A 72,089-nucleotide genomic window follows, 5' to 3' on the forward strand; every position below is an offset into this window, starting at 1 on the left:
CCGCTATGATTCTCCTAGCAAATGACCCCATCTTCCTACTTGTCACCACAAAAAAGCGTAATTGGTTTTCTCTTCGATACATGGTTTTACACATACATAGTTATGTTCAAAATATATATTTGTATATAGAAAATTATTTGATATATTACCAGCGGAGTTTTTTAAACTCCTCAAGTAAGTGTAAGGCTTGACAAGTGCATTATAGGGTATAGTAAAAATAAATAAAATTTAATTATATAAATAAATGTGACACTTGTCACACTCAATCCACTTGCAGAATCTAAAAAAAATTCATTAACGGTATATCAAATAGGGGTGGGTATTCGATCGAGTCAAGTCGAATTGAGTAAAAAAATTTCGAGTTAGCCGAGTTGACGAATCCTATTTTAGCAACCAAACTTAATTTGAATTTTTTTCGAATCGAATCGAATTGAGTAAAAAAATTTCGAGTCAAGTCGAGTCGAGTTAACGAATCCTATTATTTATACTCAATGTTGCATTTACATGGACCGATTATTTAACTAGTAGACGAAGTACAAGATTATTTAACTACATAAACAATATAATGATTTTGTCTTTTAACTTAATGAGTAAACATTTATCAAAACGTTGTAGTTTTGCCTTTTAACTTAATGATTTTGACTTTTAACTTTTTAAAAAGGTAAACATTTATCAAAACAATGTAGTTTTGCCTTTTCTTATTTGAATTTTCGGATAACTCGAATTATGTAATTCATATTTGAGTTAAACAAAAAAACTTAGTTTTTTATTCGAGTTGATCCGAATAACTTGATTAACTCAAATAACTCAATCTATTTAATTCAAAATTTAAAATTTTTATCGAATTTTTCGAATTTTATCGGATTTTGCTCACCCCTAATTACCCATTTATATATTACACGTAAAATAAATTTAAAACATTTTTATTGTCAATTAAAATTACAAATTTGAAAATATCAATTTAATAATATTCTTAACTATTGAATACAAATATTTTTTAATAATAAATATTATTGTAAAATATTAAAATACATAAACATTTTATTTTATTTCATAAGGATAATTTCATAAGTTAATACTATATTTTAAAAAAATTGTTTAGTAAACTAAATTTGATAATATAACCTTTTTTTTTTAATTTTAACGTAATCAAATTTCTATCAACCATATTCTACTAAAATCATAAACTGAAAAGGTAACATATATTCTCTTAAAGCCTTGCTCATAGCTTTTAGTTTTGGTCTCAAACTTGAGACATCATCAAATATATTTTTTTGAAATAATAAAAATTCAAGAGGAAAGCTATCATTCACCTTAAATTAAAAAAAGTGCAAAATACTTTATTATTTTAAACTCATGAGATAATTATATAATAAATAAATTATTACATAAGTTTCAAGTAAACCAAATACTTCATAATGTATAGTTCAATGAAATACAAGAAAATGGAACTTAATTTGCCATAAGGTGAAGAACTTTTTTGGAAACTCCAATTTTTTTTGAGTGAAAATATCTTATATTATCATTAAAAAGTTATTATCTCCATTTTCTCTCACCTATTTTTTCTTTCTAATCTCAATTTTAATTGTTTTGATGATGATTTTTGTAGAGGCTTAATTCCATTAAGCACTGCCGTATGAAAGCTTGTAAACAAATAATAGTCTACTATACTTTTTCTGAAAGTAGTTGTGGTTTTAATTTTTAGTTCACTCTGTTTTCTTTAGAAATAGTGGTGGTTCTTGTCCACTCTATTTCTCTTAAAGCATATGTGATTTTAGTTTTGATTTTAGTTTTTAGTTTCTATGTTTCTAGTCTTATTTTGGCTTATTCATAAGATTTTTCAAGGCAAAGACACTTTCAAATCTATTGGGAATTGTTCCTAGAGGATCTTGTAAAGTTAAAGCACCGTAATGATGTTAACAAAATTGGACTCTAAGATGATGATGAGGAGAGTAGACCATTTGTGTCTTGGCTTTTTGTGCACCACTCATGTTTATAAAAAAAACATTGTGACATTTCATTTTTTATAGCATTTTCAGCCCGGTCATTTTTTATATATCGCAAAGGTCTATTCCATCGTTTAGAATAAAAAAAAAGTGTCACAAGAGATTTTTCAATCTATAATAAATATTTATCTTTTTTTTTAAATATTTCTAACTTCGAACTTTCTTGATTCCCATCCAGATAAGAAGTTTCATAAACCGGTCTATTTTTAGAGTATGTCTCTTTAAAACAAAAGTGGAGTTCGCCCTTTATTTTTATTCTTTCCAGTTACTCGTAGCTTTTCTGTTTCGTCGATTTTGCTCGGATCCACCTCTTCCTCCGAAAAAAAGAGAAGAAGTATTTTCTTGGTCCCTTGTTTCTGGTTAGCCCCTCCCCCTTCGGAAAGAGTTTCTATTTCTATGTTTCTTTCTTCCTCACTTTCCCCCACTTCTTCCATTTTGGAAATTCCTTTTAGTTTCTTAGTTAGAATGGGTGACGGTATTTTGCCTAAATAGTAAACACATGTAATAAATAACAGAATACTAAAGATTTGAGCCATAGAATTTCTAAATTATGATACAAGATACTTATTAAATCGAATAAGTACATTAGACCTAATTAAATTATTTTGCTGTATCCAGACTAATACCAACCCAACCCATTTCATCAATAAAATATGACCACTTAATCAAACAACAAAACTACTTGTTACAAATAACATATTGTTGTTGCATCGAAACATATAGATGTTGACTAATCTGGCTAACATTGAACTTGGTAAAATTAAATGGTCGAATAATTGAATAATTTGATTATTCAGGAATACACATTGAATGCTAAGATTACGCATTGAATTTCTAGTAGGACGTCTATGATCAAAAAAGTCTTTGTGATTGTTCCAGAAGAAATGAAACAAAAGATACGGTAGAGCTAGGACAGTTATTGTATGAGATTTACCCAATGCTAAATGCAAAGGTACATAGTAGATTGATATGAACATCATGAGCTGGCCTGCAATAAACCCAGTTGTTGCTGATACTCTCTTCTCGGTTCCTTCTTCTCTTTCTTCCATTACTCGAGCTCGTAGAAGGAAGATATAAGAGGGACCTAAGGATAGTGTGGTCAGAAATCCATAATAGAGTCCGACCATAACGACCGAATTGATCATCGTCATGTATAAGGATATTAGATTCCCTGGTATAAAATATTTTAAAATCATCATTAACCTCCCTTTTTTTCTTTTCTATTTCTGGATTATTATATGATGATTTTGAACTTTCCATATACATATATAGAAATAGAAAAAGATAGACTAGAACGTAAGTTTCTTGGGGCTTTTGGCTGTAAATTTTTTGTTGATTAAAATTTATTGTTAGGTCAATTTAATGATGGCAGTTAGAGTGAAATTATCGACTGTTGATCAAGGCATTGCATCTCTGGTTTGTTACTTAATCCTTATTGTGTTGTGATTACTGTTAGTTTGTCTTTTTATTCTATTTGATTTTTTGTTGTTGTAGACAATGATATTTGTGAATCAATTTATATTGTTTTATTTATTGTTTGTATTATATGTCATGTTTATTTATCTCTTATTCATGGTTCCTATTAATGACAAGTATTTTATTATTCAAAGAAAATGTTATTATTTAAGTGTCTAACTGAGTTTTAATTAGAACTCAACATCAATTTAGTAAATAAAAGTATTTAAACAATTAACTAGATTACATAGGTGAATCAACACATTTATTTTTTTATAAATTAAAATAAATAATATATTGTATGTAACATGTTTAATGTAAGTAATATTTAAAATAAATGATTTTTTATAAATAAAAGAAGTTGAAAATACTATAAAAATTTAGAATTATATTAGAAAGTAAATTATAATATTAAATTAAAGAAAAAGGCAAAACAATGTGCATCAATTATAATAATTTAGGATAAGTATGAAAGATATTTACATTAAATTAATTAAATATGAAATATATTTAAATTAAATTAATAAACACATTTAATAACAATGATTAAAAAATAATTATTAAAGTCTTATATGCTAAACCATTTTTACATTTTTAAAAATCTTTCTCTCATTTGTTTAAAACTTCATGTATAATAATAATAATAATAATAATAATAATAATAATAGAAGAAGAAGAAGAAGAATAAACAACGTACTAAAAAAATATAACATAATATTTGTGGGAGAATGCCTCTTATTTTGACTAAAATTTATTTTGGCTTTTCTTCTCCTAGTTAAACTCTATTTTTAGTTTCCTGCTTAAACTCTAATTAATCTAGAGCTGTTGTAGTCATATATGCTACGAATTTCAGCCTATAAATATGCCTTAGTTACTCTAAGTTTTACACAACAAAAATATTTATATTGAGAGAATTTTGTTCTCTGTTTCGAAGGGCTTTTTCTTATGAGGCTTCAGGTTTTCTTTTAATTCTCTCCATATTTTGTACTCTCATTTGGTATACTGAAATCTCCTTTTGCTTGTGATTTTTAGCCTCTTTTGAGGAGTTTTTCCACGTAAAATTTGCATGCTGATCTTTTCGATTCTTTTTTTTTTTTCACTTTGTTCGTTGTTTAATTGGGTTTATCTCCTAGAAATTGGTATAAGAGCTAGTTTGATTTTCACAATCAACCCGTTCAGAGATGGCAATGTCAAGGTTAGATATTGAGAAGTTTGACGGAATTGTAAATTTCAGCTTGTGGCAAGTTCAGATGGCGACAATACTAATTTAAGATAGTCTGAAAAATGTCGTTACAGGGAAGAAGCCTGCAGATATGGATTAATCAGAACGGGAAGAGCTTGATGAAAAGACTCTATCCACTATTCAATTATGCCTCACGAATAATGTGTTACATGAGGTTTTGATGGAGAAAACAACGTCTGCGTTATGGGAGAAACTAGAAGTCTTATATATGACGAAATCTCTGGCTAACACGTTAGTATTAAAACATCTCTACATGTTCAGAATGGTCGAAAGTGAGTCCATCACAACTCATATTAGTGAGTTTGTTACCCTTCTTAATGACTTAAAGAATCTCAAAGCAGAGATTAGTGACGAGGATCAAGCTATGCTGTTGTTATGCTTTTTTCCATCTTCTTATAAAACTTTCAGGGAAACTCTAATTTGTGGGAGAGATCATCTCTTGTTCGAGGAGGTGAAGGGGAATCTTCTGAGTAAGGATAAACTCGACAATGAGTTAGCCTTCCCCTCCCCCCAAAAAAAGATGGGCAAGCCTCAGATCTAGTTTCAAGAGGCAAACAACAAATCGGAATAACAAATCGAAACATGTCTAAAGCACGGTCCAAATTCAGAAATCGTGACAAATATTATGGCTATTGTAAAAAGGTGCGTGTAACATCCCAAAAATTAGGGGTTAGTAGAATCGAGTTTGTGAATCGAGAGAGAGTGGTCATGCCTTAATTTTTTAAATTTATCTATGCATTTTAAGAAATAATTGAGGTATTAGTTTGTTGGTTAAGTGTTATTGAAATGTTCCTTGAAACCCAGGTTCAAATCTTTTCTCTCTCACCATTTTTATTATTTTGCAAATTCTTCCTTAAACCCTAGTTTGTGACATGTCTTTTTTTTTTCTTTTTGCCACAAGATTTGTTAACATATTCCCCACCATATTTCTATCATTTTTCCTCATTAAATTTAGGCCCAAATCTGAAATCTTAAACTCCAAAATCAATCCCAAACATTGCCAAGAAAGTGTCATTGCGTTTCTCTCGACTAGCTTGGGTAATGTCTCTTTTCTCTTCAATTTCTTGATTAATTTTGTCAATTAAAAACAAAAATTTCTAGATCTGGAATTTAAGGGATTTTAAATTATTTAAAAGTTATTTTTTTATATTTTAATGAGATTTCAAACCATTTTAAAATTCAGCCACAATTTTGGCCACCGCGGGTGGTGGTGCGTGCGCCTATGTGCAAGTAAGGGGGCTGTTTTGTTTCTTGGTTCTTGATTATTTTTTCCAGCCTTAATTTGAGTTCTTGAACCCTCCTAATCAACTTTTAAACCCATTTCAATTACGGAAAAAAATTCTTGATCGATTGGCCATTCAAAACCCACAAATCGTGACGCATAAGTGCAATTAAGGGTAACCAGTTTGTTATTTTGACATAGTTGTGGGGTAAATGTTATGAATTGATTAAATGAAGAAATTTAATCATTAATTAGCTACTTATTTTCCAGTATATTATTGAATTAGGTGTTGACCCAAATGCCCCAAATCATTCGTAAAGGAGAAGAACGATTGTACGTAAGGTTCGCACCGATACAGTGTAAGGAATCTAACTAGTTTGGATTCATAAAATAGTTATAATTTCAACGATTAGTTTGAACTCATAAGTGGGTGTTTGGGGTCTAGTTTAGTGGTAAATTTATTGAATTTATACTAAATTTTGGTTTAGGTTCGTTTAAGGAATTATTAACGAAAATTAGAAGATTCGCTAGTGTGTTGCGAGAAAGGAAAAAATAAGGTGTGGGTCCTAAACTCATAAAATTGTTTAAAAATGTTAAATATCATGTTATATTTGACAAATTAGCTTACTGATTGGATTGGCTTAATAGCCAAATTCTTGATTTTGTGAGTGGTTGAACAAGTAATTTTCGAGCTTTAAAAGATTGACATGGCAAAATTGCTAGTTTGATAGTAGGAATGTTTGATTGAGTTTGTAATTGCATATCTGAGTTATGAGATATGAGAATGTTTGAATGAATGATATAATGTGTTGAGATATTAAGCTTATGTATGATTTAAACGCATGAGATATTTGTTATATTTTGTACTGAAAAGGGCGCTATTTATGCACAATAAAAATCTGTAAAGTATGTGAAATTGAACGATATTGATTGATACCAACACAATGGTAATTTGAAAGATTAGGACACTGTTTCCATTTACTGAAAGTTTGTAATTATTGAGGACATGCTGAGCATGTCAAATGAATGTGAAAAGTATTGAGTTATGATTATGTATGAGATTGTGTGACATATTACTTATGCATTAGATTGGGATTTTGTGGTTGACGGAGGAGTTCCATGGAGTACTGACGGCATATTAAGTCTGCATTATTCATAGTCAGTGCACTGCACCTAGAGTACCGAGGGGAATGGCGATTTATCACATTTTTATTGGTAGCTTGTCTGCATTATTACTGGAAGAATTTTCTGCATATTGTTATCGGTGGTTTTAACCACAACGGGCTTAAGCCCATAATATTTTGGAGTTCAGATGACAGGTTCTAGGGAACTCGTGGTATGTAGCGGATGGTATGGGTAGGAAACTTTTTGCATTGCATCATGCTCACGACATGTTTGAATGTTATTGATTTATGCTATGTATTGTATTGTGTTGTATTGAATGATATCGGAATTAATGATTGTTACTCAAATGAATGATGTCCCATGCTCATACACCGTTTAAAATTAATTTGATAATCACTATGTAATGATATGAAATTCCTCTGATGGTTCTGTTTTCTTCTATTAAAGCTAATCTATTCCACAATATTTGATATTTATGTATGTTTAAATAATTGTTCGACTTACATTGAGCTTTTCATAAGCTCACCCCAATAGTGTTTAACTTACACTGATATTTAGGATCGGACTCGACATTCGGAAAATCACCTTGGACCTCGAATTATTTTTTAAATAAGTATTAATCAGTCTTTATTTGTTTTGGCTTGTAATTTTTAATTATTTCTGGTCTGTGGCTTAATAACTTTTCTTTTGGGGATTTTTGCATGCATCGATTACTCAAGCATAATAACCGAATAATGCATGAGATCGGACTTAAGTAAAATTTGATATTGCTCCCTAGTTTTCGATGCATTGCAAAAGAACCATTTTTGAAAAATAAATCAATAAGGAAACTAAGTTTTCAAATGACTTGAAAAATGGTTTTTTTTGCTACATTAGTTTAACATCGAGTTTTTTTTAAGAAGAGTGACAAGCAAACTTTTTTCTAAAATAAGACTATCAACAATAAAATGAATCCTAAGTATACATGACCTAATGAATGGATGCTTTTAAGCTAACTCAAAGTAGAACTACAATTTTCTCTAAAATGAGTTTATTTAAGATCTTTAAAAGTAACTTAAGTTAGCTTAACCATTTCGGTGGCTAATGTAGCCTTCTCAATCTAGCCATAATGTCTAGGCTGGGTTTGGGAGGTTATAGTGCGTCACGTTGAGGCAGAATGATGGAAACTTCAAAATAAAATTAAAAGGGATGCCGAAAATGACGAGAAAGATAAACAAAAAGCTAAAGTTGTTGATGCTAGTGTAGGAGAGGACAGATGTGATGATTTCTTGTTGGTGCCAACGAGTAAAAGCTTTCATCTTACTTCCGAATGGATCTTAGATTCAGGGTGCTCCTATTACATGTGTCCCAACAGGGACTGATTCTCCATATACAGTTTAATTGAAGGTGTAGTTGTACTGATAGGGAATAACTCTCCATATAAAATATTTAAAATTGGAACAATAGAAATTAGGATGCACGACAGAATTATTCAGACACTTTCAAATGTCAAGTATGTTCATGATTTAAAGAAAATCTTATCTCATTGAGAATTTTGGATTCTAACGGTTGTAGGATAGTCATTGAGTCAAATGGCTTAAAATTTTCTCGTGGGGATCTTGTTATGATGAGAGGATAGAAAAAGGGAAGGCTATACATTCTGCATGGGTCAACGCTTACTAGTGCGACTGCGATTGTAACACCCTATACCCAGTCTGGTCATCAACACGAGCTATAAGGTATCACAACTATACAATTTTAACATTTTTCATAATTTAATCAAACATAAAAAAAATCATATGTAATAATTTCCATACTAATCAATTAAATCGGGACCTAAATCGAGCTTATGGGACATTTAAAACAAACCGGGAACAATTCTGGATTAAAATGAAACTTTTACAAAATTTTGAGTAAAAAGTGAAAAAATGGGTCACACGGTCGTGTGGCCAAGCCGTGTGATAGAACTCTGCCCGTGTGGCTAAAAAACATAGCCGTATCACGAAATCGTGTAACAACTTGTGGACGTGTAGCTTAGGGTCATGCGGCCATGTCACCAGGCTGTGTAACTTTCTAAGACCGTGTGGACAAACTTGTACCAAAAATCAAAGAGGCCATATGCCCGTGTCATGCAACCGTATGGGGTACACAACCGTGTGGTAGACCGTGTGTGCCCAAAAACACCTTTTAACACAAACCATTTCACATACAAAAACTTAGACTCCAAGCTATGCATTAACCAGCTTTCAAACCTATTCAAAATGTGCCAAAACATGCCAAAATATACCAATTCACAATAAACCTATGTGCTTAACCAATATGCTCTCATTGGCACCACAATTCAAATATAAACAACAATCATTCAACCTTCAAATGAAAATATAATCCATTCTAGGTTCAAAATTGACCATAAAAAAATTGTCTGTAACGCATGGTTTGTGCAAGTGTACACATTCGTTATCAAGTAATAAGTAAGTAAAAGAGTTATAGTCTCCACAGGGACTATATATGTTAATCAATTAATTGTAAAATTAAAGTTAAAAATTTGGTGAGAAAAACACAATAATTTTTTAGTGATTGATGTAAAAATAAATGACTAAATGTAAGATGATCATTAATGCAAATTAATCTAAATGCAAAGTATGAAATGAAATGTATGAGATGAGTTTAGCAGCAAAAACATAAACTTCACCAATCAATAACATGAATAGGTTAGAATAATTACATCATTCAATTCTGATTTATTTTTCTCATGTTTAACAGTGTTCGAAAAATATTCCATGGCAACTCGATCTTTCATTGACTTGAAACCAAATTAAGTCCTTTCAGAATCTTTTACTTAGTGAAACATGCATTATACTAATCATATTAAACTAAGGGTTTCTTAGAATTCATATGAAGTAACATAGACTGGGTCAGTTTGAAACAATTTAATCACATAAACATAAAAGCCATGTAGTTAATAGAGCTCAGTCGAGATATTATAAACCTTTAATTTATTCTGGGTCGGATATAAATTAAGCATGCACTTTTCAATTTTTGTGTCTATTAGCTGTCGTCTGGTTTGAATCGCTCAACTAATTCTAATGCGTGTCCAATCACGTATGAATGAAATACATACTTGAGTTTAATTGAGAACATGAACGACTGAGGCACAAACACCATAAACATGATTTAAACAAACTTTATTAAATTGATGCAATCATCCAAGCTAAATATATTTAAGCTACCATTTTTATGGCAATATAACAAAACACATTGCAAACATGATTTAATTAAAGTAACAAAGTAAAGGAAGAATAAACTCTATTCGAATCAGCAGTCTTGTGAACTGTGATTGAAGAAGTTTCCTCCAATCCTCTGTTGCTCCTTTGCTAATGGCTTCTTAAGGTCGCTGGCCAAGAGATAATCTTTTCAATGTTTTGCTGGCTAAAAAAGAAAAGGTATATGGGATACTATGCATGGAGATGAAGAGAGGGAATGAGAGAAATGAATAAGGGATATATGTAGAGATGAGAAAAGAATGTAGGGATGCTTTCAAATGAGGAATTGAGGTAGGTATTTATAGTGAAGGTTGGTGGATGGGTTTACTAAAATAGTGTGAAAAATCCCCCCATTTACTTCTTTGCTTGGTCGGCCACATGTTGTGGAAAGAAATGGATGTTGGTTGCTTGATTCAAGCATGCTTGAATTAAACAAGGGTTGGACGATTTTAAAGCCAAATCTTGTGGGTTGATTTCTGATCCATTTGCAGCTGCTCACAAGTGGCATGCCGAATTGGGCTTGTTCTTCTCTTGTTGGACGTTTTGGTAACCCAATTATTTACTAGACTTGTCCATAAATTGATCCATGTTCAATTAGATCAAAAGCAACTTCTTCATGACCCTTTTACATGTGTTTGCCGTCCATGTTGAGTGAATTTGGGCATGTCCATGGAACTTTATTTTGTAATTAAATCATGCATAATTTCCTTGGTCCAACTGCATTAAATAAAGTAAAAAATTAATATGTAGCAAAATAATTAAATTATGCAATAATTTAATACAAAATAACATAAAATTACATTCTTCCTTAAATCATGTCCATTATTGAAATATGAACAAAATCCACTCAATTAATAATAAAATACTCGAGATTAATATTAATTTAAGTAAAAATGTGTTATAACTACTAAAAAACCCTATATAAATTAGAGTTTACAATTATCATTTCAACAAAGCACAAAACATTCCAAGACACCTATTAACCTAAACATTCCAAATCAACCATTAAAAAGACATTTACCATCACACACCACAATCAACCAAAATACCAATTTTGATTTACATCAATACACATATTATACTTCAAATGGCACAAAATATAACCATAGTGCTTATAGCATACATAACTAAAACCCTATTTACATGCCACTTATAACCGAGCCAAAATAAACGAATAACTACCAAAAGAGTTATTAAATAGTGTGATCTCCAACGAAGTTCCAATTGATAGCATAAGTCTGACAATCTACAAGGAAAAAAACCAAATAGAGTAAGCTTACGTAAAACTTAGTAAGTTCGTAAAACAAAAACATCATATACCTGTCAATTTAATTTACAAATCATATTTATAACGTAGAACTAACCAGTCTTTGTCTTGTTTCATCATTCCAACTATACGAAATGATTAAACCTGAATCGTTCACATGATCAATACATAAAATGTTAAATATGATTAAACTATACGAAATGATTAAACCTGAATCGTTCACATGATCAATACATAAAATGTTAAGATTCATATACTAATATATAATCAACCAAATATAATTCAACATATCGTCTCATTTCATTTTCCTTTCGATAGTTAACTTTTTTACTCGGAGAACAATAGTAAATTGAATTCAGATACACAAGAGGGTAATGCCCACACAAGCTGACAAAAGGACATTAACCGATACATGATGCTGCTCACACAAGCTTCAGAGAATCTGCAACACATGCAGGATCTCAAGCCATCGGTATGGTATCCATCACCGGTACATAGTATCTACCAAATAAAATTTTGGCAAAGAGTGCTTGCTACTACAACACCGATACAAAATACTTGCTACTAAAATCACTGGCAACTTGTGACTGCTAAATATAACACCGGCATAGAGTGCCTGCTACACCCTAATGACATGTCGTTTGTATCCTAGTTATTCATTAAGTTCACATGGGCTTAACCTTTATACCTTGATCCTTTCATGTTATTAACCATATGCCAAGATTAATTTAATACCAACTTCCCATAGCATCACATGTTTCAAATTGAACAAATACAAAGCCATATTTTTTCATTCAAGTCTTTGATCACATTTACAACTTACCTTTATCAACCATGTTTATTAAACACATATACACAAACAATTATATACAACTATTATTTCAATATTAATAAACATAAGAACATCTAATACGAACTTACCAAAAAGCAGTAGTTACCAACACTATGACGACTATTCAACAACTTTTCCTTTCTCGCGGTTATCAACTGACTGATTTGTTTCTTGATTTAATATAATAGTTTAATTCAATTAACCAATTCAAATACCATAAAACACTTAAATTCACATATTTGACCCTTTATCAAAATTTTACGCTTTTACCCTAAACATTTACCTTTTATCCATTTTAGTCCCTAAACCCGAAACTTACACAATTATCACAATTAAGCCCAAAGCCTAACTAGTCAAATTTTTGTTTATTCAACTGTAAACCATATTTATTGAAATTTCACATAAATTTCATGCTAAAATTATTATTTTATCAATTTAGTCCTTAAACTTAAAACTAATCAAAATCACTTTACAAAATAGTCATTTTAACTATCAAGCTTAGTAATCTATCATCAAACCTCAAAAACATCACAAATTCATCAATGGTATAATTCAAAACATTTAACAATTTTACAAAATAGTCCCTGAGTTAACTAGATTAAGTTACAACGATCTCAAAAATATAAAAAAAATATTAAAAATAGATAATTTAGGGACTTAGATGCAAGGAAATGAATGGTCGAACCTTGAAGGTTTGAAAATGCCCTCCAAAGGTTTTGTTTTTTCAAACATTTGATAAAGAATTTAGGTGGAAGATGATGTTTATAAATTTTTTTATGATTTTTTAACTTATTTTATTATTCAACATTTTTAATTAATAAAAAAATTCAACTAAAACTTTCACCTACCGTCCACTTTTATTTTTTAAGCCATTTAATTGAGAAAAATCAATAGCGAGCAACTTTTGTAACTTACGATTTAATCCTTTTTACTTAATTAACTATCCAAACGTCAAAATTTCTGACCAAATTTCAATACACCTATATAATCACTCCATAAATATTTAATAAAATGCTTACGAGTTTGGTTTACAGAAATGAGGTCCCTATATCTCATTTTCCGAAACCATTTGACTTTAAGGACAAACCACTTTTACTTAACTATTCATTCAATTAGAAAAATTTATCATATCAAAATTCAATATTATACTATATTTGACTCATAAATATTAAATAATAATATTTATAGATTCACTCGTTAGATTTATGGTCCCGAAACCATTATTTCCAACACTACTAGAAAACATGCTGTTACAACGATTACCAAAGAAAAGTCGAAATTGTCACCACGTAGCGACGAGAATGAACCTAACGTCGTGACGACACGATGTGACTCTTTCCCCACCGATTCTGATTTGACCAAACTTTGGCACATGCAACTAGGTCATATGAGTGAGAAATGTATGACAGTCTTGTGCAATAGAGGTTTTCTCAATGACATTGGAGTTGGTAAGTTAGGTTTCTGTGAGCATTGCGTTTTCAAGAAACAAATCCGAGTTAGTTTCGATTCAGTAGTGCATAGAACAAAAGAGACTCTAGATTATATTTATTTCGATTTTTGGGGTCCATCTTCTAACATTTCAAAAGGAGGTAATAAATATTTCCTAACTTTTAATAATAATTACATTAGAAAAGTTTGGGTTTATTTCTTAAAACAAAAAAATAGAGTCTTCAAAATCTTCAAACAGTGGAAGACACTGTTAGAAAAACAAATTAAAAAATACGTGAAGCGGTTGAGAACAAATAATGGTCTTGAAATCTGTTTGTCAAAGTTCAATGATTTTTGCAAACGGGATGGAATTGAAGACATTAAACCGTTGTTGGAACTCCACAGCATAATGGAGTTGCAAAACGAATGAACAAAACCTTGTTGGAAAAGGCTCGATGCATGTTTTCTAATGTAAGCTTAGGGAATGAATTTTGGGCTGAAGCCATAAACCTGACAAGTTATTTGGTAAATCGATCTCTTCATCAAACATTGAATGGTAAAGTTCCAGATAAGATATGTTCAGGTAATCCTCTAAATTATTCTAATCTTAGAATTTTTGGTTGTCCTACTTATGCTAAATTGATCCAGGGAAAGCTCAAACTAAGGGCCGCTAAATGCATCTTTCTGGGATACTCTGCCTATACAAAATGTTTTAAGTTATGGTATTCAGAATCTAACAAAATAATTGTTAGTAGAGATGTTACATTTGATGAATCTGCCATGTTGCAATCAGAAGAATAGATTTTTACTTTTAAAGACATAACAAATCAGAGTATCTTAAGCAAGGTGGAGTCAAAAGTCAAAACAGGGGGCGACGTCACGACGAGCAAATGCCTAATATCATAACGACACGATGAACAGAAGTCTCGTTTCGATGAAGATTCTTACAACATTGCGATGGCACGACAAAATTTTGATTCTTACAAGTTTGAAGCCATTTTAAATCTGTTTGGGGTTCCATCCGACCCTCAGGTACCCTCACCATCTCAGTTAACTAATTATAAGTTTGCTTGTGACAGGAAAATGTAAGAAATACGACCATCATAGAAATATTGTGAAGGAAACCTAGTGGCTTATACTTTAAGTGTTGCTGATAGCATTGATTCAACCAATGCTTCATGTTATTATGAGGCAGTTCAAGCCTCTGATTGTAGAAAATGACTCGTTTCGATGGAAGAAGAGATGAATTCACTTCAAAAGAATGAGACTTGGAGGCTAGTTAAACCACCCATTAGTAAAAGAATCGTCAGTTGCCAATGAGTGTTTAAAAAGAAGGAAGGTTCGTGTCCTAATGACACTATATACAAGGTAAGACTAGTTGGAAAGGGCTACAATCAAGTGGAAGGAGTTGATTTTCATGATGTTTTCTCTTCCTTTGTGAAACATATGTCTAATCGGGCGCTTTTAGCCCTTGTTGCATCAAATAATCTTGAGTTAGAACAGTTAGATGTAAATACTACTTTCCTTCATGGTGACCTAAGGAGGACATCTACATGCAACAACTGGAAGGCTTAAAATTTGAAGGTAAACAAGATCATGTTTGTCTTTTACAAATGTTTTTGTACGATTTGAATCAATCTCCTCGGCAGTGGTATAAAAAGTGTGACTCATTCACGTTGAGTATTGGTTTTTTTCGAAGTTAGTATGACAATTGTGTTTATCTACAATATCTTGATGATGATTCTTTTATATATTTGCTGCTTTATGTTTGATGATATGTTAATTGCGGCTAATAATTCATCTGAAATTGATCGTTTTAAAACCATGCTTAACTCTAAGTTTGAGATGAAAGATTTAGGTGCAACAAAGAAAATTTTGGGATAGAAATTTTGAGAGATAAGCATTTAGGGAAATTGTTTTTATCGCAACAAAGGTACATCAAGAAGATTCTTGAGCGATTTGAGATGCAAGATGCAAAATCGTAAATACTCTTTAGTTGCACACTTTAAACTCTCAATTTCAGGTTCCCCATAGAATGAAGAAGATGAAAGGTGCATGTCAAAAGTAGCTTATTCAAGCGTAGTTGGAAGCTTGATGTATGCAATGGTATACATTCGTCCTGTTATTTCACATGTTGTTAATGTTGTTAGCCGATACATGACAACTCTTGGTAAGTTACACTGGTATGAAATTAAGTGGATTTTCAAATATTTACAGGGTACTTCTAACATGTGCTTAGAGTTTGGAAGAACTCAAAAGTGTCTAGTCAGATATGTTGATTTTGATTATGAATGAGACTTAGATCGAATAAGGTCTCTCACAGGTTACCTATTTGCTTTTGAGAATTGTGCTATTAGTTGGAAAGCGACACTTCAAGCTTCAATGACTTTGTCGACTCCTAAAGTAGAATACATGACAATTACATAAGCAGTAAAAGGAACAAATTGGTTAAGGGGCCTATTCAATGAACTGGTAAGTGAAAAAGGGGGCAGCTGCCGTATATTGTGATAGTTAAAGTGCCATACATCTAACTAAAGATCAAATGCATCATGAGAGAATGAAGCACATAGGCATTTGTTATCATTTTATTCAAGAGGTGATCATTCAAGGGGATATTCAAATTCTTAAAATTGGCACAGAACACAATCCGACCGACATGTTGACAAAGAGCCTTCTAGTTTCAAAGTTTGACATTGCTTGGACTTGGTAAGTAACCGACGAAGAATCAGTTAAACCCGTAACAGGGCTCAGCAAGGGAGTGGATCCAAATATAAGTCAAGGTGGAGATTTGTGGGAGAATGCCTCTTATTTTGACCAAAATTTATTTTGGCTTTTCTTCTCCTAGTTAAACTCTGTTTTTAGTTTCCAACTTAAACTCTAATTAATCTAGAGCTATTGTAGTCATATATGCTACGCATTTCAACCTATAAATAGGCCTTAGTTACTCTAGATTTTACACAACAAAAATATTTAGATTAAGAGAATTTTGTTCTTTATTTCGAAGGGTTTTTTCTTGTGAGGCTTTAGGTTTTCTTTTAATTCTCTGCATATTTTGTACTCTCATTTATTATAGTAAAATATCCTTTTACCCGTGATTTTTATCCTCTTTTGAGGAGTTTTTCCACATAAAATTTGCATGTTCGATATTTTCGATTCTTATTTTTTTCACTTTGTTCGTTGTTTAATCGGGTTTATCCCCTACAATATTCTATTATGTCACCATCAATTAAAATGATCTTACATATCTCTCTAGTGCTCTTGAATATTTCTTTTTGGGATACTTTGAACTTATTAATTCTAACAAATTTCATTCTTTTTACTAATGAATTTTTCTTAGATACTACTAATGTATGCTATTTATAGATTTAAACTTAAATTTTAATTGATATATAACTCTAACATTAATTAAGTTATAATTAAAAGATAAAATCATTTTTCTATTTATATACTTAGACTTCTATTCAAACTATAACTTCATTTTATTATGATAAAAAATATGAAAATAAAAATAGTTTACTTATAAAAAATAAAAATATTGTAGAATTTTTAAAAACAATATTTTAACCTTAACCATTGTTTATTTTGACTTATTATAATTTATATACTTAAACTTTTATTCAAGTTATGACTCTATTTTAAAGTGAAAAAAATTATCACAACTTATTTTTAAATAGAGTTATAAATAATAATTCCAAACTAAATTTTAAATATTTTAAATGTTAATTTAAGTCTTTCCAAATTAGTATTTATATATATTAAATTATAATTATAAATAAATATTATTAAAAATATAAAAAATACCATCTAAACCTAAAATAAATATAAAAATATAGGATATTTTAATTAAAGAATATTAAATATTTTAACTTTACTGCTAAACCAAAGGATCATTGTCAACATTTATTGATTATATTTTTCTTATTTTATTGCCAATTTATTTCCTTGTAATATTCTTGTTAAGCATATAGAAAAGGAATTTATATTTCCAATTTTATTCCGACAACAGAGAAAAGAACGAAAAAAAAGCGACAACGACGACGACAACAACAACAACGATGACTTGATTTTCATTTTCTGAGTTTCTATTATAATGTGACGAAATTTACAAGAAAAGTGAAACCCCCAGCTTTACCTTTCAACCCACCAAACTCAGATCCAACACTCTTCTGCCTTCTTCTTCAGGTACTATTAATGCTTCTTCTTTTCATTATTAGGGTATTTATTCTTTGCTGTTTTTGCTTATGTTCATTAAAAACTTCTGATTAATTTTGGGTCATAAAAGCTGAGTGCTTCATAGAAGAAATTTTACAACTTAGTCTCTACTCTATGCTGTCCTCTTGATTGAGTTTATGTTTTCTTTTTTATTTTTTGAATACTTTTTGTTTGCAGTGTTTTGTTTGATTTGTTTATTGAACAATGGATTCCAAACCCAAGAAGAGAGGTGCTATGGAGAATGGGGATACAGGGGAAGACTCGGTACTCGCAACCTTGATCGGGAATGGGGATGATTTGGGTCCTCTTGTTCGACATGCCTTCGAAATGGGGCGGCCTGAGGCTCTTGTTCACCAGCTGAAGCATATTTTGAAAAAGAAAGAAGCCGAAATTGAGGAGCTCTGCAAGACTCACTACGAGGAATTCATTCTTGCCGTTGATGAACTTCGTGGCGTCTTGGTTGATGCCGAAGGACTTAAAAGCGATCTTTCCAGTGATAATTTTAAGTTGCAGGAGGTTGGGAGTGCTCTTTTGGTGAAACTTGAAGAGCTCCTTGAGTCTTTTTCGATTAAGAAAAATGTGTCTGAAGCTATTAACATGTCCAAGATTTGTATTGAAGTCTTGGAGCTATGTGTCAAATGCAATACTCACCTTTCAGAAGGCCAGTTTTTCTTGGCATTGAAAACTGTAGATTTGATTGACACAAACTACTTGCAGAATATCCCTGTAAATGCAATCAAAATAATGATAGGGAAGAATATTCCTATAATAAAAGCTCATATCGAAAAGAAAGTGACTGCAGACTTTAACGAGTGGCTACTTCACATTAGGAGTTCTGCCAAGGATATTGGGCAGACTGCAATTGGTCATGCTGCATCGGTACGCCAGAGAGATGAAGAGATGCTTGAACGGCAGAGAAAAGCCGAGGAGCTGAACGTTTCTGGCTTAGGAGATGTGGTATATTCATTAGATGTTGAAGAAGTTGATGAAGATTCTGTTTTGAAGTTTGATCTTACACCTCTTTATCGAGCATCTCACATCCATTCCTGTCTTGGAATCCAAGAGCAATTTCGTCGATATTACTACAAAAATCGTCTATTACAACTCAATTCAGACTTGCAAATCTCTTCCTCACAACCATTTGTTGAATCATATCAAACCTACCTAGCTCAAATTGCAGGCTACTTTATTGTGGAAGACAGGGTCTTGAGGACTTCTGGGGGCTTGTTGTCTGCCGATCAAGTTGAGACAATGTGGGAGACAACTGTTGCAAAAGTGGTGTCGGTCTTGGAAGAACAATTTTCTCATATGGATTCTGCAACGCATCTTCTCTTGGTGAAGGATTATATCGCTCTTCTTGGGGTTACACTTAGGCAGTATGGGTATGAAGTGAGTTCAATTCTTGAGGTCTTGGACAATAGCCGAGACAAATACCATGAGCTTCTTTTTGAAGAGTGCCGTCAGCAAATTAGCAATGCTGTATCTAATGATTCCTATAACAAGATGGTAATGAAGAAGGATTCTGACTATGAAAATATTGTTTTGGCATTTCATCTTCAGACTTCAGATGTAATGCCAGCTTTTCCATATATTGCACCATTCTCTTCTATGGTGCCTGATTGCTGCCGCATTGTTCGATCATTCATCAAAAGCTCAGTTGATTACTTGTCTTTTGGAGTGAATTCTAATTTTTATGATGCAGCAAGAAAGTATTTGGACAAGCTCTTGATTGATGTGCTTAATGAAGTTGTAGTGACTATGTTTCAGAGTGACGGCATTGCTGTATCTCAAGCCATGCAGATTGCTGAAAATATACCATTTCTTGAAAGATCTTGTGACTTTTTCCTTCAACATGCTGCACATCTTTGTGGGATTCCAGTTCGATCAGTTGAGAGGCCTCAGGCCAGTTTGACTGCCAAGGAGGTCTTTAAAACTTCGAGACATGCAGCTTATCTGGCTGTCGTGAATTTGGTAAATAGTAAGTTAGATGAGTTCTTGGCGCTTACAGAAAATATAAACTGGACGGCCGAAGAGATATCCGAAAATAATAGTGAGTATATGAATGAGGTGGTCTTTTGCCTTGACACTGTTTTCTCAACAGCACTGCAAATTCTGCCATTGGATGCTTTATACACGGTTGGTTGTGGGGCTCTTGAGCATATTTCCAACTCTATTGTGGCTGCATTTCTCAGTGATAGTGTGAAGAGGTTTAATGCCAATGCAGTCATGGTTATCAACCAGGATCTACAGAAGTTAGAGAGTTTTGCTGATGAGAGGTTTCACAGCACAGGCCTAAGTGAGGTATACGAGGAAGGTAGTTTTCGAAGTAGCTTGATAGAAGCCCGGCAGTTGATAAACCTATTGTCCAGCAGCCAGCCGGAGAATTTCGCAGATCTTGTAATTCGGGAGAAGTCCTACAATGCTTTGGATCGTAAGAAAGTGGCTAGCATTGTCGAAAAATTCAAGGACTCAGCAGATGGGATCTTTGGGAGCCTTTCAACCAGAAATACAAAAACAAGTTCACGGAAGAAATCAATGGACATGCTCAAAAAAAGATTGAAAGACTTCAACTGAGAACGATTCAATTGTTTGCTGGCATTGGAAGCGGTTGTGTCCATCTTGATCTTCATATTTTCTTTTCCCCCTTTTCTAAATGACATGGTTTGTAGTTCATTTGATCGCAGATTATTATTAGTTTTATATTCCTCCCTATTGTCTTTCTGTTTTCTTTCTTCCGGTTAACCATCTTGGGAAATAAGTCGGGAAATCGCCAGATACATTCTCATACATTAAGGTCACTTCAAACTTTACTCAGAATCTCTTTTAGATACTTCTGATGTTTTATATTCAGCACTTAGTATTTATACCAGACATTCATTTATGGTATTATATTAAGAATTTAGGTCTTTATGATCAACACAATGACAATTTTCGACAAGAGAGAAGCTATTTCTGAGCAGAACTTTTTGGTAATACAAGAACAACTTAAAACTATGTTACTTAGGCTATGGTGTGACTGTCAGATGGTAGTAAGTGCTAGAGGTGGGAATGTTTACTCTTTCTAAATTTTTAATATATTTGGAGGGTCTAGTCCTCGTATCCATATCTAAATATGTTTTGGACTTGAGTGTTGGATAGGGGTACCTAAAGAAAAACTAGCCTTTGAAGAACTGGTTTGGAGCTGCATTTGATCGAAATTGCTGAATACGGCCAAACAAAGGTAAAATTTTCTTCTCATTCTTTTACAGCTCGTTTCTGTTTGCTTGCAGCTTTTGGCCAGAACAGACGTTTTCTCTTACGCACATGTATGTTTATTTTTGTGTATGTTTAGCACTGATTTCATTCCTTCTGCCTCATTTCTCTGTGGAACTTTTGATCTCCTTTTCTTTTTCACATTTGTTTTAATGTTATCTTAATGGCAGTTTCTAGAAGATCTTTTGGTTTGTAATTTTGCAACTGCTGTTGAATTAAGGATTTTACATACAAAAATTCTAAACTTGGGAGCATTTAGCAACTTGAAACTACAGCATTTGATCTGTTTAGTTGTTGGATTTGTATTTTCCAGGACATACATACTTTTAGCTTGAACCAATCTTGAGGTGGTGAAGTGCTTGAGAGATAAGAGTGTTAGATATTTATTTGGAGACCCTGTTCTTAAATGTAGAGAATTTTGACATAACATTGGATGGATATCATATAATGGTGATGTTTCCTCATCTTTGTCACTTGCCTACATAAAAATCCTGCGTTTCCTTTTTGAACCGAAGGAGTAGGTTGTTTTTCTTTTCTTTTTTAATTGAACTCCATTATCATGGATAACCAAACCAATCTAAATCAAATAAATATTATTGGTTATGCTCGATTCATTTTTTCTTTTTGATTTTTTTAAAAAGTTTTTATATAGTATTTGGGTGTATATTTTTCTCTAAAGTCATGTTTGAAGCAAAAAATGAATTTTAAGTTAGGGGGCATGGTTAGCTTAATGATAAGGTGTAAGTAAACATTCAAAGGGTCAAACGAATATGCAATGTAAATAAACTTCAATTCAATTATATGCATAATTGGCGTTAAAATATGTTTGTAAAATTTATACAGATATGGCAATTACAACTGTAGACAATATGATTAAAAAGGCTTTGAATATAAAAAAAATATATCTTTTTTTAATAAAAAAATGAAAATTTAAATGTTTTTTTTAAATTTCTTTAATTTTTAATTTTTAAGAATAAAGATTAAATTGACAAAATGTGTTAAGTTGAGGGTTAAATTTGTTAAATTTTGTAGATTCAGGATTAAACTAATAGAATCTGTAAACATAGGAGGGTTAAATTTGTTATTATGTCAATAAAAAAGGGTCACCGTTAGTAATTTATTTAATAGATGAGTGATCAAAATATTAAATTTTAATAATGTTAATGGCTAAAATAGAAAATTTTAAATTTGAGTGATTAAAATAGAAATATATTAATAGTTGGGTGACATTTTTATAGTTAACCAAAATTATTTAGTATTTATGTAACAAAAAGCAAAAGAAGAAAATGATAAAGTTTTACAAGTTTAGTCATTTATATATGATTTAAATTAAATTTTAGTTATGAACTTTAAAAAATTATGATATGATCACTAAACCATTAATTATCGTTAATAATGACAAGTTCATATATCATTTCAAACAAAAAAAAAATTCAGATTATATAGGTAATCCTTATACTTTTTCTCTTGAAAAATTTGAATCTTTTTTTTGTTATTTTTTTGGATAAATTACACTTAAGGTCACTAAATTATTAGTATGTTTACGTTTTGGTCACTCAAATTTAAAAGTTACAAAGTGATCATTGAACTATTTGAAAATTTTTGTTTAAGTCATTGGGTTGTTAAGGTTTTTTTTTTAAAGTCTGACTAGTGAGCTCTAAGCGATGATCCGGCAGTTGGTACGGTGGATTAATACCCACTGACAAGTAGAATAGCATATATTAGATCTAAGTCAATCTAATAGTCAGTGTTGAAAATCAAAGTAAATAATTATTTAGATTTTGGTTTGTACATTCGCGACGTTTAAGATTATTTCGTAAAAAAACATTGAACTGTAGAAGAGAAAGGGAATGAGAACTTCTGATTGGTGCAGGTGGTAGGAACAGAAAATGTCATACCACGATGATTTTAACAACTCAATGACTTAAATGAAAACTTTCGAATAATTCAATAACCATTTTATAACCTTTTGAAATTAAATAATTAAAACGTAAATTTACTAATAATTTAATGATATTGAGTGTAATTCGTATATTTCTTTTAATTTTACTTTCCTACTTTTTCTCTCTTCCCCCTTTCTTTATATTTCCTACGACCAAGTATTTCATTAAATCGCCAAATTGGTAATTAAGGTTGATGGTGATGACTATATTTTAATGAAAAAATTATTTATCAAAATGTTATGAATTTAAAATTATTTATTGAAACAATTCAAAAGGAACCTGTTTCTTGAGTTCCATGCTAAATCATCGTCAATTTTTAAACATCAAACACATTATTTGTCTTTCGAGGATAAGTCGCATCATAAAAATTTCTTTATTTTGGAAACCTTAAATCACCGTACGTCAAGGCGATTTTCATTTTATATATTTTACATTTTCCCACTGTGAAAGATGGTTGATTTTTGTTTTGACAGATCTAATGATAAGTAGCAATATAATTAAGGGTCAGCTCTTCATTGCTTTTGAAAAGTGCTGTGGAAAAGTGTTTTTGAAAATTTTGAGTGTTTGGTATTGCTGTCAAAAAGTGCTTTTGAAGAATAAAATGTCAATTTTAGACATGATATTATAAAGTAACAAATATGTAATTAAATAATGTTCAAATTAGTTAATATTATGATATTTTAGCAAAAATATAAAAAAATAAATTATTATAACTTATTGTTAATATTTTAATATATAAAATTAATTTTAAATATTTTTAAGTAATTAATATTAATTATTTATTAAATTTAATTAGAATATATAAACTATATTTAAATATAATAATTAAATATTTGTAATTAAATATTGACACAATTGTATTATTATAAAAATTATTTTTTATTAACACATTTGTATTATTTTATTTTAAAATGTATTTGAATATATAACTCATATTAGATAGAAAACATAAACCTAATATATAACTCATATTATAATGACTACGGTGGCAATAGTAGAAAAATTCTTCCAAAAATCGAACTTACTAGCTTCACCACTGAACGCCATCATTTTGCATCTCTCCAAATGAAAGCTTTTTTCTTTCTTCTCCTTTTTGGTGTTAAAGAGCAAATCTACACATTTTGCAGTACTGTTACATGAAGAACTTAAATGAAAGGCAACACCTTTAACATACATAAAAAAGGATTCAAGAGCATTAGTATGTTCAAAACTTGATGCCATCTCTTTTATTTTGCCTTCAACTTTACTTCAATAGGTTTTCCCCTTATTAGTCAATCCATGACTATTCTTTTTTTTCACTACATAAACTGCATGAACAATTCCAAGCAAATGGGAAACCTCAATAATATTGTTTTCCATAATCGGAATATGAAGAAAATCGCGATCGGATTCTATTTTGTAATCCGACTGAGAAAAATGGTCTTAAAATTAATTAAAATCTAAGCAATTGCTGCTTAAGTCTCCTCTAGCAAAAAAAAAAAAAAAAAAAAAATTCAGTCAGATGGGCCAATCGTTTTCTCAGGGACCACAAGAGTGTCAAATTCTTCGCTTGTGAGCACACCAAGGCTCAATGCTGCTTCCTGCAGAAGATAAGCGCAGAAACAAGTGTAGGTTATATTCAGTATTTCAGCCATCAAAGGAAAGGATTAGGACAAACATTGAAACAGTTCCATATGAGAACAACTTAAGTGAGGTCGAATTTCCATATTAAGATGTCAGTAAGCACAATAAAACAAAGTCATTGCTATCCATGATTGCATCAAAGATACTCAAGAAGTGAACCATAAAGAGAAGAAACAAATCTCACCTTCAAAGTGGACCCCTCCTTGTGTGCTTTCTTGGCAACTGCTGCAGCATTGTCGTAACCAATTTTCTGAAAGCAAAGAGATCATTAGAGACGTGTTCAAAATGCAAAAGACTCATTAAGGAACAACTGATCCCAGATAGAAGCAGGGAAGAGAACTTACCGGGTTCAAAGATGTGACAAGCATTAGAGACTGCAAGACCATTCAAAATGTCACAAGACAACATACGATCATTAGCTTGACAAAATAAACTTAAAACATTCAGGATGTGGCATCAACTGACCTCATGTAGTAATTTAGAAATTCTTTCCCTATTGGCTTGAATTCCCCTCACGCAGTTCTTCTCAAATGAAGCAGATGCGTCACCCAGCAATCTTAATGACTGATAGCAAAGGACAATGATCATCAATGAATGAAAATGAACACAAGTGGAGAAATCAAGTCAAGTCAAGCATATGATTGTCAAATCTCAAAATCTAAAATATCTTCATTGCAAAACTCTCATAATTCTTATCTATAATTTTTATAGTCTTAGGAAATAAAGAGATTTGGCCTTTCAAATGAGTAGTGCAGAAAATTTACAGATTCAGATTTTGAAGCGTTGAAATCAAGCATACAATTTTCAAATTGCAAATTCTAAGAATATTTTTCATTGCAAAAACTCACATAATTCATACTTATAATTTTCGTGAAGTCATATGAAATAAAGAGAATTGGCCTTTCAAATGATTAGTGCAGAAAATTTACACATTCAATTTTGTAAGTGTTGAAATTAAATGAATGCAGCTTTTCAATAACTTTGGTAATAGAAAACACATACATGCAGGAGTGCATTAGCAATCATTGGCTTGAACACATTCAATTCAAAGTGGCCATTGGATCCGCCCACTGTGATAGCAACATGGTTTCCCATTACCTGCAAGAAACTTTCCGTCTTGTTATAGACTGATAAAAGAAAGTGAAAATTTAACCACCACAAGATAAAATCTCCAGCTGGACAATACCATTTGAATGTGAAAAAATAACAGTAACATATATTTACCTGGGCACAGACCATAGTGATAGCCTCACACTGGGTAGGGTTTACCTTCCCCTGAAACAGATAACTTCACTCAAACTAACAAGATTATATGGGAAGAACAATAGTCAAAGGGAAAATAGAATAGAAGTAAAAAAAAGGACTTTGCTGATAAATGAATCCATGGAAATTGAGATGAGAATCTTACAGGCATTATACTGCTGCCTGGCTCGTTTTCAGGAAGAATGAGCTCACCAAGGCCACATCGGGGACCACTGAATAAGAAAAATGCTGAAACCATCAGAATAATGCCAACCACACTCACACACACACACAAAAGAGGGTTATCCAAATTGCAGACAAACCTTCCCAGTAAGCGTATGTCATTTGCAACCTTCATCAGGGACGTGGCAACAGTGTTTAGGGCTCCGCTAGTTTCAACAAAGGCATCATGTGCAGCTTGATTAAAGAGAAATAAATATTCATGAATGTGTAACTATTTTGCTTGACAACTTAAAATGGAAAAATAATCAATTCCTTCAACCTAAAACAAAATGGAAAAATAAATAAATAAAAGCTTGATCAGAGAGAGCTAAGAGATTCACCAAAGCTTCAAACTTATTTTCTGCTGTGACAAATGGCAAGTTTATCTCATCTGCTACGGCAGCAGCAATTTTTGCATCAAACCTAGATCAATTTTAACATTGGGCAGTGTCAAGTTCAGTACGAGAATCCTAAAGGAACATTGTTATGATGATAAATAATGCTCTCAAACAAATAGTTCATTCTTCATAATAATTTCAGTTTTATGTTTGCATTTAGTAAATTTGGTAACAGCAGCTTCAAGCCATGGCACAGCAAATGCAACATCTATTAATATAAAAATAATATATAGAAAGTTTACACAGGTGCACTAGCTTTAAACAAACATTCAATGACCAAAGAGTATTTCTGAGGCTCTGACCATAAAATATAAGAGATAAAACATGAATTATAGCTTAAAGATCATAAAGGGCTTGGATCTTAATAAATCAGAGAGCAATATTGAAGCAACCAGGTAAAATAAATCAACTATATAGCATCAGAATAAAACGAACAAAAGAAAACCAACTGAAATTGACAAAGGAAAATAGACATAATTACAAAATCAGAGAAGCAATGTTCAAGGTAACATACCCTTTCTTTGTGTTTAATCCAAAACAAGATGAGGGCAAAGAACCAGCGTAGCAGCAGAGGGAACCAGCAGAGAGCAGAGAGCAGCGTAGCAGCAGGTACTGGGCGTCATGTGGCTAAAAAGGTAAAAGTAACCAGCTCAAAAGCACTTTTTGGCTGAAAAGCTAAAAAAATCTACTTTTCATCTGCCCAAAAGTACTTCTCAAAAGCTGAGAATTTGCTATCAAATGAAGGGTGTTCTTCATTGCTTTTCAAAGAAAATTATTTTTCTAGCTAAAAGCTCATCTCAGCCGCAATGAAGAACACAGCCTAATTGATAGCAGAAGGTAAAATAAAGATGGGCACTAAAATTTCATTCAAAATTTTTTTTGTGTTTTTAGGTTTATCAGGAGAGATAATTATATCTTAATATACAAATATCGTGATTTAAATTTCATTTTGTCTCCAAATAGCAACTTCATTTCTATACTCTAAAACGATTATTCTCCTTATAAAACTTTCCCTAATGAAAGCTTAGTTACACATTAATAGAATAATTTAAATACATCAGAAAAATCCCTTACTAATTCTCCTCAAAATAAAGAGATTGATTTTTCGCTAAACCCACACCACAAACAAATATTAGTCTTCAATATATATAGACTTTTGCAGCCCAAGTCAATCCAACTAGTGCGATCCAATTGAATTATTAAGGTTTCATCCATATCAAGTATTCTTCAAGTTGTCCTTACTTATCTAAATATCTTCCTCAAGTAAACTATGAAATATATTGAATAATATCCTTTAAGAAAGTGCACAAAAATAATCACAATAATCAAATCAAAATATGCCAACTAAATATCCTCCTCATGTAAATAATGAAATATATTGAATAATATCCCTTAAAAATGCACAAAAATAGTCACAATAATCAAATCAAAATATGCCAACAAAACAAGCAAGCTATAATATTTAGCCAATTTTTCCTTAAATTGCAATCGACGTTGTAGTTGGCAGTTATAACCGGCACTAACGAACTCTTCCAAAGTTGAACATGGCTACCATATAAAGAGCTAGAATCCAACTTCATTAAGTAAACTTCATTCCATTTTGATTATTCCATATCTCACCAAATCAATTACCGTTAATATAAAGATACAAAGGATTGAGATAAATCTTCAAATAGTTAGCCCACATCTTATTGTGACTGCATATCTTAGTATATAAGGTAAGTAGATCACACTAGTTCTCCTGAAAATTTTCTTTGCTTGATCTAATCTCTTCTCCAAGAGATTTACTACTCAAAATCCACAAAATGATAGAAGTAAATAAAATAATCTACATGTCAACATGCAATGCAATTGATGTTGTGTCTGGACGTGCAATTGACACTAACACAATGTTCTTAAAGGGTTCATTATTTCTTTGAAAACTTCTTTTTTTGTTCAAAATTTATCAAGACTTTTCTTTTGTTTTTGTTTTTGTTTTTTTTTTTTGTTTTTGCATTTGGGTTTGACCTAGGATGTAGCTTAACATGTCAAAGTAACATTCGAGTCAAATTTTGGTTCATTGTGTCAACTAGAGAATTCGATCTTGTGTAAGGAAGGACTAACACTCTTATCATACCTCCCCTAAAACAGTACTATTCTTAGTTACGTGACATCGTATTAGGGATTAAATTCTATTTATCTAATTAATCATATATTTATTTCAAATTAAATACTCCAGTATTTATAATTTACAAGATTAAGTTAGTTCAAGTTTTAATCTCTTACAACCAATTTTTGAACCAAATCTATCCAATTTACCAATGTTTTACATTATTTACTAGTTAAAAATAATCACAAGTTGTTTAACTTAAATATCAAGATTAATCAAAATCATTTTCTTTTCGTACAACTCACGTACCACTACCAGAAGCAAATCACTACTTCAACACACCCACCCACCTGCCCAAACACACACCATGTAACACCGACTCGTCCTAACGTCCAGTATGAATGCGAGATGCCATTCGAGCACATATTGCAAAAATCTCTAAAACTATCTGATAAATTAAATTTGAAACAATTTAATTAATCATAAAGTTTAGATAAAAATTTATTAAAGTATCTAACATCATTTAAAACTATTTAGAAATATTTGGCAAGTGATTGGAAGTGTAACACCCTTACTTGTCTTGTTCGCCGAATTTGGGTATGGAGCGTCGCAACTGAACTGGGTTCGTGTACAAGATTAGAACTCATTGTTTTAAAACCAGACTGTATTACCTATTTATAAAAACTTGCAACAGAGGCAAAATTTTAATCAAGTGTTTACTGTCCCAACTCCGGACTCTAAGGGAACTACATATATACAATATATTCGCCCCCAGGGTGAAGTTTTTAAGGGTACCCCTTCCTATGTGCATGACACTTTACCATCGGCGCTCCTTGATCCTACACGGTTTAGCTTGATCCCTCATCAAGTTCCTTATTCCACAAATCCTGTAATCACAGATCAAACCTCTGTAAGTCCTAAAAGAACTTAGTGAGTCTCCTAATTTAGCTTACTTATACTTAGACCCCGTCTTGCAGGGGTATTAAAAGAAAATAAACTAAATGCAATTAACTCCTTACTTATGCGAGTAGATTTCTCTGAAACCCAACGTAGCGGGCTTTGATTTATTTATGATCTTATGCATTGATGAATGGATTGTCAGGTGTTTTCCTCCAAGACAATCCTACTAACTTCGTCTTGTCAATTACTCAGATGTCTCTCCATCTTCGCAGTCTCTGTCATTTCCTTTACTTATGTTCTTTCTTCCATTTATCTCAGTGTGGTTTCTTCTTTCCACCATGTTATTTTAAGGTAGTCCCTTAGATCAATTCCTACTAAAGGCCATTGTGTAACACCCCAAACCCGGTCTAAACGTTATGACCGAATCTGGCGTTGTCACATTGTAACACCCCTTACCCGTATTCGACGCCGAAATAAGGTACGAGGCATTACTAGAAGACATACATTTGCATACGTATTAAACCGAGTTACAAAATTTCATCCGAATTAAAACTTTTAAATTAGTAACGTGCTTTTATAATTCTTTACAACATATCCTCGAAATATTATATTCATAACAAATAGGGCCTACGAGACCCGATATTTACTCATGTAATTCAAAGCTTCATTTCCATTTCATTCAATTCACAATTTCTCATGTTCACAATTCAAATCAATTTCTCAATCCAATATATATATTTCAATCATCTAAGAATATAATTCAAGTTACACAAACTTACTAGGCTAAATTGTAGAAATACCAAAATTTAGGGACATTTTGGTAATTTTCTATTTTCCTCGAATTTCCACCTAATCTTGATATAAATTAATATTTCATTCAATTTATTAATTTAAGTAAAAAAAATTCATTTCATGCAATTCGGTCACTTTTTGACATTTTTACCAATTTACCCTTAAAATATTACTTTTATTCAATTTAGTCCTTGAACCTAAAATATGCAAATTGGCCAATTTTAATGAGAACTCATGCTAGTTGAATAATCATTTATTTTCCTCCTCCTCCTCTCCATTCCACATCCTTAATGTATAATATGCTTATATGTAACATTATCTATAATTCCACCATTTATTTATATATTAATTCAAAGCTGTCCACTTGAGTCATAGCCACTAAATTATTTACATCTTGAGCTACGGAACTCCAAATTAAGATCCGCTAAATTCATATGAAACTAGACTCATGTATCTTCTTACCATAATATTTTTAGAATTTTTGGTTTAGCCAATAAGTACAGTTTATTCTTTAAAGTTTCCCCTGTTTCACTATTTGACAGTTCCAATTCCTCTTCACTAAAAACTAATTATCTATTTTTACAGAATTTTGATGATGTTTCCGTTTATTTATATTGAAAATAGACTCATTCAAGATTTTAAAAATATAAATTTAAGCCTCTAATTATTTTTATTCAATTTTTTATGATTTTCCAAAGTCAGAACAGGGGAACCCGAATTCATTTTGAACTTGTCTCACAAAATTTATTATATCTCATGATTTACAATTCCATTACTTACACCGTTTCTTCTATGAGAAACTATATTTAATAATATTTAATTCCATATTTTTTTCATCCTCTAGTTCGACTTCCACAATTTATGGTGATTTTTCAAATTTAACTTACTGCTGCTATCCAAAACTGTTTTAGTGCAAGATGTTGATTACTAAGTTTATAACTCCCTGATTCCCTTTCTCTATAATATGTCCCCTCATTTTCACTTATTTCCCTTCACTAATATATCAAGAACATAAGAATTTATTTAAGAAAACTCTACTATAACATCATTTCCATACTTTTTCAACAATAACAAACTTAAAAATATATTGAAATCTTGATGTTCTTACCTTGTGCTATTGATTGCAATCTTTAACTTGATTTTCCCTCTCCTCCAGCTTCTATTTCTTGAATCTAACTTGACATTCTAGCTTCTTATTGTCTCCTTATTATTTTTCTCTCTTAGAAGCTATGAAAATTCTTTTGATTTCTAGGTGAAAATAGTAAATTTTGGTGAAAGGACCAAATTGTAAAGAAAGCAAAACTTTCTTTCTTCTCTTCTCTTCTAACGTTTGTTGCATGGAAAGATGATAATTTTTTTCATCATCTTTCCTCCCTTTTATATTAATCATTTAATAATAAAATAATACTAAAAATCTTAATAAAATATTAATTAAATAACATTTATCTAATTAATTAATTAAAAATATCACAAACATCATCATTACCTTCTAGAATTCTCTCTCTCTATTTGACCATTTTTCCATTTATAATCTTTTGAAATTCCATCATTGAGCCATCACTTAATTTGGTAAAATTGTAATTTAGTCCCTCAAAATTCTTCACCTTTTCAATTTGGTCCTAATTCATCCATTTTCCTTAGTTTCTAGATTATTCCACCCTTAAAATATTTACACTATTGGTCCTTCAACTTTTTCATATTTACACTTTAACCCCTCAAATTTTGAGTATTTACTCTTAGACAACAAAACTTTTCTCACTTTTGCAATTTAATCCTTTCTTGAATTAATATGTCTTAATATACTTCCCAATGTTGACATAACTCAATATTACCCTTTTTATCACTTTATTTCCTTATTTTACTATATCAAGGATATTATCTTACTTTCTTTCTGTAGTAATTTTCGGGGTATTACCTTTCTCTCCCCCTTAAAATAAATTTCGTCTTTGAAATTTCCTTGTTTTATTTTGATCATGAACTTCATCATTTCTATATTCTTTCAATTATCCTTTTCTATCCATTCTTATCAATAACATTTCTAGTTTTTATATCATTTTGTACTTCCTTTTCAATAATATTACTTAATCGAGTTCTTATTTCCTCTCTTTCTTCATAACCAGAAGTCCTTCCTTCATTTAGTTTTCTTTAAGCCATCTCTATCATTCTATAGTTCCCTTCTGTACATATTTACCTAGCTTAGTATTTGTATTCATTCTCTATCCTTTCATTTCACAATTTATTTTTAATTCAATATTTCAAACATGAATCAGAGGTAAACATTTACCTTGTAACGAAAATTATTTATCTTTTTTAGCAGAGGCCCAGTAGATTAAACAGAATACTTAGGATATACAAAACTGATATAGAGGTGCATTACTATGCGCTATTAGACAGAAAGCACTAAAGTATTATGCAGAGAACATAAATGTGCTAATAATCAGAGAGCACCGATGTGCTAATAATCAGAGAACACGCTAAAATCCCTTAATATCCTAATAGTTCTAATCTCGTCTACTTGGGCAAGTTATTTCATGCATGCATATCACCTTTACAGTTTTCTCATAATGCTTTTACATGCTTTACAATTTAATTCTATTACCAATAATCCGTATATTTATATATTCTCTACCTTTAATACATGTATTATATTTCAAAATTCATTATTCATCCGTAATTTACTAATAATCCATACCATGTACTTTACATCACGTTTACATGTTTTGCAATTTAGCCATCAGCACAATATTTCTTGTAGCAAAACAATACACTTTCTAAAATGCATGCAAAACAGAACAATAACCGGTCATAAACCGACCAGACCAACAGGGCTTTCGTCTAACATTATAATCAGCTAACATTCTCAGAACATAAGAACTCTATCAGAACTGAACAATTACACATGCACATCTCTGAGAATAAAAGAATATATATAATATCTAGAAAATATCATCATGTTCATTTCGACTGTAACCTTCACACACAGACATCTTTACCACTTAATTATCATTTCTCTGACAAATTCTGTTATCACGAACCTCACTTTATTCCATTCACCAAAAAAAAACTTCCAGTTAATACATACATTCTTTTAGGTATCATACATGAATATTTTGTCTCATCAAATTTAACTTCTTTATTTACTCTCTTACTTGTTTACTTACTTGCTTGCTTAAACAACTCATGATTATAGCTTACTCCTTCCTTATTGAAATTCTTTTCTCAACTGATAACTGAAATATTCTTAATCCTTAAACTCACCTGAATTTGTGTATCGTACTTTTACCTAAACTTTCATGTAACATAATTTCTTTACTAGCCTGTTGAATCACTTGGAATACTAAGGATACAAGGGTCTCCTGTTTGATAATAACATGCCAAAGCCATGTCCCAGACATGGTCTTACATGGGATGTTTCCTGTACTGCCAATGCCATATCCCAGATATGGTTTTACATGGGAGTTCTCATATCGGTGCCCATGCCATGTCCCAGACATGGTCTTACGGGGGACCTCTCATCTCGGTGCCAACGCCATGTCCCAAACATGATCTTACATGGGACCTCTCATCTCGGTGCCAACGCCATGTCCTAAACATGGTCTTACATGAGACCTCTCATAATTTCAATAATGCCAATGCCAATACCAATCATTCAAATCAAGCTAAAACCAAGTTTAATACTTGTTATAACATCCCATATGTTTAAGTATTCAATTTTCCCTAATTGACCCAATTCACATACATGCATATCTTACCAATTATACTAACTCAAATCAATTAATTATGAGCTTATATAATCTCCATCATTTAACCAATTCAAAGATTCGTCAAACACATTAAGACCATATATAAACATATCAAAATATGTCATTCAAAAGCTATTCCAATGGCTAATTACAACCAGATATTTACATTACCATCATTGGTCACATTTACCCTATACATGTCATTATAACCAAAATTAGTTTGCTAAATATATATATACCGAAAAGTCCGAGGGATAGTGTGATGTAGCTCTGACCAACTTCCAACCTTTACGAGCCACCGAGTACTATAAGACAGAGGAAAAAAAACAGAGTAAGCATTTAATGCTTAGTAAGTTCGTATAACGGAAAATTAACTTACCACTCATTTACATTTAAGGTCAGCATGCAAAAGTCATCCAAAGAAATTTGGCAATTAGCCTAATCACATATAACCTCATTAAGCATATTAGTCATGTACTTCACGTAAATATCAAAAAACAAGGATAAGCTCATCATTTAACAATTTTCATGTATTTTCAGGTAGACACAGATAATGATTCATTCAAAACTTATCTTAACCTATATCAAAACTTTGCCCGTTGAATTTATTTGAAATATCAATGGTTACACAGGTAGTACACTCAAAGTGTATAAAATTGTAATCCGTCAATTCTTATTTGGGAATGCTCATACGAGCACATAAATGGGTAGCTCTCTCTCGAGCCATATAATTGGGAGCTCATGTGAGTCATCTAACGGGAAGCTTATCTAGGTTGTATAAAGGGAAGCTCATAATAGCCATATTCAGGAAGCTCAAGCGAGCCAATAACGGGTAGCTCCGAAGAGCCATTAACGAGAAGCTCCAGATAGCAATATATCGAGAAGTTCAAGCGAGCCATGTTGGGAAGCTCTAGAGAGCCATTAATCAGGAAACTCACAAAGAGCCTTTAATCAGGAAGTTTCGAAGAACCATATATTGGGACGCTCATAAGAGTTGCGGTGTGTCCACAACACATGCAAGATCACAACTGATTAGGATGTTCCTAAGAGCTATTAACGGGAAGCTCGCAAGAACCATATAACAGGAAGCTCATGAGATCTAATAACAGGATGCTCTTTCGAGTTGTGGTGTGTCCGCAACATATGCAGGACCACAACCAATACAGGAACTCTGTATCCATCGAATTTCATTTATTCAAACGGGACATAATATTTGTCATATATGTAATCAATATCATATACATCATAATTACACAATTCATATATACAACATTCAATTTATACATTTAAATGTACACGTACTTACCTCGACAATGGTCGTGTACGCAAAAGTTACTAATCCGGCACTTTCTCTTTTCCTCTATTCAATTCCGTATTTGGTCTATCCAGATCGATACGAGTAAATTTAACTCAATTTAATATAATTCATATTCAATTCAATCCAATTCACATCTTAGGAAAAATTTACCATTTTGCCGCCGTACTTTTATTTAATTACGATTTCATCCCTAGGCTCGGAAAATGAAATTCATGCAATTTAATCATTATTCCAAGCCTAGCCGATTTTTACATGTAACAACAGCAGCCCATGTATTTCATAAAATTCAAAATTTTTCCATTAATTTTACATCTTTTCAATTTAGTCCCTAAATCACAATTTCATCAAAATTCCCTTTACAAAAGTTGTTTATCTGTCTACAACCTTTCAATGTCTACCATAAAACTTCATAATTCTACAATATTCATCCATGGAAAAACCCTAGTAATTTGATAACTTTACAAATTAACCTCTGAGATAGCTAAATTAAGTTATTACGATCTTGAAAATATGAAAATTACTGAAAACGGGATAAGAATACTTACCCAATTAAGCCAAATAAGTTTGCTATCTTTAAGCTATTCTAACTAGGGTTTTCATGTATTTAATTTAGGGAAAGATGATATAAAATGATGATATTTCTTATTTAATTAAAATATCATTTTTTATTATTTCATCTTTCCAATTTAGTCATTTTTTATTTCATTTTCCATTGATGACTTAGCATACTTATCTACTAACTCCTCTAAATGGTATACTTGCCATTTAAGGGCCTCAAATTTTGAAATCCATAGCTATTTGATGCCTATAGCTACTAAAACTCAACTTTTGCATTTTATGCAATTTGGTCCTTTCCATTTAATTAGACATGTAATCGGTAAAATTTCTTTACAAAATTTTCATACGACATTTCTGTCGTTATGCAGACCATGTAGTAATATTAAAATAATTTTTCTTTCATACTCTGATTTGTGGTATTAGAACCACTATTTTGATTTCACAGAAAATGAGCTGTTACAGTTACCACCTATATGCCCTACTGGCTTCAAGACTCTATTCTAGCAGTCTTTTCTTGCTTCCATTACATTTTGCATTCATTGACGGATTCTTTCAACCCGTTGGCTAACTATTTCATGTCCATACTTTCATTTTCCTTCTAAGCCTGTTTTCTTGTTTACATAATTTCCCGTTGTTACTGTCCTGATGGAACACCTGTGTTTAGTGTCTCGACTGACCCCACAAGCTATCATATCCAAGCTATGGTCTTACACCTCGTGACCCCCGTGTTTACTGTCCTAATGGACTACCCTGTGTTTACTATCCCGATAGACTTCATTGGTCGCCATAGTCGAGCTATGGTCTTAAGCCTTAAACCTCTTAGAGGTGTCGCCCCGAAGGACCTTACTGTCGTCACGATGTCACCCTATAGAGCCTATTGATCGCCATCGCGGTGTTGCTGTATGAAACTTTATAACTGTTGACATTGATTTACCTTGTATTTAACTTAATGCTCGAACACCAAAGTGTCCCCTTCGCAGGGCTAGGAGCTTCACATATCATGGTTTGCTCCCAACAATCCTTGATGGCAGGATCTTAACAAAATTCCAATTTCCCTATTCCTTTTCCCGTTCCTTTATTACTGATGGTTGTCGATTCCACCAATATAAACCTACTCCTTAATTTGCAAATTTAAGCAGTATAGGGAGTAGGGTCGATCTCTCAGAGAATGAGTTTACTGTGAATTGTTCCTCTCTTTCTAGACCAGATTCGTGTTTGGGCAGTTGTCGTGCCCAAGAAATTTAGGGGGAGGATAAAATTAAAAACTTGGAACCTAAAATAAACAGAAAAAAATGCGTGAAAAGTAAAAGCTGAAAATGAAATAATAAAAACAGTTAAATAAATCTGAAGAAAGATTAATTAAACTAAGCTCAGCTTTAGGCACGGGTTTTTCCTCGTCTTTGAATTGATTCTCGAAATTAGATTAACTCCTCTTTTCCAATAAGCTAGTTATAGCTACCAAGGACGCCTCAGACACCAACTCTTCATTGTGTAAATTAGTTATGGAACGTCCAATAACTAACCCTTACCGATCGAACAACCAACGAAACGTTCGTGATTTAGAACTCCGGCAGCTTTGCGTTCTAGAAGAGCCTAGCTCGAACCAATGCCTTCAACCGCGTGTGACATTTAAATCTGGTTACTACTTCCCTTGACGGAACCAAACAGCAATCCCCACTTGGCACGCCAATGTGTTCACGAAAAACCAATCAGACAATCGATCCTTTCGAAATTCCAACTGTACGTCTAACTACACTAACTCAAATGACTTCTTTTTTGACTTAGTGTTGATCTGACTTTGTAAGTTGACAAAATTATACTCTTAATCCGGAGAAATAATAAGTACTTGAATTAGGATTTAAATTGATCGGGTTCGTAACTCACGGGTTTTGACGAGGCTAATTCTGACCTAAAGCTGAAAATGAATTTAGTTAACTAAGATTTGAGGAATATTGGAGTTGGATAAATTAAATAAGGTAAAAATGGGTAAAAAGAATGGGTGGTGTGATTATGTATGGGAGCTGGAATTTTGGTAGTGTATTAAAGTGGGATGGCTAGCTACTAGAAATGAAAAGGAAGTTTGAAAAAGAAATTGTAAATGGTTCAAGTTGGTGACAAACTAGAAATTAATAAATTGAAAGAAAAAGAAACCAAAAACAACAAATAGCTTCGTGAGAATGAAGAAGAGATTGCATTCAAAGATGAAAGCTTGATTTATGGCTTGATGAATAAATGAACAATGTAGCCCCCTATTTATACTAGTGTCTTTGCTAAATTAAGAGCCACTAACCATAGAAAATCAGGGAAATAAAGTATTCCATGATATAAAAATCCCAACATAATCTCCCACTAAGTCAACAAAAATTTCAGCTAATTACATCTTGGAAAAATTCTGCTTTGGTCCTCCTTCTTTGCTTCTTTCTTCAATCTGTCCTAATTATTTCCTTTTTTCTTCTATTTAGCCCGAAATTGCACCCCTGCACAAAATTCAACATAAACATGGAAAAATCAGTGGTGCACTCTCATAAATTAACCAATTTAATTACATAAAATATGTAATTTTAGCATTTAATCAAATCCCCCTACTTAGCTCATGCTAGTCCTCGAGCATTTTGTATGTATCTGCAAAAGGAAAAATTTCCTCCATAATAGGACTTGACCCCCATGGTTTGCACAATTCAACAATTTAGTCTTTTCATATAATCATCCCAAATGACTTAGCCTAAGAAATAAGAAAGACTTACCACTTATTTTATTATTTTTGTACTTAGGACATTTTCGAATTTTTTTACGCGAGACATGATGACAACCCAAGCACCATGTTCCAGTTACTCGATTCGGACATCTCTAAGCGGGTTATTTCACCCTACTCATGATAACTTGTTAGCGGAATGAGTGCAAAGAAATTTGGACAGCCACACGAACCTTTTTACGCGAGATGTGAGGACAACCCAAGCACCACATTCCGGTTACTCGGACCGTTGTACAACCCCAATTTTCACTCTTAACATTCGTATCAGAGGAGTATTATTTTTTCTTTTCTTTTCTTTTTTTGCATTCAAAGATGAAAAAGCTATTGAAAAGTTTATACATAAAGATCTAAATAGCTAAATATGTCAAACCATAAGTGGACCATCCTAATTTATCATGGAAATTATTTACCTTCTACGCAAAACATGCAAAAAGATGATAACGTATGAGAAAATTTGAACCAATTTATGTTTCCCTTCCCCTACTTAGTTTATATTGTCCCAATGTAAGTTAAGGAATAAAGAGTAAAGATAAGTAGGAAAAAGAGAGAGAAAAAAAGAAACTCCCCATGTATTTCAACATCGTGGAGGGTAGTCTCGTAGGTGTGTGAGAACATCCGTCACTAAGGTGCGTAAAGATTCGAGTCCTTCCTGAATTTAGGTTAACCGATATTCGACCGAAGTTGGAGGCTCCGTTTCGTGCTGGTGTCTTCGTCGGAATACTCGATGCGACTGATCCATTCTCGTACCTAGAGGAGCAAAATAAAAAGAAGAAGGGGTATCGGCAAGTAACCCCATAGAATCCAAGCAGTACGTATCTAAATAGTCCGTTTTGTATGCCAAATTCAAAGAATTAAAATTGATAGCTGATGGACTCAAATTGGAGGCTAAACGTGTGATGTAAGTACCCAAAATTAGTGGCCGATTCGACCGCAAAACATGCTAAAACTAAATAGCAAACCAATAGCCTAAATTCACCTTCCTACCCAAATGCATGCACCATAGAAAAAATAATTCAGTTCTAGTGAAAGAGGCAGATGCATCATTACGTCCGGAAAAATTGAAAGCAAGGAATCGATGTATGTATCGAAGTGCAGGACTATGAATTTCTATGTCCTTGCAACGTTTCGGATCGTACGAAATCTGTCTCATTTCAGTTAACAATGCTAAAGCTTCATTAGTATCAAAGTCAGATGGTATGTCGAGAAATGAGTCATAATAGTCATCAGTTGCTAAATAGTCGTTACTAACGAATCCCAAGGCAACATTAAACTCAGAAATAGACAGATTATGATGCACACCTAGCAAGCGAAAATTGACAGCATGAGGCGTACCTATGGTGTTAGCAGAACGATCGAAGTAAAATGTAGAATAAAATTCAAAAACCAACTCATAATATGCAGGTTCATCAATGGCAGTAAAATCAGTCCACCCTATTGCATCAAAATATTGATTAACAGTTTCTTCAATATCTGAAGAATATAATGAGAATGAGTCGACGTGCTTACATATCGAAAGAGGGCGATGTTGGATTTGTTCGATTGTGCTTGATGTGTCGGGTTCGTGAATGTTAGATTCCCATGAAATCTGTTCTCCGGGGGCATGAATCCTCTTCCTTGTCGAAATTGATCTCGCTCATGTGGGTGATACTCAATGTCCTGATTTTCCGTCTCATTTCTGCAATATTCGGCATCGTCTGCTGACGGAGTTGATGAACTGGCCAAATATGGATGTTGGCAACCTCGAGTTCGTCTTTGCATTGAATGTGGCTCAGCACCGTCGTTCAGAGGTCACAAATTCTTCCTAAAGGCCCCGGTTGTGTTGGTTGATGTGTATGGACGTTTGGTGGGGGGATGGGCGGTCTTGGCTATCGGATGAGTTTGGTGGTTCGACCGGGCTGTTTGGAGGATGGTCGGTCGAATTGGGTGGCTCATGGGGCGGATAGACTACGGTGATCGGAGTTTGGCTATGGTTTCTTTTAGGACGGCGCAGTTGCAGCGACGGAGATGGAGGAGACTCATCGGAGTCGATGGTGACAAAGGGTGAGCTGAGAAATCGTGTTGATGCCGATTTACCACTGAGGGTTGTTCTTGCGTCGTGCGGTCGCGGGTGCGGACCATGGTGGGGCAGTTGGTTTTCATGAAAGAGGTGGTGGGTAGTGGTTTTGAAGATGGTAAAGGGAGGAACTTAGTAAAAAGAAAAAAAATGGTAGGATTTGAAAATGGGGTTTTAGTTTATTGCCTGTCAAATGGGGGGTAACTGGGTATTTGATTGGTGAAAGTGTTTTATTTGTTTGAGGAGAGTGATAGTAGAGTTTTAATTTCCTAGGTGAAAAGTATGATTTGATGGGTGAAAGGTTTTTTTTTAATTTGAAAAGAGGTGGACGGTTGGGGAGAGACAAAGGGTTAAAATGGGGGTATGGGGTTGTAGTTTTTTAGGTGAAAAGTTGGATGTGATAGGTGAAAGATTAGGATTTGATAGGTGAAAGGTTGATAGGTGTAGGGTTTTTTTATTTGAAAAGGGGTGGACGGTTGGGGGTAAAAATTTGGATTTTTTGATTTTTGATTTTTTTTATTTTTTTATTGGGAAGGGTGGTTGGGGTGTTTTTTCCTTTTTTTATTTTTTGGGCTTAATTTTTTTGGGTTTGAATTTGGGTAGGTATGATAGGTTTGAGTTTTGGTTAATGGGTTAGCTTTTGTATTGGATTGGTTTAAATGGTGGGTAGGTGCAGTTGGGCCTTGGTTGAAATAAAAAGAATTTTGTGGGTTGACATAGAGAATTTAATTTTGTCTTGGAATGTTTCCCTACAAAAATAAAATAAAATAAAATAATAATAAATAATAATAATAAATAAAATTAAAATGTGTATTTTTTATTTCTCGAATTTATTAGCTAAGCTATAAACCCAAGAAATAAATTATTTAAAAACCAAGATTACGAGATTTAGTAAAATAGTCGTGATAAATGCACCAAGTAAGTTTCCAGGAAAGAGAGGTGAGTCACCATGGACATTCTTAAGTACCAAGTCTTTCCCTAGACAGAACTGATCCGCGACATGCATTTTCAATTCCATTTTACCTTCCAAAAATTTATTTGTATAAAGGGAAAATTTGGGTTGCCTCCCAATAGCGCTCTGTTTACTCGACGACCTGTTATTCAAAGTCTGGGCTCCTCAAGAACAATCTCCTCAACTATGTGTATTCGAAAATTCTCGTAGATGGGTTTCAGTCGTTGACCATTCACCTTAAAGCACTTCCGGGTTTCTTCGCTTTGAATTTCCACTGCACCATTTGAGAATAAATTAGTAATAGTAAATGGACCTATCCATTTGGATCGAAGCTTACCAGCGAAAATTTTTAAGGTGGAGTCGTATAGGAGAACTTTTTGTCCTATTGAAAACTTCTTCCTAGTGATTAACTTATCATGGAACGCCTTCATATTTTCTTTATAAACTCGAGCATTTTCATATGCATCATTTCTAATTTCTTCGAGTTCCTGAATGTCCAACTTTCAAGCCCTTCCTACAGTCTCTATCTCCATATTACATTGTTTAACTACCCAAAATGCCTTCTGCTCTAATTCAACCGGGAGATGGCACGGTTTACCAAAAACGAGTCGATAAAGTGACATGCTTATTGGTCCCTTGTAAGCTGTCCTATAAGCCCAAAGTGTGTCATTTAGTTCCAAGTTCCAATTATTTCTGTTAGGTTTAACAGTCTTCTCCAAGATGGACTTGATTTCAGGGTTTGACACTTCAGCTTGCCTGTTTGTTTGTGGATGGTAAGCAGTGGCAATTCGTGGAGTCACTCCATATTTCTCCAGAAATGCACTTACGAGCTTATTGCAAAAATGAGTTCCTCTGTCACTGATTAATGCTCGTGGAGTGCCATACCTGGAAAAGATAGAACTTTTAAGAAAGTCAACAACAGTCTTAGCATGATCATTGCGAGTAGCCTTTGCCTCTATCCACTTAGAAACGTAATCAACAGCTAAAAGTATATAAAAATTACCGAAAGAAGAAACGAAAGGACCCATAAAATCGATACCCCACATATCAAAAATTTTGCAAATATGAATAGGTGCAAGGGGCATCTTATTTTGACGACTAAGATTGCCAACTGTTTGGCATCTTTCACAGGTTTTGCAGAATAAAAAGGCGTCATGAAATATATTTGGCCAAAATAGTCCACACTCGAGAATTTTATGTGTGGTGTGTTTAGGTCCAAAGTGTCCTCCACATGCATAAGAATGACAAAAAGTTAAGATAGACTGTACCTCTATTTCTGCTACACACCGTCGGATTACCTGATCGGAGCAATGCTTCCAAAGGTAAGGATCATCCCAAATGTAATACCGAGCATCCTTTTTTATCTTATCTTTTCTCGACCTTGGTAATTCTGAAGGAACAGTACCTATAACGAGATAATTTACTATGTCTGCATACCAAGGATGAATCACTTTTGCTAAAAACAAGTTTTCATCTGGGAAGTTGTCTTTCAATGGTGTGTTGTCTACTGAATCGGTAATCGACTCAGATGGTCAGCTACTAAGTTTTCCATCCCTTTTTATCCCGAATTTCAAAATCGAACTCTTGTAGGAGCAGAATCCACCTAATCAGTCGAGGTTTTGCCTCCTTCTTCCCTATTAAATATTTAAAAGCGGCATGATCAGAAAAGATAATCACTTTAGTTCCCAACAGGTAAGATCTAAATTTGTCTAAAGTAAACACAACAACTAATAAGTCTTTCTCACTGGTTGTGTAATTGCTTTGGGCTGCATCCAAAGTCTTTGAAGAATAATAGATAACATGAGGCTCTTTCCGTATTCTTTTGCCAAGAACAGCTCCCACATTTCGATCACTTGCATCACACATGATTTCGAACGGGAAGTTTCAATTTGGTGGTTGCACTATTGGAGCGGAGACCAACTTCTGCTTCAGCACGTCAAATGCGTCGTTGCAAGTCTTGTCAAATTCAAATTCTTTATCCTTTTGTAATAGACTGCAAAGCGGTTGTGCGGTTTTCGAGAAGTCTTTCATGAATCATCTGTAAAAGCCTGCCTGGCCAAGAAACGAACGAACTTCCCTCACAGATGTGAGATAAGGTAATGAGTTAATAATATCCGTTTTTTCCTTATCGATCTCAATTCCTTCAGAGGAAACTATATGAACTAAATTTAATCCTTTGTCAACCATGAAGTGGCATTTCTCATAATTTAAAACAGGAGTAAATTCTAGGCATCTTTGTAATATCTTAGTAAGATTATCGAGACATTCATTAAAAGTGTTACCGTATACCGTGAAGTCATCCATAAAGACTTCAATGATTTTCTCGACATAATCGGAGAATATGCTCACCATGCATCTTTGGAAAGTGGCTAGAGCATTACAGAGTCCAAACGTCATTCGTCTATACATAAACGTTCTAAAGGGGCACGTAAAAGTTGTTTTGTCTTGATCCTCAAGAGCCACAGGAATTTGGAAAAATCCTGAGGACCAATCGAGACAACAATAATGGGTCTTACCAGCTAATCGCTCGAGCTTTTGATCGATGAAGGGAAGTGGAAAATGGTCTTTCCGAGTAGCCGCATTCAAATTCCTGTAATCGATGCAATCCCTCCATCCATTCTGGTCTCGGGTAGGGACCAGCTCTCCTGACGAGTTTTTCACCACTGTCACGTCAGTTTTCTTCACGACATGAATCGAGCTAACCCAATCACTGTCGGAGATCGGGTATATCATTCCAGCATCTAGCAGTTTCTGGATATCCTTCTTTACTACCTCTATCATGGGTGGATTAAGACGCCTTTGAGCATCTCTCTTTGGTTTCTTGTTATCTTCGATGGAAATTCTGTGCATACAAGTTGATGGACTTAGCCCTTTTATGTCGGCTATTGTCCAACCAATAGCTTCCTTATAATCCCTCAGAACTCGAACTAGAATTTCCTCCTCGTCATTGGTTAGTTTGTTTGACACTATCACCGGTAATGTGTCTTTCTCTCCCAAAAAGACGTACTTGAAATGGTCTGGTAATGCTTTAAGCTCCAAGGTTGGTGGCTGCAAAACCGAAGGCAACATTTTAGTTGTGGAAGGTAATAGTTCAAATTGGTTACCTCGATTCGTCAACAATGGTTGCGTTTCCAAGTGTTTGACAATTTCTTGCAACGGATCTCCTATAATTGATAATTTCTCGAGACGACTTAAAACATCCATGTCAATGCTTTTATAAAGGACAGTTTCTAACTCATCAAAGTCATGATATTCGAAATAAGATTGAGTTAAACAGTCTATACTATCGATACTAGAAATATTTAATAGTGAGTTAGGATGACTCATAGCTTCGTAGACATTGATTTTCACGATTTCGCCATCAAACTACATTGTCAGTGTTCCACTCCGAATGTCAATTTTTGCGCTTGCGGTACTTAGGAATGGCCTTCCAAGCAAAATGTCAGATGAATTAGTTGAGTTATCGTCCTCCATATTAATAATATAGAAATCTACAGGGAAAACTAATTCGTTAACTTTAACAAGGACGTCTTCAAGTAACCCTTCGGGATAGACGACTGACCTATCCGCCAATTGGATAATTACTCCTGTCTTTTTCAAAGGACCTGTGTTAATCAACTTATAAATAGGATAAGGCATAACATTAATGGAAGCCCCTAAATCACACATGGCTTTCTTAATGCCTACATTACCTATCTCACAAGAAATAGCAAACATACCTTGGTCCTTGTATGTGGGTGGAACTTTCTTTTGTAGTACTGCGGAGACATTTTCTCCTACATTTACTCTTTCGTTACCTATTAACCTCTGCTTGCTAGTACACAATTCCTTGAGAAATTTTGCATAGCAAGAGATTTTTTTGATAGCGTCGAGCAAAAGGATATTTGCTTCCACCTTCCTGAATGTTTCGAGGATTTCTTTTTCCTCTTTCTCTTTCTTATCCTTTGCGAGCCTCCCTAGAAAAAGAGGTGGCATCACGAATGGTTTCTGAATTTCTAATTCTAGTCTGGCTGTTAGATCAGAGATCTGTTTTTCCCATTCCTTGTCTTGCCCATGACTTTTGTCTGAAACTGTTTCCTGAACTTTTTCGCTACGAATAGTTATTGCACTTGCATTTTGCCGAGGATTCAGCTCTGTCTGGGAAGGTAATTTACCTTGAGACTCCAAACGATTAACTACCATCGAGAGTATACTAACTTGATTAGTTAACTCTTGTATTGATGCATCTGTCCTTTGTTGGTATTTTGCAGTATCGACGGCAAGTCTTTCCACAATAGCTTCTAGAGATGTACTCAGCTTGAGTGGTGGTTGCGAAGGTCTCGGTTGGTATGACGAGTTATATCGGGGATTAGTTCCATAATTCAAGTTGGGATGATCCTTCCACCCGAGATTGTAGGTGTTGGAGAAAGGATCATAGCGTCTTTGCGGAGGTCCCGAAAAACCTCCGATAGCGTCAACATGTTCCGTTGAATTGTCGTTAAGGATTGGGCACAAATCCATCAGATGTTCAGACGTAATACAAATTCCACATAGTTGGGTCAGATTCTTCTTTTTTATAAGCATAGATTGAACAATATTAGTAAGCTTATCCAATTTATCTTCTAAGGATGAAACGTTTACCCCATTATCCCGTCTTGTTGGTTCTGAATTCGGCCGATACTATTGAGAGTTTGCCTCCATGGTGGATATCAGTTCTCTTGCCCTTTGAGGATTCATATTGACAAGCGCTCTTCCACTAGCAGTGTCAATCATCTTCATTTCCATTTGGAGCAAACCCTCGTAGAAATACTGAAGAAGTGATTGCTCGGTCAAACCGTGTTGAGGACAACATGCACACAGTTTTTTGTACCACTCCCAATAGTCGTAGAGCGATTCACTCTCTATTTGGCGAATTCCCACTATGTCTCTCCTAAGTTCAGCTGCTCGCAATGCTGGGAAAAATCTGTCAAGAAAGACACGAGATAAGTCATCCCACGTTGTAATAGAACCGGGGGGGGTAAGTAAAATAACCATTCTCTTACTGTATCAACTAAAGAAAAAGGAAATGCCTGAAGTTTAATTTCATCTTCGGTTACTCCCTGAGGTTTCATGCTTGAGCAGACCATGTGGAATTCTCTCAAGTGAGTGTGTGGATTTTCATTCTTCAAGCCTCCAAAAGTGGGTAAAAGGTGAATCAGGCCTGACTTCAACTCGAACGGGGTTTCTCCGGTTGGATAGTTGATGCATAACGGTGTTTGCTCATTGAGAGCAATGACTAGTTGACGAATGGTTTGGTTTTCCATCTTTTTTGGTTCACCGAGGTTGTCTTCTGCTTCTTTCATTTTAGGAAGTGGTTTGGTCTCAGGTTCAACCACTTCGACTTGTTTCCCACGTCGAATTGCCTCTGCACAAATTGCTTGGTTCAACTTTTCAATGTCAAATTCTAGGATCTCTTATCCTAGCTCAACTTCTGCTTTACTTGCACGTTTAAGAGCTTCTGTCTCTTTTCATCGCGCTCGTGCTGATTTCTCGATCTCTGGGTCGTATTCAAGATCTCTGGATGAAGATCTGGTCATGAATATGATTTAAACAATTGTAAGTGTTGCCAGTCCCCGGCAACGACTCCAAAACTAATGGCTGTCGATTCCAGCAATATAAACCTACGCCTTAATTTGCAAATTTAAGCAGTATAAGGATTAGGGTCGATCCCTCAGAGACTAGGTTTAATGCGAATTGTTCCTTTCTTTCTAGACCAGATTCGTGTCTGGGTAGTTGTCGTGCCCAAGAAATTTGGGGGGAGGATAAAATTAAAAACTTGGAACCTAAAATAAACAGAAAAAAATGTATGAAAAGTAAAAACTGAAAGTAAAATAATAAAAACAGATAAATAAATCTGAAGAAAAATTAATTAAACTAAGCTCAGCTTTAGGCACGGGTTTTTCCTCGTCTTTGAACCGATCCTCGAAATTAGATGAACTCCTCTTTTCTAATAAGCTAGTTATAGCTACCAAGGACACGTCGGACACCAACTCTTCATTGTGTAAATTAGTTATGGATCGTCCAATAACTAACCTTTACCGATCGAACAATCAATGAAACGCTCGTGATTTAGAACTCCGGCAGCTTTGCGTTCTAGAAGAGCCTAGCTCAAACCAATGCCCTCAACCGCGTGGGACATTTAAATTCGGTTACTACTTCCCTTGACAGAACCAAACAACAATCCCCACTTGGCATGCCAATGTGTTCACAGAAAACCAATCAGACAATCGATCCTTTCGGAATTCCAACTGTACGTCTAACCACACTAACTCAAACGACTTCTTTTTTGACTTAGTGTTGATCTGACTTTGTGAGTTGACAAAATTATACTCTTAATCTGTTGAAATAATAAGTACTGGAATTTAGGAGTTAAATTGCTCGGGTTCGTAACTCACGGGTTTTGACGAGGCTAATTCTGTGCTAAAGCTGAAAATGAATTTAGTTAACTAAGGTTTGGGGAATATTGGAGTTGGATAAATTAAATAAGGTAAAAATGGGTAAAAAGAATGGGTGGCGTGGTTATGTATGGGGGCTGGAATTTTGGTAGTGTATTAAAGTGGGATGGCTAGCTACTGGAAATGAAAAGGAAGTTTGAAAAAGAAATTGTAAATGGTTCAAGTTGGTGACAAACTAGAAATTAATAAATTGAAAGAAAAAGAAACCAAAAACAACAAATAGCTTCGTGAGAATGAAGAAGAGATTGCATTCAAAGATGAAAGCTTGATTTATGGCTTGATGAATAAATGAACAATGTAGCCCCCTATTTATACTAGTGGCTTTGCTAAATTAAGATCCACTAACCATAGAAAATCAAGGAAATAAAATATTCCATGATATAAAAATCCCAACATAATCTCCCACTAAGTCAACAAAAATTTCAGTTAATTACATCTTGGAAAAATTCTGCTTTGGTCCTCTTTCTTTGCTTCTGTCTTCAATCTAGCCTAATTGTTTTCTTTTTTCTTGTATTTAGCCCCAAATTGCACCCCTACAAAAAATTCAACATAAACATGGAAAAATCAGTGGTGCACTCTCATAAATTAACCAATTTAATTACATAAAATATGTAATTTTAGCATTTAATCAATTACGCCATTCCTAGCATTAATGCTCAAATACCACAGTGCCCCTTTTGCAAGGCCTGGAGTTTCATACATCATGAATTGCACATAGCAACACCGTATGGCGGTATCTAACAGAAATTCCCATTCTCTAGATCCTAACTTCATCTAAACCTTTTGATAATTTCCATCTGTATTCCACAGTACATGTAAACAAGCATTACACGAAATTCATAATCATTGAATCATGGTGTATGCTACTGTTCAAGCATAAGGCTATAATCATCTCTTTCATAACGACACACTTGTGGATACCTACAAACCTACTCAACCTTATGTACACAAGTATTCTCAAACAACAAAGATCAAGCATCATCATGGAACTCAGTCTGGAATTAACACATACTAATGAAAAATGCACAGCGTCCTATAGATAGAGCATAGAAACTCACCTGATGCTTCTTCTCTTTATCAGCTTAGTTTTTCCGAACGCTAGAGTTCCCATCCTCCTAGTAACTAAGCATGACAACCAAAATCATGAATTAAACTCAATATTCTCAACTTAACACTCGGTTATCCAAAATCATGCAGAACCCCTTAAAATGCTTTTACAGAAATTCTTATCTTCATTTTCTTAATCTTACTGTTATAGACGGACCAAGAACCTTACCAGTTTATTGGATTCTCTACTTATTCGAATCTACCCTCGTGACCACCGTTGTAACAACCTATTTTCAGTGGTATCAAAAATAGTAGTTTCGAGACCACAATTCTAACAAGTGACTTATTATTTTATTACTTATTTAATGCCTATGGAATTGTATAAAGGTTGTGTAAAAGTTTTGTTAAGAAAGTTTAGAGTTTAAATAGTTAATTAGGTGAAAATGACTAAATCATAAAAAGTGTAAAAGTTGAATCTTATTAATTAAAAAGGGACAAATGGCTATGGAAAGGAAAGATAATGGGCTAAGATAGTAATTATTTCATCCTTAAATGTTATTGGACAAATATGGATAGGTTTTATTGAAATTTTTTTATTATTAAAGGTAAATTGGTAAATTGGTAAATAAAGCTAAAATAAACTATGAAAAAATGCTATCATCTTTTCCCATTTCTCTTTAGTTTGGCCTAGTTTCACCATCGAAGAGGGGGAGAGCTTTGATTTTTTATTTCTTAAGCATGGTAGGTTTTTAATCCCCGTTTTTAATGATTTTTATGTTTTTGAGTTCGTTTTAGCTTAATCTAGCTAGCTCGGGAGTTAATTTTCAAAACTGTTAAAGGTTAAAGGACTTTCCATGGATGTTTGTATATGTGTTTTGGTCTTAGTTGATAGATTATTAATCTTTGCTGTTAAATAAACATGTTTTGTTAAGTGATTTTTTGATGAATTTTGGAAATATGGATTAAATTGTTAAAAGTATAAATCCATGTGTTTTGTTGTGAAATGTAGGTAATAATGGATTGTTTCAAGGTTCCTTGTAACATTGGTTAAATTGAATTTTGGTTAAAATGGTTAAATTTCAAGTTATGAGCTTAAGGACTAAATTGTAAAAAGTTAAAATGTTGGGGCAATTTTGTAAATTTGTATACATATGAATTATGGATTAAATTGAATTCTAGAAGTACTTAATTGAATAAAACGTTTTTTTAGATCACGAGTGTGTTGATGATCGTGGAAAAAAATTGCGGAGTAGTTCTTGTGCTTTTGCGATTACTACAAACCAATCCTATAAGTTCGTTTATGTATATGCATGGTTATATTCAATTCCTTGTTAATGATTTAATCTTTTAGTTCTATTTTGTATTTTTTTGAATGTTGAATTGTACTGTTTATTCAAATGAGGTATTATTCAGGCTTAGTGTCGGTGTTTTTCAGGTTTAGTGGCTAGCAGGCTTAGTGCCGGTGTTATTCAGGCTTTGTGGCTAGCAAGCTTAATGCTTGTGTTATGCAGGCTTAATGTCGGTGTTAATCAGGCTTAATGCCTAGCAGGCTTTGAGCCAGTGTAGTAAATGATAACGTCCCTTGGAAATTTGGACTCTTGGAATCGTAGCATTGACCGAATCAACTTGGAAGCTCACTTACAATCATCTATACCTTAATAGTCATTTTGTACTTGTTTTGAAATTGGTTTAAAGTGATATGTAATAGGAAGAGTCTTATAGGACTATGATATTTTGTGGTGGAATTAGATGTTATAAATGGTCATTTGATGTTTATATGATAGGCTTGATATTTTGGTGTTTATGCTTGTAAATATAATAAGTGATGCATATATATAATATTTGAAATAGTTAAGAAGTTGATTGTGTTGGTGTTTAGGTTAGTTGATGGAAATAGGTTGTAAATGTGTGATTTTACAATAATGTTTGATACAATTTTGGTGCCTTTGAATGACATATTGGTTAGATGCATTAGGATGTCTGAAATGGCTTGTTTAGGAGTGTTTGAATGATGTTTAGATCCCTTGAATGTATGCTCAAATGGTTTGGATGGTTAGGTATGATTTTGGTTTGAACTGGCTTGAATTTAGGGTCAAATTATGGATCACACAATCTGGGACACGGGCTATCACACGGCCTGGCGACACAGCCATGTGTCATTTGAAATTTCTTAGTGTTTCAAGTCAGTGAGTTACACGAGTGAAGATACAGGCTGGGACACGACCGTGTGTCCCTTTGTTCAAATGTTACACGGCTCGGGCTATGTCACACGGTCGTGTGACCCCTGTTTTCCAATTTTTGCAACTTATTCTTAAAATTCCTGTTTTGTTTCAAATTAGTCTCGATCACTTCTAAGCTATTTTTAAGGTATCGAAGGCTCGATTTAGGGACAAAATGCTTATGATGGATTGGCTTATAATAAGTTTTATTTATTTTATGATATAATGATAAATTTTTTTCAATTTCTTGGTAATGTAACACCCCAAACCTGGCCTAGATGTTATGGCCGAATCTGGAGATTTCACAAAGAAGGGTTTTGAAAATAGAGTTATTTCGATAATGCTTTGTAACTCATATTCGTTTATAGCTATTACTAAAAACGTTATTTAATCGATTCATTTATCCTAAAATATGATTTACAACAGAAGTCTTAGAAATAATTATATTTAAAATCACATTCGTATTTCCAGAAAACTTTCGTTTAGTAAAAACCATGTTTTTAGCCAACCATAGCAAATAAAGAATCAAATCGAAAATCCAAAACCAAAATAAAACCAAACAATCCAGAGAGTCCATAGATTACAAAATTCCCAGAAATAATCATTAACTAAATAAAAACCATTATTTATAGTTAGTTTGCAAACTTGTGGTCACCGTGAGGCTCCGCTGCACCGATCCATCTATGTCTGTGGATTACCTGAACAAATCAGACAACGAATGTGAGTTTTCATAAACTCAGTGTGTAACCCAACAGAAATAGACATGCTAAACATACAGAAATCATATTTACAGTTAAATTAGGATTCAGATTCTGATTCGGACTTAAGTGCTTTACAGATACAGATAACAAAATCAAATATGTAGAACAGATATACAGAATCCTACCCCCATCCTCTATACACTAACTCCGACCATCTCATCACATCATGTGGGGTTAAAAACACCCACCCAACCCTACACACCATATTGTGTCGATATGACACATAACAGATAATACACAGTCAAGCTGCCAGAATATAGACAACAGGTCACCGTACAGATCACTTCCTCCACATATACGATTCCCACTCTAATCATAAATACAATATACAGATACAGAAATATCATGCTTAACATTCTTACATACAGATAACATATGCATATATATAACAGAATAATTAGACATGTATAACGGTGTTCTACTTAGAGCAGACTATCAGAACATCAGATCACATAATTTAGGGTTTGGTTAGTTACCGATCCTACAGTAGGCCCACAGTCGATCAGAGTGACCCGTGCGACCCTAAGGAAAATTTTAGAATTATGGGCCAATAAGCCCAAATTGGCCTTGCCCGTGTCACTCACACGGCCTATCCCAAAATCCACAGTCCTATGTGACATGCCTGTGTGGGCCCACAAGCCTTACTTAGCCTAGCCCGTGTGTCTCACATGACCACACCCATACCACCACACCCCTGTGTCTAACGCATAACCATGCCTTTGTCAAACACACGGTCGAGTCTTGCACACGGCCAACCACACATTATTGTGGCATCAACTGAATACTTTTTCGGCTTTCGTCGAAGCTCAATTTTTCTGTGTTTTGGGAACACACCTGTTACAATTTTGATGCGAAACTAGCCCCGAGACCACTAGCACCTAAAAACAGAATCCCAAAGCCCCATTAACGAATGATTTACGAAATCTATAAAACTAAACCTAGCAACGTTCCACACTTACCACCGCAAATTAAACTATTAAAGTGAAAACCACAGATTCACTACCTTCACCTACATAATCGTTCATAGAATTCAGATTCCCTATAGCTATCGTTACACTACTACAGCGAAAAAGAATTGAGAGGCTTATTAAAACCGCACGAAGAACAGTAAAAGTGAACAAAAATTGAAGGGAACAGAAGAAAAAGGATCAAGCCAAATGAGAAGGAACAAAAGATGAAAAAGACAGAAAAGTGAAGAAGAAGCAGGAATTAAGGTCAGATTTTGGAAAGGGAAAGAGAAAACAAAAAAAATAATTAAAATTGAAAAAGAAAATAAAAATAAAAGATATGCCAACATATCCCCTATTTTCTCCCACTAATCCAGTAACTCATAACTACCTTAGAATTTTAGCTCTATCGAAACTCTACCAGACAATCGAGCAAAAATTAACACCCTTGCTCACGCAAGGATTCTAACATAGGACCTCTAATACATAAACTCTTTACCACTCGAACTAGAAGGCTCATTCTAATACGACTTTACCAAAAATAGGATATAACCTAGCCCACTAAGGATAAAGCCAGGATTAGAAAAATATAGGCAATTGCGGGACTTGAACCCAAGACCTCATACACATACCAAAAACACTTAGCCACTGAAGCAGATACACATTTATGTCAAGTATTTATAGAAACTGAAATAAATTATTCAGGGTGTTATAGGTAATGCTCTTTAACCTTAATCCGGTGACAAAGACGGGTTAGATGTGCTACAACCACTTCATGCAGAGCTTCCGTAATTATCTCTTCTTTAGAGAAACCAAGGAAGATGAAGAAGATGAAAGAATAAAACATAATTGAGAGTAATCCACCTGAGGATTCACTTCTCAGCTATATATAGCTCCTTACGCATGTTCTTCAACCATATAAAAACCATCCATTGATAATCATTTTGTCTCCCACTAATGAACCAGCTAGTTTTAATCTAATCGAACAAGACTTAGATTTCAACCATGCTCAATTTTGTTTCTAACTTTTCCTGATTTTTTGTAGAGACCGCCAACTAATTATTTCCTTCAATATAAACCCAAATTGTTTCCAATTTTTAGGTTTATAGTGAACCGAGTGTGACAACTCTCCCTCCCTAAAAAAATTGTCCTTGAAATTTCCTTGCACACTCAGTCGCAAAGGCGAACTTTGAGAAGCTCTTTTTTATTCTTGCCCTCGTGGGGTTCATGTGAGTAATCATTTTTCATTCTGACCAGAACTTTCAACTTGGTTTCACTTTCGTACATTCGCATTATTCTTACTCAGCCCGAGTTTTGAATCCTCTCAACCGTTAATGAATCATAGATACCGACTCATTGACGGGTATCTGATCATTCCAATGTTAGACATGTTCTAGCTCATATCTTCTCATCTCTCTCAATTTGGCAGTTGCATTGAAGCGAACACTACCTGATTAACATATTCTTACCTCTAGTTTTGGCGGATAATCCCATGATTCCTAGATTAGTTTATACCACTAAACCTACCCATCTAATGATTCAATTCCTTTCCTGTCACAAGGAAACTAAGCTCGCAAATGAAACATTTTCATTTCTACCTTAGCGAAATACTAGAGCCACCTCTCTGATTTTGGAGTTATACTCTAATAGTAGCCATGGCTTATCAATTATACTCGAATAAGGTTGTCATCGAACTAACCTGATGAAATTTCTCGAGCTTGGATGATCGAAAAATAGCTCAATGTAAAGAATTATCTTGAAATGGTTTAAAAGGTGAAAACCTTAATCTGAATCACTTGAATTTTTTAAGGAATCGTAGCTATATTAAAACTATGACCCACTTAAACTTAACTGAATACTCGAATCTTAGTGTATCAAATTTGCCACAGCCTGGGATGGAAAACGGAGTGATAAGACAGTTTTTGAATACCATAAACTTAGAAAGTTTGATAAGTTCGAAATAGTTCAATGAAGAACCGTAGAGAAAATTTCTCATAAAAGTATGATTTAATTTCAAGCAAAAGTTTTTTTTAACATAGGTAGCTTAGGCCGAAATTTATAGGCCTTTAAAATGACCTTTCAAATTCCTGTATGGACCTTTCAAATTCGAAATTTAACTATCTTAAAACAAATAATTAAATTTTGTTTAAACTCTCAGTGTCACGGGGCTAGATCTTTCGTCTCGCGATCCATGCGGCCTTAGGCGATCCATTCATCCCAACTCGCCCAAGTCAGCCTTTTTTCAAGTGAGGATTCCTTAAGAACTCCTCCAAGGCTCCAAGTCGAAGAGTGGAAGCGATTTATGCCAAAAGAAGTCATAAAGAACAACAAAAAGCCATAGAAAAGAACACACACAAGGTTTTTGAGTAAATGCTCTCTCAAAAATCTATTACTCTTAAGAATTCAATATACAATGGAATGAGTACAAATGAGGGGGAGGCTCTCTATTTAAAGTTGAGCTCCCCCAAAATCGACGGTCAAGATACATATACATCGACAGACGAGATTAACCATATCCTTTGATTTTAGGGATTTACAAGATATATCATATCAAATCTAATCTAATCTTTACAAGATATTATTTCCTCAATCTTCTAACATTAGTTACCAAATTAGCCTAAGTTGCTATATCTTCATTATCAGACTAACCAGGCTTCAATCTGACAGACTTCTCCAATAGTTCTTTGAATCAAGCCAATTCTCGTGGGCTAAATGTTACCCATCTAATCAATAGACTTTCATGGGGCGCATCTTGTGCCATGGTCACGGGCTTTGCACTTTGGCCTGTGACATTAGTAGCTAGCCTAAAAGGCATGTCTCTTCACTTGGCCTTGTGTAGTTTAAAGGTCATCATCTTCATAAAGCTTAATGTTCCTTAAAGGTGTTGTTTTGTAGTCCCTTCTTCCCAAAACCGGATGCCTTCATTTCTTGTGTTTTCCTCCCTTTAATTAGTGCCATGAATATGCTTTAAGTGCACCAAAACCGAACAAAATTTTGAAGGCCTTCCTTGGTCCTTTGAATAGTCACTTGATTAAGAATGAATGTTTATTAAACACTTGAAACCTGTTCACATTCTTATTCAACTTCAAACACCTTAATAAAAATGAAAATAAACACACTGTATGCATTAAAAGTAACAACCAAAATAAATAACAAACTTATAAAAGTTAACTCAAACATACTTAACAACTAAGATTCTTAAATGCATGGTTTAATTAAGATGCAAACTAAATGAACAAATGAGTTACTTAATGCAAGACTTACTTAAAGATGCACACTTAACTATAATGGGAGTTACATAATGCATGTCATAATTTAATATGCAAACTTAACTATCATGAGAGTTACATAATGCATGACATAATTAAATCATGGACTTTATTAACATATGAGTTATGAAATGCATGACATGATAAATACTGAACACTTAATGCAAGTCATAATTAAAAGATGTAGATTAATAATGTAAGACATTAATTTACAGATGCAAAAATAAACTAAAATAAACTTAATTAAAGTCCTTGATTAATTAAAACCCATCAAAAGGTTTCATACAACTCTTAGATCAGAATTTGACTTGGTCTTGGCCTAACCAGAACTTGATTAATTTGGACTTGTTCCCTGCATCCACACATAGTCCCTTTAAACTCCTCTTTGACCCTCTTTGTTCGACTTCCCATAGTTGGCCAAATTGGTAAACACAAAGGATCAGTCTTTGTTTTGACCATCACAAGAAGAAGTGGCTCTTGGAGATTTGGCCTAACATCAACTTGTTTCACATTGACAAGAATAGTTTTAACCTTGGTGCACAAAATCACATCATAACCTATGACTAGTTCTACTTTCATGAGGGTTACTCCCTAATGGGTAATAGTTGCCAGACAATCCTGTCTTGGGAATCTTTAAAGATTCTTCCTCCTCTCGATGCCGACAGGTACCCTACCTGCATTAATGGATTTGAATGAATCCTTACCATTAATTAAAATTTTCATAACCCCCACGCTCTCCCAATGTTATAAATAAACCAGAACACTAATAGGAAATTCATAGGCCTACAAGCCTTTGAATTGACCAATCCTCCTATTTCTTCTCACTTTTCTTACTCCTATCTTTTCTTTTCTTATCTAGATATATCCCTAGGGGGTAGTTCCCTGGCTACTATTGATGTAAGAATCTCAAAAATAAATCCTTTGTTCTCTGCCTTTCTTACTTGCCTACTAGCTGATCTTCCATAAAAGGTATAGGAAAGGTGTAGGTTCTTGATTTACAGGGGCACACCCACCAGATTCATTATGATGGTTTACCTGCTACCTTGAGAATTCTATTTTCCCTACTTTACCTTTAATAAAACATCATTTATCAACCTTATAGATTTCCTTTAAAATAATTTTCAATGTTAGAAAGGGTGAAATATAATTTTTAAATCATTTTGGGTTATTGAATTCATATTAGAACCCATTTAGATCATAAACCAAATATTTGAGGCCTATCAACTTAATCCGGGGTCTTTCGGGTGAAGAGAAATGAAAGTTTTACTAAATTTGAAACTTGAATTTTTTTTATAAAATTATTAATCCAAATTTAGAATTATTAAAAGCCTTTAGAGACAATTTAAAATTAATTTGAAAATGCTTAGGGGTGCTCGGGACACAAAATAGTTCCCCAAAATTCAAAATGACTCAAAATAATGCAATTGCTTGGGTTTGAGGCACTTGTTGTGATAAAAGTGCCTAGAAGTATCGATACAAGTGCTCCAAATAGCATATTGAAGCATTCTACCTCACTTGTGCCGATAACTCTAAGCCAAAGTTTTGAAACTACGACCTAGGAGCAAAAAGTTAACTAAAAAACACTCTAAAACATGCCCAAGCATTACCATATCATTTCAAAATGAATAAAAGCATTAAAAATCAATATTTAAATTCATTTTGGCACAAAACATGGCATAAACACATTCAAATTTGAATGACATAAATTTTTGCTAAGCAAATTTTTGAATAGAACCCAAAACATGCCATTCACATTACAATATTTATATTCACCATGAGACTTAGTATACATGCCACTAATATAATATAAATTACACTTTAACATTTGAAAAATAACCTTATAGGATCATTTGGTGATGTGATGCTCCCTAAGCTACCATAGAGACTTCTCAGCAAGTCATACCTAAGCGTTTTAAACAACTAACACATGAGCTATAAAGCTCAGTAAGTAACAAAGTTAATCAAACTTTATCCTAAGTCTTTTTGAACCTTGAGCTCCTTTAGAAGAATCATGATTTTAAGTTCATTTAAGCAACATGGTCACTATTTTAACCCTTTTCATGTGAGGTTACAAATTAAGCATCAACTTATAGTTTGATGATTTATTAACAATTCTCATTATGTATGCGTTCGCAGTTTGGTATTTGATTCATTTATGAATTTTACCTTTCAGATTTAGTTTTCATCCCTAAGGACTTACACAATTGTTAACTTACCTTAATAACTCCTTACGAGTTTCAAATAGACCACAATTTGTTAGATATTTTATTACACCACTTTCTTGAATGCTTACTTTTCCATTCCATTCCTTATAGTTAATACATTTTCAAACAGTAATAACATCTAACAATTTCAAGAATTCTTTCATACAATAAAAAAAAACTTGGTTTAAGTTAAGCCATTAGTAAGCCTAGAAAAATAAAAAAGGGATACTAATGACAAGTTGTTCGGAACTATAATAACAGGAGTTCTAAAGCGTAGGTGTCCAAAAACCCGATTAGGACCACACCGTAGTGCCAAGAATAAGAACACCAAAGTGCAAGTAACCAGAGCACCAAAGTACAAATAAGGATTCTCCTATTGACATGTCGATCATATCCAAATTATTTATCTAAGCTATCAGGGCCTTGTTTCAAGGTTTTTAGAATATTAGTAAACTCATGTATCAAATCAAATTACAGCTCTATATTGGTATTCATGACGTAAACATCTTACAAGATTTTCAAAGCTTTCCTTTAATCTCCATAAGGAAACATCTTACAAGGTTATTTCTTAAAGTTATTTTCATACCAATAATTATGATTCTAATATCGTTCGACATAGTCGAACTTTATTTAGTTGTTCAAAACCACATTTTTCAATCATACAAAATATAAGCTTACACTATTATATTCAACATAATTACAATAAATTCAATTAAATATAAAATAATTATGTACAAAAAAAATTTATAAATCTTATGACCGTTTCGATATTTTAGGCTAGTATCGACACTTTTTGACTTAAAGTAGGACCTTGCTCTTTGACATATTTTTTGCCATAGTGGCCTTATCCAATCTTTTCCATATTGTTGACATGGTTCCTTCACATACATGCAAATCCTATTAAGTTCATATTTTCTTCCATGGAAACTTTCATAACATTATTACATAATTGACTATAAAGCTTCACTTAGTTACACAACTTTTCTACCATATTTTTCTACATACTAACACAATTAAACATCTAATTATAAAATTAATTTCATGATTCCTAAGCTTACTAACTTAGATCAAGTATGAGTATTCAAGATACTAACCTTAATGGATGCTTCCTAACACTTGATCAAGCTTCCATGAACACCAATCCACCATTAATTAAGTCTGGATTTTTATGAACCAACATTTCCCCATTTCCATACAATAAAAATATATATAAAATATTAACATGATTATTTCTAAGCTTTTTTCACATTATTTCTCAAAAAATATCAAACTAATGGAGGTTTCGGAAACCATTTCTTACCATTTTTGAAGCTTTTTCGCATTAGCTTCATCTTCTTTTACAAAAGCTCCATAAACCCTAGGCTGCCATTTGAAGAAATTGATGGAGAAATTGAGCTTAGGAAGTTGTTTCCAATAATATTTTAACAAAATCTTAAGGTGGAAAGTGAAAATTTTGAGAGAAATTGAAGAAATAAGCAAGAAAATGGAAGCATATCCGATAATATCAACATGTAGGCCTTAGGCCCATATCCAACAATTTAAGTCCATTTCATGCCAATTTGAAGCACTTTTCCTTAATATGAGATTCAAACAATCCAAATTAATTTTGAACACTAAATATTATATTAAAACATTGTTTTTATCATAAAATTCTCAAGAATTGACCAAATTACCCTTTTACGACAAAATTACTATTTTGCCTCTTTTTGTCATTTTTAGCGATTTTTCTCAAAATTCAATACTTACACCAAATCAAGTTCATAATTAATCAAAAATATTTATAATAACTCTATGAGTAATGAAAATCTTACTTTGGCTCTTTTCTCAATAAAATGAGAAAATTACAATTAGTCTCTATACTATTCAGTTTTTCCAATTTTGTGCCAAAAGTGATTTTCATTACACCAAATTACATCCCAATCCATTTCATGTCATGTAACATCCTGATTTTGGGTCTAGTCGGAACAGTGGTTTCCGGACCACAAATCTGATGAGAAAAAAATTATTTTATTATATTTTTATGGTCTAGGATTTCACAAAACGATTTCGTGAAAATTTCGTTCGAAAATTTCGACGTTTGGGCACTCAATTTAGTCAAAAGGACTAGATTGTAAAAAGTGCAAAAGTTGAGTTCTACATGTTAGAGGTGTCCAATTGTTATGAAATTTTAAATTGGAGGTCCTTATATGGTAATTAGACCATTGGTTAAGTTGGTAGACAAAAATGGATATGGTTAGGCATGTTTCCAAAGTTTTTCATTCAAGGCATTTTGGTTATTTAGTTATTAAAATGAATTAAAAACAAAATTAAAAGTCAAATTTTGTCCATCTTCAACCCCATGGCCGAATTTCATAAGGGGAAACCATGGTTAGGGATTTTCAAGCTTCCAAGCTCGATTGTAAGTCTGTTCTAGCCCCGTTTTTAATGTTCTTTACGTTTTTAGAGTCCCGGTAACTTGATTTAGCTTATTATAGCAATAATTTAACCTAGGGTTCATATTTGGAAAAATACCCATAGGTGAAATGTGTTTATTTTGATGTTTTATGGTAGAATATGAAGCTTGAAATTATGTTAAACAACTTTTGCTAAGTGATTTTAAGTGAAAACGAGTAAAACGACATAATTGGTAAAAATACCTAATGTTCATAAGTAAGTGTTAGAGTGGGAATTTGATGTTTCTATAGAAGGGAAAAATGTTCAGCATGTCATAAAACATAAGAATAAGGGATGAAGTTTAATTTCCGAACTTTGGGACAAAAGTGTAAATATGCAAAAGTTTAGGGGCAAAAATATAATTTTGTAAAAGTTTGAGTTAAGGACTGTTTTGATGAATTTGAGTATTAAATAAGCTAAATTTTCTATTATAGATCAAGAAGAACAAAATTCGGAGTTAGACCGGGAAAAAAAAGGTTGAGGACTAAAGTGCTAGATTTGATCATATTTTGTACCAAGGTAAGTTTACGGTAAATAAATGCAATATTTCAATAATTATTATTAATGCTATTATTTTCCAGCAATTATATATTTATTTCATGAATTTATTTGATGTTGACTCAAGTATGAGATGATAGAGAATTAATATTAAAAAGTCCCATTGAAACTTTTGGAATGTATCGGATACAAATGTCATGACATTTGGGTAATGAGATCCCATGTAAGACTATACCTGGGGCATGGCATTGGCATCATTGAGATTATGAGAGGTCCCATGTAAGAACATGTCTGGGACATGGCGTTGGCACCGAGATGAGAGGTTCCATGTAAGACCATGTCTAGGACATGGCATTGGCACCGAGATGAGAGGTCCCATGTAAGACCATGTCTGGGCCATGGCGTTGGCACCAATATGAGAGGTCCCCCGTAAGATCATGTTTGGGACATGGCATGGGCATCTATATGAGAACTCTCATGTAAGACCATATCTGAGATATGACATTGGCAGTACAATAAACATCCCATGTAAGACTATGTCTAGGACATAGCTTTGGCATGTTATATTCAGACAGGAGACCCGAGTATCCTTAGTATTCCAAGTGATTCAACGGGCTAATAAATAGACGATGTTACATGAAAGTTCAGGTAAAAGCCTAATAGACAAGTTCAGGTGAGTTAATAAGACTAAGAGTATCTCAATTATCAGTTGAGAAAAGAAATTTCAGCAACGAATGAGTAAGTTAAGCAAGCAAGCAAGTAAACGAGTAATAGAGTAAGTAAAGAAGAAAGTAAAGATCTTAATGCTTAATAACAATTTATGAATATAATTGTTAATGATAAATGTTGTTATTTATTTACTTGTAAAATTACTAAGCTTTATGATTATTTCTTTTATTTCTTTTTATTTCATATAGTATTATCAAGCATAGTCGGGATCTTGAAGACGTTGGAGAGTGTTCACACTATCAACCACCACAACTCGGTATTTTAAAATGATAAATGTTTTGAGCTATGGCATGTATAGGGACTTGGTCATTTCGATTGTATATTCTTAAGATATGACCAAAAGATGATATGTAAATATTTGATGATGAATAGTTATTAAAATGGCTAAGTATGAAGGTGTTTGTTGTTATAAATGTCTAGGTGATAAATTATGCATAGAAATCAAGAAAAAGTAAAAATTGGTAGTGAATCAGTTTTGAGACAGCAGTAGTAACGTGATTTTGAAAAATCACCAAGGATAGTAGAAAATGAATTAGAGGGTGGATGAGATATATAATTAAATATTATTGAGTCTATTTTCATAGAAAAATAACGGTGTAGACAAAGAAATTATGTATTCTGAGATATTTGCATTTAAGTTAGACAAGGTCAAAGTGGTTTTCAGAATCCCCTGTTCTGACTTTGGAAAATCTTTAAAAATTGCACAAAAATATTTATGAGTTTTAATTTATATTTCAAGATTCCTTATTGAGTCTATTTTCTGTAGAAATAAGTAAGAACACTATATGAAGTCTGTACAATGACTTTTTAGTGACGAGAGGTCAGGACAGTCGATCTGTGAAACAGGGGAGACTTTAACTAATAAACTGTACTAATTGGCTGAACCAAAAATTCTAAAAAATTTATGGTAAAAAGATATATGAGTCTAAATTCAGGGAAAATTTACGGATCTAAATTTTGAGTTTCTTATCTCATGTTATAATTGATTTAGTGACTGCTGCGCAGGTGGACAGCCTTATTATGAACAGTGAAATAACTTTTAAAAACAAATTTTTATGCCCCGAACTTTTAAGTTAAGTCAAGTAATGTCTCATGCTCGACTCCGGCAATGGTCTCGGGTAAGGGGTGTTACATGTCAAATAATACATAAGAACCAATATTTTTCATTTTTAGATAATTTTTCCATTAGTCCTCATATTTGACCAAATTTGTGACTTGGCCCCATTTTTGTCATATTAGCACTTTTACAACTCTTTTCACATCTTTCTATCACCAATATCAAATTCCTTTAATAAAATTTCTTATCCAATTCATTTTCACAAATTTTCTCATAATTTCTCGATATTCGACCCACAATTAGGTCACGTGTCATATCGAAATTTTCGAGGTGTTATAATATGTGAGTCGAATATTTTATTTTATTTCCTTTATTAGGATCATACATTACCAAATTATTATCTTATGGCCTTAGGCTGATATATATATATATATTAGTCCATAGTTTTCCTCCATTGTTAAACAATTAATCTTCCATCATAATGATCTTACAATAACATCCATTTATGCCACAAATAATCTGAACATGATATCACAACACATTCATTATTAGTTTTCTCATTTATGCTATTTCTTTTCAACTTATTAAACTTATAGCCCTTAGTAAACTCTATTAAAATGTGACTCGGATACTTGGGATTCCACCCAGGCACAATCAAATTTAACATAAGTGCATGGCCATGAGGCATGTATCACATCCTTCTAAAGTCAACCAAATTGCACATAAGTGCATCCATTCAAACACAACCAAAATGCACATAGGTACAAAGCCCGAAGGCAACAAAAAGTGCACATGAGTGTAAAGCCCAAAGGAAATAGAGAAGCTCTAAACACCACACCTCCTAGACCAAATACAAATCTAAGCCATATTGGAATGCCAATCGTATCATGCTATTCTACTAAGTTTACTAGGGAAAATTATTTTCATAGATAACATATCTCAATTAAGGCCAATAACATGTTTTTTTGTTCATACAAAGACATATTCAGAATTCATAAAGCTTAGAGGATGTTTAGGAAATTCTTTGTCTAATTTCACATATAGGCTCGTTCAATGCTTCATATATACACATAAATATGTTAGCATGATCCATATAAGCATATTCATTATTCTTATTATAGTTTTCCACAAACGGAGCTTTACTGATTTATTCATTTACCAACATTCACATCGTAAATTCCAAGGGCTTTAGTTTCGGGCACCTTCTTAGAGGGATATTATGACAAGTGCATCTCCTAAAGGCTTCAGTACATAAGTACTTATTTGATCAAATTTATTGCTTTAGATATTATGACAAAGACTCATTTTAGAAAAAAAAATCAAAAATTTGCTACACCAACTTTAACATATTTTTCAAACAATTTTCAAACATTTTCAACCTCTATCTTTCTTGTAAGGAGGCAAGCAACTTAGGCACCAGTTCAAACTTTGTTGTTCTAGATGTTGTGAATAAACTAGCCTTCTTTAAGTCATTTGTGATATGTTCATCTAGCTCCAAGAAACATAAATTTTGTTGGGCATGAATAATTTTATCTTTTTTCTATTCAAAATATAAAAAAAATATTTGATTTAGTAAACCTAAAAATACTTTCAAAATAATAAATTTTAATTTAAAAAATTAATAATATCAAAGAATAGAATGAGTATTTTTACCATGTTTACAATATGATAAGTTATATGTTATCCTTGAAATCTTAAAGGAGTTTGGGAGAGTTTTACGGTTTTTTGGAGAGGATTGTCAGTGAAAACAAAAGAGAATAGAGTAAGCAATGAATTATTTATAAGAAGGGACCTCAACATCCATGGGTTTTGAAGTCTTTGGTATTAAATGGGTTGGTTGGTCCTATGAGCAATAGAAATTTAGAGGTTCTTTTGCTAGATGAGAGAGTTTTAGGTTTTTTTTGGAGAGGATTTTCAGTGAAAACAAAAGAGAATAAAGTAAGCAATGAGTTATTTATAAGAAGGGACCTGAACATCCATGGGTGTTGAAGTCTCTGGTATTAAATGGGTTGGTTAGGCTTACGAGCAATAAATTCATGATTCAATGTTGATCGGCTAAGCCTTGATAACCATGGATGTTGAGGTCCTTGGATTTTACTTCATTAGTACTTCTCTTGATAGTTAGGAGCACAAATTTCATGAAAAATTTTTATCTCACGAACCTTGAAATTCGTGAGTGTTGAGGTTTTTAGTATTAAATAAGTTGGTTGGGCTTATAAGCAATAAATTCCTGAGCCAATATAGACTGGCTGAACCTTGATAGCCATAGATGTTGAGGTTCTTAGGTTATACACCATTAGTACTTCTCCTAATAGTTAGGAGCACGAATTTTGTGAAAATTTTATATCTCACAAACCTTGATACCCATAGGTGTAGAGGTAGTCCTAGAAAAATACATGTTTTGAAAAATAAGTTAGAAACACATCTATTTTAGAAATAAATGTTTTACGATTTTATAACAAAAAACCCTTACAAAAATTATCAAATTTGTAATTGGATAATGTTTTATGTAATTAGATAAGGTTGTAAGGGTCTTCCTCATTGACACGTGTATCAACATTAGTTGTTTTTTTATATTATAAGAAAATGGTTAAATATCATTTCCGGTTCCTCTACTATGGCTAAATTTGAGATTTAATTTTCTATGCTTTAATTTCTACCATAATTTAACCTTTTATTTTTATAATGTTGTCGGCCATTCTAAATAGTTAATATTGCTAACTCTTTAATTAAAATAATTCATGATTATATATAGTTTAAACGTCTTAAGGCCTTAGAAATTGACATGAGGCTTCCCATTTCTTTTGGGTTTGCCTTACTTTTGTTTGTTGGCATTATAAGATAATGGTCAAAATTTAATTTTACCTCATATATTATGCCAAAACATTAGATTTAATCCATATACTTTATTTTTGATGTAATTTGGTCCCTCGACTTTTATAATGTAGCTAACTAGTTTAAATACTTTATATTGTGAACTATTTCAATTAAAATGTTGAGGTCAAATTTTCTTAAGAGTACTATCCTAACAAAAAAATTATTTTATCACGATGAGTTCAAATGAGTGTGTTTAAGAAAAAATCCACAACATTTTAACTTTTTTTTCTTATAACTACCAAGTAAATATTTTTTTTTTAAATTTCAAAGTACCGCACCAATGAATTTAGCAAAAGAATTTTATCTATGGTAACAACTAGACTTGAATTTTTAAATACGAAAAATAGATAGATTGCATTTTGGTAAAAGTACCATGGAGGCCTCTATCCTAGGAGTTAAATTGTATTCCACCCTATTTACTAAAAAATGAGCAAATTAGTCCCTATACATTAAATCAAATAGCTAACTAGTCATTTCTGTTAAAAATTTCATCCATTTCTACTGTTAAAAATTGGCGTGGCTAACAGAATAACCAAACAGTTACTTGTTGCATGCCACGTGTACCTCATGCTAATGTAAAGAGATAGTAGAAATGAATGAAAATTTTAACAAAAAGACTAATTTACTCTTTGATTTAGTGTATATAGACAAATTTATTCATTTTTTTAATAGAGAAAGTAAAATATTTTTAACAATATATTTCTGAAAATAAAAGTAAGAAAATTTTACATTATGTAGGGAGTATGGAGAAACTTTGAACATAATAAAATTTGTATCATATATATGTATAATAAAATAAAGTTTTGGAGCAATTTAGGCAAGTTTAACTTCTCATATCGCCACTTGGGACCAATTAGAATATCCCACATCATCAAAATAAACTTAAGCAACAAATGAAGATGTTCACACTGTAAAATATTTTAAAAAAAAAGTTTGATCTCGAATATTATGATGGGATATAATAAAGCTTGATGGCAAATCTTCCGGGTTGATATAATAAAGTGATTCTCACATTTCCTTTTATAAAAACCAATTAATATATAGGCTCAAGGGGTAAAAATTTTAAAAAAGTATTTTTTATATTCAATTCAGCATTTCAATTTTTAAAATACATCAAAAGGTATTTAAACTTCTTAAAAAAAATTCTTGTTTTTTTTTACTCAATTGAGTACTTAAACTTTCAAAATGTATCAAAAAGACCCTCAAAATTTAAAAAAAAGCAATTAAGCCAATATTCTTATTAAAATTTAAAAAAAGATTATAAAAAAATAAATTTTAGAAAAAATAATAAATTTTAATAAAAAAATAAAAAATTTAAATTTTTTTAAAATTTAGAATTTTTTATAAAAATAGTAAAAAATAAAAAAAATATAAAAATCATAAAAAAATTAACGATCCCTATTTTTTTCAATTAAAGTCATCACGTGTCGCAACACAGCATGACATGTGATGAAAAATGATAAAAAATAAAAATCAATAAAAGTTATAGAAAAAATTTAAAACATTTTTTTTGGTACGATAGTTTTTATAATTTTTTTACGAAATTTATATTTCTTTACATTTTGTATAATTTTCTTATGACTTTATAAAATTTTATAATTTTTTTATATTTCTATATATTTTATAATTTTTTACTATTTTTATAAAATTTTATAATTTTTTATATTTTTTATGATTTTTATATATTTTTATAAAATTTAATAAATTTTTAATATTTGAATTTTTTATTAAAATTTAATTATATTTATAGCTTTTATTGATTTTAATTTTTTTTATAATTTTTAATAAAAGCAAGGGCTTAATTGCTTTTTTTTTGAAAAAGTTTGAGAGTCTTTTTTGATGCATTTTGAAAGGTAAGTACTCAATTGAGTGCAAAAAAAAGTAGGGACTTAATTGCTTTTTTTAAAAAGGATTGAGAGCCTTTTTGATACATTTTAAAAGTTTAAATATCTAAATGAGTGCAAAAAAAGAGATTAATTGCTTTTTTTAACAAAAACTTGACGACTTTTTTGCATCCTTAAATCTAATATATACATTGAAAAATTAGAAAAAAAAATTGTAGACTTTACAACTCAGTTTTGGAATTAAAAATTGAAAATAAAATTATAAAATCGTATATATCATAAATACATAAATACATATATATATATTATATTACAAAGTTGACAATTATATATAGAAAAACCCTAGGTGGAGGATACAATGGCAAAGTTCATTGCTTTACATGCCAACAAATATTTTCTGAGTCTCATTTTTAGTATGCTTATGTTAAAAATACGATAATTGCGAAAGGTTATTTAAATTTTCAAAGCAGTATAATTACCTCCTATTCAAGGATGATTTATTTGTCATTTCAGTCCTTAATATTTAGTTTATATTTCACCTGAGGATTACTATTTTTTCCATGGAAAGATTATTAAAGTTGCATTTAATTACTTAATCATGACTAAAAAAACTATTAGATCCTCCACCTTTTTATTTATTTATATTTTTCGTATTAAATCCACTTACAATTTTCCAGATTAAAACTAAGGTTTTAATTAAGTTTATCTGTCTTGGACGAATCCTACTTAGTTTATAAAATAGTAATTACTTTTCACCTTATGCTTTAATTTTGATTAAAAAAACTAATTGAATAAAATATGAGCAGCTCACCAATTTCTCTTCTTCGATACGTCATCAATGAAAAATGTTTAAAGACTAATTAATAGTACAGAAAAAGTCTGGTAAACCCCCCAAAGCCAACTCTTCTTTTTCCTCTGCATTTCTTTCCCTTTATTTGAAGAATGAAATTTAGAGTAGCCAAAACTGACAATTACATTTCCACCCCACCAATAACATGCAATTGAAACCTCTCAACACCTTCACCATTACGCTCATGTTGTTCTTCACTTTCTTGATCCTCTTCTTTTCTGGTTTCCTTGAATTCCCTTCTGTTTCCTCCTCTATCCAACAACCCTTTACCACTCCATCCCTCACCCTTTCTTCCAACCCTAACCCTTTTACTGATCTGCTCTCTGCTTTCAAGACATGGGATTCTCAAATGGGTTGTTCCCAGTTCAAGCTAAAACGCCACGATTTGATCCGTTTGCTTTCTAACAGCTCTGGGTCTTTGCAGGAACCTGTTTCTCATTCTTCCTGCAATCTGTTGAAAATGGAGCATGTTAGTGTTTTGGTAAAAGGATGGACTTGGGTTCCTGATAATTTGGATAATCTGTATTCTTGTCAATGTGGGATGAGTTGCTTGTGGACTAAATCTCCCGTTCTTGCTGATAAACCGGATGCCCTTTTGTTTGAGACCGCTACCCCTCCACTTCAGGTATGTTTTTTTTCCTTGTTGGCTTAGCTGCAATTATGGAATATAGAAAAATTTGATTTATTTGCTTGATTAAAGTCGTAATCGTGGAGTTGAAAGTGCTATTTGGTGAAGATTCTATTCATTTCTGAACTTTATACGTGTGATCTACTTGTCTCGTGGATTTAACACTGAGATAATTTTTTGAACTGATATTGTAAGGAGATCAATAATGTGTCATTCATCACAATGTCAGTGAAGTATAGTTTTCTAGTAATTTAGCTGCAGCCTGTTGTGGGCAAGATGTTTGGTTCGGGAACACGAGGAATTGTATTTTGTTAGTAAGAGCGACTTTACTAACCAATTTGATTAGTAGATTGTAATGATTTAGAATTTAGGAGATTTTACTTTTTTGTTCTGTCAGGGATCCCTACTCCAGTTTAACCATTTCTTAACATTAGCAATAGATAAACTTTGGTTGTGGATTTAGTTGCAGATACGGTTATGGTGTCATGATTGCAGGTGTCATGGATGTTACCTAGCTTGTCGTGGTTGTCGAGTCACGAATGTGATTTATTTTTTCTAAAATTTCCATACATGTATATTGTAATATCTTGTACACATAATGCTTATGTTAATTAGATTCTTTAGTTAACTTGCAATATTAATCGCAAACAAAATAATATCTAAAACCAGGTTAATAGAAGTTCTTGATCTGAAATGTACTTAAAAGGCATGAATAAAAATTTGAAAGTCCAAACCATTTGTCCTTGTCTATTGTTTATCCTCGGTAATGGCTTACAATTTTAGCTCACTCCGAGCATGGTTTTGTGTCATCACCAACTGTTGGGATGGAAACCAGAAGTTGTGAGCTGTGCACCTACCCATCTCCAACTAAGAACTCAAATTCCAGCATCTCTCTTTTTATTAGAATTTTTTAGGTCGAACAGAGAATCAACCTAAAACTTCAACGTTGGAAAGAGATTAAATAAATTTTGCTTGGAGATAGTCTACTTTAGGAAGAGGAAGGAAGTGATGAGCTACTGAAAGTGGAAGTACAAGACACAAGAAGCAGAAAAAAAAGAAAGGAAGGATTAGATATGTCCTTTTCCTTGCAAGAAGTTATATTTCAAACAAAAAGCATCTTTTAATCTTTTAAAAGTTATTAAAAGTTTTTAGAAAGCTATTAAAATTGAGTTGTTGAGTGTTTATTACCCAAACCATTTTTTATCGATTTTTTAAAATGCCTGTAGTTGCTAATTGCGCCTTTATGTCACTTGTGGTTGTTGTTGTGGTCAATTTGTAACGTGTATTGGCCATTATGATTGTGATTCAATGCAATTGTAACAGCTGAAATGCTGTTTGGCATCTTGAAAATCTATTAGTATGTACATGAGGATTGTTATTCCTAGTTTCTTATAACATGGTATATTACTCTCAGTTATACATTAAGTTAATCACTTTTATTCCATTATAATTTTTTTTCCAAATAATTCTTTCTACACTATACCTTTTACTTAGGGGAGACATAACCTATCATTTAAACAAGTACATTATGCAATGTAATGACTACTTCCAATGGACTTTGAAGGTGCCATGTTGCATTTTGGCTGTTACATGCGCAAAATATCAAATCACAATTTTTGTAATGGCTGATACCCGTTATAGTTGGTTGCAACTACAATGGCCTAACAAAGCAACGTAGGCCATTTTTTTTTTCAAAAAAAAAAAAAAAGAATCAATAAAATAAACATTTTGGATGATGAATTGGCATCAATTAAGTTTTAATAAATTTCTGCTGGCCTTTAATAGGCTTTGGAAGAATTTTTTTTTTGGTTTGAGATATAGCTTGTTGCAGGGGGAAAGACGAATCTAGCTTTTGTTTCTTCAGTTTTTTGCTCTACTTCCGAAGTCCTTTTTCATTCTTGTAATCCCATATTGGTCTTCAAAGGACTGCAGCTCTTATCTCTCTCTCTGAGGTAGATTCCACCTCCAAGCAAAATTGCTAAATGTTTTCATGAAAAGTTTAAGTTCTTAGTTATATATAGTTCTAATGTTTTGAAGGGAACTTATGAAGAATATCAAAGAGGGATGCTTGGATCTTAATTCTTTTTAAGGTGATTGAAAGTAACAAAAGTGTTGGTTTGAAGTAGGTGGGTGCACAATGGAAAGCTCTCTGCTTTGAGTTCCACCTTTTGTTGGTTTAAAGCTTAAACTTGAAGATAATTTATCATGCCTTGAGTGGGCTGAAATTGTAAGTCACAGAATGAGCTAAACTTGTAAGCCAGGACGTGGGCTGAAATGGGGACAAGGAGTCAAGACAAGTGGGTTGGACTTTCATGCCTAGTAAATGTTGTTTTGAATCAAGTTTGTTTTGATTGGCGTGGATTTTTCATGGATCTTAAATTAAA

General features: G+C 32.8%; 5 protein-coding genes and 1 long non-coding RNA gene across 12 annotated transcripts in view; 3 read left to right on the forward strand and 3 right to left on the reverse strand.

Annotated features, from left to right (window-relative positions):
• Positions 1–2,655: 2,655 nt before the first annotated feature.
• LOC121225031 (protein TIC 214-like) lies at positions 2,656–3,247 on the reverse strand. Its single transcript, XM_041108750.1, has one exon. It carries the CDS (start codon positions 3,203–3,205, stop codon positions 2,672–2,674), a length of 534 nt encoding a protein of 177 aa, XP_040964684.1. The 5' UTR covers positions 3,206–3,247; the 3' UTR covers positions 2,656–2,671.
• Positions 3,248–17,704: 14,457 nt separating this feature from the next.
• On the forward strand, positions 17,705–21,898 carry LOC107895102 (exocyst complex component SEC15A). Of its 5 annotated transcripts, XR_001683402.2 has the most exons (5): positions 17,757–18,002; positions 18,210–20,826; positions 20,936–21,074; positions 21,171–21,252; positions 21,598–21,898. XR_001683402.2 is itself a non-coding variant. In XM_016820331.2 (2 exons), exon 2 carries the CDS (start codon positions 18,237–18,239, stop codon positions 20,604–20,606), a length of 2,370 nt encoding a protein of 789 aa, XP_016675820.2. In that variant the 5' UTR covers positions 17,705–18,002; positions 18,210–18,236; the 3' UTR covers positions 20,607–21,898. The 5 variants fall into 5 exon arrangements, 1 of the variants encoding a protein (XP_016675820.2); XR_005922692.1 differs by having other exon boundaries at positions 18,210–21,074; XR_005922693.1 differs by having other exon boundaries at positions 20,936–21,252.
• A 2,530-nt stretch (positions 21,899–24,428) lies between these two features.
• LOC121203506 (fumarate hydratase 1, mitochondrial) lies at positions 24,429–29,226 on the reverse strand. Its single transcript, XM_041108627.1, has 11 exons — positions 29,152–29,226; positions 27,227–27,339; positions 26,657–26,737; positions 26,416–26,511; positions 26,259–26,325; positions 26,075–26,125; positions 25,853–25,948; positions 25,316–25,414; positions 25,195–25,224; positions 25,035–25,100; positions 24,429–24,807 (listed from the first exon to the last, which is right to left on the reverse strand). The coding sequence occupies exons 1-11, from the start codon at positions 29,224–29,226 to the stop codon at positions 24,721–24,723; spliced, it is 861 nt and encodes a 286-aa protein (XP_040964561.1). The 3' UTR covers positions 24,429–24,720.
• A 16,009-nt stretch (positions 29,227–45,235) lies between these two features.
• Positions 45,236–46,369, reverse strand: LOC121224970 (uncharacterized). Its single transcript, XM_041108628.1, has one exon. It carries the CDS (start codon positions 46,367–46,369, stop codon positions 45,236–45,238), a length of 1,134 nt encoding a protein of 377 aa, XP_040964562.1.
• A 22,689-nt stretch (positions 46,370–69,058) lies between these two features.
• LOC107920235 (alpha-(1,4)-fucosyltransferase) overlaps positions 69,059–72,089 on the forward strand; it is a 6,401-nt gene continuing 3,370 nt past the window's right edge. For 2 of the 3 annotated variants that reach the window (XR_001690547.2, XM_016849835.2), the window contains exon 1: positions 69,094–69,702. Coding sequence is in view for 2 of the 3 variants with exons in the window: in XM_016849835.2 (XP_016705324.1) it covers positions 69,223–69,702 (480 nt within the window). In the remaining variant the exon portion in view is untranslated. Of the gene's footprint in view, positions 69,703–72,089 lie in introns of all 3 variants that reach the window. The other variant, XM_016849834.2, reaches the window with a different exon arrangement.
• The window catches only part of LOC121224924 (uncharacterized), a 2,940-nt gene continuing 563 nt past the window's right edge, over positions 69,713–72,089 (forward strand). The window contains exons 1-2 of the long non-coding RNA XR_005922658.1: positions 69,713–71,657; positions 71,743–72,089. The exon at positions 71,743–72,089 is cut by the window's right edge and continues 563 nt beyond it. This is a non-coding gene — a long non-coding RNA (uncharacterized lncRNA). The remainder of the gene's footprint in view (positions 71,658–71,742) is intronic.

The sequence above is a fragment of the Gossypium hirsutum genome, chromosome D13, assembly GCF_007990345.1.
Source record: "Gossypium hirsutum isolate 1008001.06 chromosome D13, Gossypium_hirsutum_v2.1, whole genome shotgun sequence".
Taxonomy (NCBI): domain Eukaryota; kingdom Viridiplantae; phylum Streptophyta; class Magnoliopsida; order Malvales; family Malvaceae; genus Gossypium; species Gossypium hirsutum.

Bases quoted from the DNA above. Each gene is read 5' to 3' on its own strand.
- LOC121224970 (XM_041108628.1), bottom strand. From the start codon at position 46,369: ATGGATTTGTGCCCAATCCTTAACGACAATTCAACGGAACATGTTGAC.
- LOC107895102 (XM_016820331.2), top strand. From the start codon at position 18,237: ATGGATTCCAAACCCAAGAAGAGAGGTGCTATGGAGAATGGGGATACA.
- LOC121203506 (XM_041108627.1), bottom strand. From the start codon at position 29,226: ATGTGCTCGAATGGCATCTCGCATTCATACTGGACGTTAGGACGAGTC. The intron at 27,340-29,151 runs GTGGGTGGGTGT...TTACCTTTTTAG, and splicing joins CATGGTGTGTGTTTGGGCAG to CCACATGACGCCCAGTACCT. The intron at 24,808-25,034 runs GTGAGATTTGTT...TATCTTCTGCAG, and splicing joins AGGAGGGGTCCACTTTGAAG to GAAGCAGCATTGAGCCTTGG.
- LOC121225031 (XM_041108750.1), bottom strand. From the start codon at position 3,205: ATGATGATTTTAAAATATTTTATACCAGGGAATCTAATATCCTTATAC.